Here is a 53,715-nt window from a genome sequence, read left to right as displayed (position 1 = left end):
GGGGAGTTTTTCCTTACCGCTGTCGCCAAGTGCTTGCTCATGGGGGAACTGTTGGGTCTCTGTAAATTAAAGAGTATGGTCTGACCTGCTCTATGTGAAAAGTGCCTTGAGATGACTTCTGTTGTGATATGGCGCTATATAAATAAAGATTGATTGATTGATTGATTGATTGAACAGCCCTCCAAATTGACAATTCAAGTGAAGTGTAAAATGTGGTTTTTAATATGTAATAAAACCTCAGTAGGGTTTTTTCATTTATCTTGTGATTTCATAATATAAATGTAGAGATTCACAACGTATTTCTTCCTCTCGATCTGCCTCCCAAGATGTCTTTATCAGCTACAGCACAGACAACTGGCAGACAACCAAGTGGCAAGCTGATTTGTGTTAAATAGATAACCAGTTTGTAGACTCCTCCAATAATTGGCAGGTTGGCACATTGCAAGTAGTTGCAAGTTTCAACTTGTCTCGTCATGAATCTTTGGTCTGAACTTAGCTTAAAGTGTCAGGTAGGAATAGAATGACCTTACTCTCCTTAAGCTTATTCTGTTCAAAAGATGTGGACTGTCAAATATGTCTTGTGCACTTGTGACAACCATCCCCATTGTAGGGTTGGTAGTCACACACTATGGGGCTGGTTGTCACTATGTTATTTTAATTAAGAAAATAATGGAGTCAACCTTTAAAATGAATTTAAAAAGTTTAATTTCATGTTGAATGTTCTTAAAATTGAACATTCAACATTTATTGAAATTTCAGTACCAACAGTACCATGTTTTAACAGCGCCCTCTAGGGAGCGACATCTAATGAATGTGACAACCAACCCCGTTCTCCCCTATTCTAGTAGGAGTTTCCAACACTGTCACCTGAAGATTTTTTTTAGAGTATTACTGATATTTTGCTTTCCAATCTTTCTTAGCGTATTCTTCAAAACTTGAAACATACTTCTTGCAGTACCATAAAACATGGTCCACTTTTTTTTCCTCTCCACAGTATTCACACTTTCCATTATTATGCTTTCCAGTCACATAGAGAGAACTCTTTAGGCCAGTATGACCATTCCTTAATCTCATTATAACTCTCCCCTCTTTCCTATTAGACCGTGCGCTCCTCACTAATGCTTTAGTTTTAAAAAGATATTTTAAACTTTACTTTCTTTCTTCCATTCATTCTGCCACCTCATTTAGTTTAGTCCCTTAATCACCACTTTAGCTTTTAACTTACTAATACTTACATTAATGTCATTACTCCCACTCTCCAAAGCCCTTTTTGCTGCTTTACCCGCCTTCTCGTAGTCACCACTTCCACTCTGGTTTCTTTGGAATAAAAGCGTCATTGCCACAGGCGAAGCCGCACAGTCAGCAATATGCAACCCCACATCTTTTACAGCACGGATCAGCAATTAGGTTCAACCATGGGCCAGTTTTTTTCAGCACTGCACTGTTGGGGGGCCTACATATAGGTGTGGTAAAAACAAAGCCTAATATGTTCTGTTCTAAATAGTTTGATGTATATAACAGTTTTAGGGTTGTATCTGATGGCAGATTTCATAATTCCCATCAGTAAGTGAGGGCTCAAGTAAGTGACAGCAGCATGTTAATACTCATTTGGCAAAAAAAAGACTTACTAACACTAAACATTACACTACAAGACTAGAAATGTAATTAATAATTTATCCACACACAATAAACAGTGGCCTTCTTCATTTATGGTTGAAGCAAAGTGCTGTTATTGACACAAATATATTCTGTTCAGATTGGCCAAGTTATGTTTTGTACCTTTATTATTCATCTGGTAGGTTTATAAGATGTTACAAGGTGAAATCCATCGAGATTTACATGCGCCTTGTGTGTATCATTTTCTACCGAAGATTTAGGAAGAGTCATGTAAGAGATTTGACGTAATCAATAGAAAGGAAAACTATCTTTGTCAGAGGGCCCACTTTGGCCCATGGGCCACTATTTGGCTACCACTGATTTACAGTATAATGGATGTAAATAAGTGTTTTATAAGTTTTTTGGATGACATGTCATTACTCTGCAGTGAACATGGTAATTTCTTGATATAATATTTCACCTAGCACCCCTTTAAATAACTTTTAAGGGTGCAAGATACGACATTCAGCCCCATTAGATGTTGCACTAGAGCACCAGCATCTCAGACCAAAACAAATGTGTGTGTTGTTTACTCAAAGTTGGGAAAAAAGGTGATGACATATGGATCAAGATTATGTTACTGCATTGCCTATTTCTCACCTCAAATGTTTTCAGAAACATATATTAGTGTACTGTTTAGGTATAATATGAGAAAGTTTGTGACCTGGCCACCATGATGAAGATGGACATGGGAGGACGGGGAGGGAATCACATGCACTAACACGCACATAACATATCACACACAGAGGGAGTGTGACTTCATTTTCTGCTCAGGACACCATTACTTCACTATATCTTTACATAGCAAATAGTTGTTTGCTGACATCTAGTGGGACTGAATGTCGTATATTGCACCTTTTAATTCTGTACAAACCAATGGGAGACTCTGCAGGGTAGAATGAGACTTCCGCTAGAATTTCCTTTTTTGCGCTGTCTAAAGTCTAAAGCCCTGACTTTCCATATTATTCTGATACATCTACATCTAAGGTACTGGAAAGCTAATTCAAAAGCTTAATTTACATAATAATACATAATAAACAATTCAGGTTTGACCAAACCCTAACATATTCACTCTCCCCCAACAACAACAACAACAACAAACTGGCTGGGATTTTGTTCAGTTTATTAAAAAGATTCAGTCCACAGTAGTTCAGAGTTTGGCACCAACCATAAAAAAACAAGTTAATCAAACAAAGTGTACACCCCAAAATAGCATTGAACAAAATGCCTGAATAAAAAGGGATAAATAAAAGAAATTCATTAAAAATTTAAAAAAAAAAAAAAAAAATTACAAACATTTTGTTAATTAAAATACATCTCACCTGAAAATAATGGTGAATTTTCCAATACATTTTTGTGAGAACAGGTTTAACTTTTTGGTCAGTCAACTTTGGCTTTAGATTTGTTAGGTGCTTATATAACACCCACAGATGACCGAATAACATTTACATGGTGACTTCAAGAGCCTGCGCTGTAATAATAACGAGGCAACGGGTTTTAATATTAACTCAAAAGTAGCAGTGCTTATCTTTAAGGAAAGTCTGTTGTGCTTGTCATTTGAAGAGAAATCCTAGTGACCAACTGCTTTGCTCATCACAAGAGCAGAATACTGACCACAAGGAGACAGACAGGACACTTACTGCACAGCTTTTATGACAGTAACCCCCTTCATTACAAAGAATTCTGATGCAGGTTGATAAAAAAAAAACTGTCCTGACACATTTTATTTAAAACTGACTGTGACTGTCGTGTCTGTCGAGGTTACTCAAGCTGAGACTGGAGCTGTGGATGTTGGAGTGTGTATTTAACAATAGAGACAACAACTTTGGTCGACAGTGTATGGCTTTGGACTTTGGAATTTCATTACAATAAATTTTAAGGGGAAATGCAACAAATATGGCTACAAATAGGTCAATTATATGAAGTCCTGTAAGTCCTGTTTTGAGCGGTGTGTATTGTCTTGGTCAAAAGAAGCGAATTGTCATGGAATGTTTTTAAAATTTGAACAAATAAAAAAAAAAAGACTCGATGCAACAGTATATAAGAATACACAACAATACTGCATCTGGTGTGTATGTGTGTGTGTGAGTGTGTGTGCATGTGTTGCCTACAGTGTGTTTGGAGTAGGCAGGTTTGAGGTGATAAAGCAGCAGGATTTGTGCTCTGGCAGATTTGTGTCAAAAGTTAATTTGATGAAGAAATCCTTGTTTCTGTCAAAAAAAGAGACACAGCCAACATAAAAAGTTGGATGGATCTTTGAAAAGGCACAGAGGTTTGGTGTAGAAAAGTCTTGTTAACGCACTAAAATTTGCAGAGAGGACAACCTTTAAAAAAAAAGGCACAGGTCTGATTGAAGTGCCTTCTTTTAATGAAAGCAAGAGGAGGTGTCCTTCTTGAAGTGGTGGCAACGCTGTAAGGGGTCTCACTTCTTCATCCTCCTTTACTCGTCCTCCTTTCTTCTCTACTCTGAGGGGCTGATAGCGTCTGCAAGCAACTCCGGCCTCAAACATTCAATTGGACACTGGATGTTCTGGAGAGCAGGCAAGGGCAGGGCGAGAAAAGAATAGAGGAAAAGAAAAGAGAGAAGAGGAGATGTTTAGTTTATTAGCTTGTACTGGATGGAAATCTATGAGAAATAACAGATCTACAAAACTAACTTGTTTTGTGTAATTTCAAATGGTTATTTAGGTTGTACAATTAAAGGAGTGCTTGACTACCAAAACAACCAGCCCTTGGGTGAAAACTGACTTTTAGAACAAATGTAATATAACATTTCATACTACTTTTAATCTGCAAAATGACAACCCAGAGACATTTCCATGGATTGGAGGAAGACAGAAATGGATTTGTGGAGGGGAAGTTGCTGTGGTTTTTGAGTTTTGATGAAATAAAGGTGAGTAGATAATGGTGAAAACAGTTTGTAGAGAACTAAAATACAGTCATGCTCTATGCTAGCCATAGAAATATACAGTGACATGGCTTCCAACTGTGACACATTTTGATAAAGCAGGTATTGTTGAATTTAAAGGTTAAGGAGAGATGAAAGGACGAAAATTCACATTGAATTCACGTCTAAGTTGTTGGACTACTGTATGTACATCATGTATTCATTTGTGACTAAAATATTAATAATAATTTAATGGTTTGTTATATTCATAATTTAAATTTTTTGTAGGTGATTATAAGAGTGATAAAAATGAAAATAGTGGAGCAGAAAAATAGTAGTAAAGCTTCTAAAGTGATACTGACCAGTTTGCGTAGAGCGTTTTCTCTGTAGCGGTCAAAGACATCTGGGCTAACAGGTTGAAGGAGGTCAGCGTCCACATCGGTCGATCCTCCCGGCCTTCTGCAGTTCTCACAACGCCAGCCCTGAAGAGGGAGCGGGAAAGGTTTGTGTAAACACAAAAAACACAGTTTGACAACAAGGTCTCCATCATGCAGCTCTGAGGGTAGCAAAACACTTGAATACAAGCACACATACAGTACCAGTCAAAGGTTTGGATACACTTTCTCATTCAAGTGAATGGGAAGGTGTGTCCAGACTTTTGATTGGTACTGAAAATATAAAAGAGAGACACATACGATCAGAGAATATGTAACTGTAGTATTAACATTATCCATGAAGCAGCAGAGGGTAGATTTGCATGCACACACACACACACACACACACACACACACACACACACACACACACACACACACACACACACACACACACACAGACAGTGTTATCCCACCTGTTGTCCTCCGTAACAGGTACAGGTACAAATGGCACCCAGGTATTCCTTCTGCCATTGGTTTCCAACCTGGTACATTTTCCCATCATCATAACATGTCGACTCATCTGGTGGATGATAGTTACATATTAAAGATCAACAGCGCTGGAGTTTACTAATTGAATTCACATAATTAAGGATCCTTGTCAAAGATTTAACACACTTAATTATTTTTAGTTTTTTTAGCGTAACTTTGATGTGTGTCAAGGATATGTGTGAACCAGGAAAAACGATATATGTGTAATTTTATGCATACTTAAATCAATTAATAACAAACTATTTAAAACTATTTACTACTACTTACAACTTACTAAAAGTGTGAATTTATGATTTTTTGATGTACTAAATTTAAACAGAATGATGTTTGTAAGTGTAGTTGTGTTTCTTTTGTGTGTGTGTGTACTGGTCCATACTTACGGGGTTCACATTTAAATTCTCCCTTGCCATTGCCCAGACAGGTGCAGCTCATCATGTGACCGTTCTCAGCTTGGCGATCCCACTTCTCGCCGATGCGGTAGTTATTACCGTTGTCATGACACCACTCTGAAGGAGAGAGGGGAAGTAAAAGGGAAAGAGAGGATAGAGAGGATGTAGATCGGAGTGAAATGGCAATGACGAAGAGAGTATGGAGGAAAGAGAGGACGTTCATTAGTTAACGTAGAGAGGGGCCAAACAAAAATTCAGAAGTTTAAACTTTCCTCCTTCACACTGCAGAGAAAGATTCACGGAATTCACAGATACTTATTCCCACAGTATAATATCACAGTCTCTATAAAACAAGTATAAAACACAGTATCTAAAGTTGTGCAAAGAACAGGGATTCATCTTCATTGTGCAAAATATATTTGTAGTTCAAACATGAACACCTCATTAAGACTGAGTGAGTTCGTGTCGTCACATTGTCCCAGCAGGGATGCAAACCTATGCTGATGATGGTCTCAGTCTCAGTTTCTGATATTGTCGTGTTAGCGGTATGGACAATACAAATAACTGAGAATGAGTTAGCTTAGCTTAGCTTAGTTTTCTGCCCTCTCAGTGTGATGTTTGCACAGTTTACAGGGACAGAGCAGAGACACCAACATGGGCAGACTATAGGCAGAACTGCTTCAGTTAATATGGAGTTGATTGTAACCTGTAATACATTGTACAGAATCTTTCTTTCTTATCTTTATGATGTATCTGTGTAGGAAATAGTATCAGAAAAGTTGAAAAAAGCAATTTGCTGTATATGATCTAGTTATCATTACAAAGGCTGCCCATGTTGTGATCTTATTACTGCGTACTACTGCACATAGAATATGAACTTTACAATTCTATGGCTTTTGAACTAAAGCTTAGGAATTTATAATGTGTATAATGTATAATATATTTATTAAAAATCTCCAAACCATACTGGCATTCTGATATGATGCCATTTTGGCTCCTCTTATAACACACAATCCCTCTAACATATAAACAATTTGTACACAATCAATCAATCAATCAAATTATACAGAAAAATACAGATTTTTGTGTTCCATATAACTGCACTAAGTCTCGTCTGTGATTTCTTCATTATATAAATTCCTCTTGAGTAAATCACATAGAATTATTTGACTTCTAATTCCATGGTGTGTCGTTGGGTGTTTGCAAAGCATGCTGGGAAAGGGTTATTAAGCCACTCACTGGATGAATCACACCTAAAATGGCCACTGCCCAGGCCAAGGCAGCGGCACCACAGCTTGAAGCCTGTCTCAGACATGCGCTCCCACTCTGAGCCCACCTCATGGTAGGTCTGTGTGAATGTGTCATAACACACATCCCGGTTGGTGGAAATGGGGATGTCACCTGGAACTATGGGATGGAAGAAAAAAAATATGTTAAGAATAGCACCTGGTGATGTGGTTTACCTTGTTCTGACTTATTTTGACACAAGAGGACACACATAATGTGCTCTATATTTTGATTTTAAAGAAATATTTATTAAATTAGTAATACTGATAACTTTTTAGTGATCTTTGTGTATACACATTCTTTATAGGAATGTATGTCACACTTAAGCTTCATGTGAAGAAAGTCAGTGTGGATTACTGTACCGGCATTGCCAACGTTTATGACTTCCTCCAGAACCTTCTCTTTAGCTCCGCCTCTCATGGCCTCCACTATGACATTATAGGAGGCTCCAGATGTCAGGCCAATCAGTGTGGCGCTGTTGGAGGTGCCAGGAAGACGCATCTATATGAAGGGAGAGATGGTTAATAAGAGGTGTTAACTTCCCAGAAGTGAATACAGTATGCATGTGTCTGACTGTGTATGTTTAAGTATGTATACCTGAAAGCTTCCTTCCTCTGTGTGTGTGATAGGATTACAGGAAACCTCATATTCTGAAGTCTGAGGGATGGGTTGCCAGGAGATGGTTGTGATTGTCTGTGCTTCTTGGGGGAAATCTGTCTCATTGTCAGGGAAACCAAATGCAAGACCTGGCAGATGTCCATCGCTCACCTATAAAATCAAAGATACAGAATACAGATAGTGTGAGGTCAAAATACCACTGAGCAAGAGTCAGTTGCATTGTAATATACTTAAAAGTTGTGTGACTTGTTTTATGGGTTTGCACTGAAGCTCACACTGGTCTATACCTCGCTTTTAAAACCACATTTCTTAACCTTCCAACGTCTTTTCCACTGTAAAAACAAAGACAGTTACAGCTATTCCTTACATACACTGATTTCAGTGTATGTAGTTCCTGTTCCTGATTCAACTGCAATCTTGAATTTAAGATACTAATACATCTTATAATCTATCAACATGTTCATTACCTAAGATTTTTTTTAATTAACAGTTATCACAAGTATGAATGACCTTTCACCAGATTTTCACCGGTCAAGTCACTTGAGAAGAAGATAAGCGGATGTCTAAAGTGTCGTGAATGATCTTCATTGAAACAATACCATGAAGTACATCAGATTTACAGCAGATAATTTAAAGTCTCACGCACTTTCACCAGGGGTACTCTGTTTCCATCAGGGCCTGCTACAGGAATGTAGACCAGGGGTTCTCTAAGCGTGGGTCTCTGGCCTTCTTTTGGTCCACCATTGGGGCCAAGACCGTTATTAGGGCCAAGGCTCTGGTACTCTGTGTAAATGTGCTGACCCTGCTGGCCTGGTTGGTTCTGGCCACCAGTACCAGCCAAATGGACATGGTTGGTGGAGCTAGACACACAGACAGATAAAGAAAGAAGATGAGAAATATGAACAGGGGACAGCATGATAAAAATGGTCTTCTTGAGGTCAAAAGTGCTATTTTACTCAATATAAATTTTTGTGTTTTTCATGCTGGACTCTAGCCTAAATAATAATTGCAGAAATCAGCACGATTATACAGGTTCTTACATCTTGTCATCATAGGGCTCTGGAACATCCAGGTGGTCAGTGCTGGGTCGGTGAGGAACAGGAAGTTGAGGCAGCTCTGGGACCAATAGTTGATGATCTGTCGATGGCTCTGATTGGACAAGAAACATACGTATGCTGGCTGTTAGAAGCAAGCGAGGCAAAGCAAAAGCACACATCCACTAGCTGCATTTTTCACAGAAAAAAGAACAAGATGGTTGGTTGGTTTCACTGTGCTCCTATTTAAAGAGACAATGAAAAATACTGAAATTCTACTTTCACAGCAATTAAAGAAGAAAGCCAGCAGGTGGCAGCACAGCACAGCACTCAAACTGCAGGAGAAGTACAAATTGATCCTCATTACTTTTACAATGTTTTTGCAAAAAGAAATAATTAGTGCTATTATGGCTGTATTTTTGATAATGAATGTGAACAAGAAAATCTGATGAAAAGTGCTAGGTCTGTGAGACAAATTATCCATTACATCAGTCGTAACAAATAAGCATAATCAGACCCAGTAAAAAGGCGAGATTACTTCACCTAATTAAACACAAAGTTGCAATTCTTGGAACAATTCCTCAAAGTGGGTAACATAAAAACAGCCTATAATGTTGGATTTAATGGTTTTATTGTCAACATTTTTGTGGCATGCCTTAATAGCAGCTTGCTTTGGAGATGGATGGCTGGCATACTTACGGGTTCTGGCTTTGCCCACTAGAGGTGTGCTTCTCAAAGCATTCTGCAGGGCAACAATCTTAATGACATATTCTGTTCCTGGTTTCAGACCTAAAAACAAACAACAAATTCATAATAAAACATTATGAACATTTGTCACATGTTTTCATCAATGTATTTGCATGCATGTTAAATCTCTTGCTTCACACTCACCATTGATAACGGCATAGCTCTGGCCTGCGTGGGGCCTGGGGGTGACTTCTCGGGGCAAACCGCCAGCCTCCTCATAGGTCACATAATACCCAGTAACCCCTGGGCTGCGGGATGGCTCCCAGGTGAAAGAAATGCTGTGAGCGTTCAGGGAAGTGAAGCGGATATTGGTGGGTGGGATGACCACTGGTTTGGCTGGAAAAGACAGACAAGCAGAAAAACATGTATCAAATACAGTCACATGTTCAGATAATCAGCAGTAACCACACTCATACTAACTACACCTAGTATCAAAGCACAGCATAACATCTGCAACTTACCAAAACACTGATTTGTATTAATTTAATTTTGGCCATTTAGCATCATGAAAAGGCAAATAAAAAATGATATTTACATCTTCTAGTTAACTGGAAAATTTAATAATGCCAGTTTGTTATAAAATTGGAAGCAGACTTTATTAAGTTGTAGTACAATCAATCACCAATCAACTGGATTTTTCTAATTAAATACTGGAATGCATTTGAGTATTCCACACTGATGAAGTCCATTGCTGTTGCCAGTTCAAAAGCTGAATATTTTTTTTACCATCTGTGCAAAGGGTTACACTCAAAGTAATTTAAAATTCTTGCCTGAAGCTTCAGGACAATGGTTAATGGTTACCTGTGGAGGCGGTGAGTGTGAGAGGTGCGCTGCGTCCATTTCCTTTCAGTGTATACATGTTGATCTTATAATTGGTGCCGGGCTCCAGACCTGAAATGTAGACAGGAAGACAGGAAAATGAAGGACCCCAGATGTGTGTGTAGCGTTTCTTTGCGATTTTAGATTATTCTTACAGCTGTGAATTTATATTTTGTGTGTTTACATTCTCATATGTGTGTACCTGTGATAGTGTATGAGCGCAAGTCAGGGCTGATGGTCCTCTGAATTGGTAAATAGCCTGTAGAGGAAATAGGTGTGACCTCAACCAGGAAGCCAGAGATGATTTCTGTCTTAGAGCGCCAGGTCAGAGTGATGGAGGAGTCGTTAACGTCAGAGATACGTACGCGGCGAGGGGGGCTGATATCTTGAGGTGGGAGAGGGAGAGAGAGAGAGTAACGAAAAAAAGGGGTGGGATGGTGGACGAGAGAAGAGGAGAGGAGAGAGGGTATATATTTTTAAATCACTGGATGAACACGAGTGGCTTTTTGCACAACACAATTCTTATTTGTTAGACTGTCTGTCATAACGTTGGAGCTAGAGACTTACTCTCCAGTGTGGTGACCTCTCCTTGGAGTGGCCTGCTGGTTAGCGAGTTTTTCAAGGCATAAACATGCACCTCATAGACAGTTGCCACCTAAGAGAAATGGGGAAAAAAGGAATAGAAGGACTTCAAATCAGTCGCAATGTTTTGCAGTCTACACTTGCACTAAGTGTAAGTATACTGACTGCAGCTACAGTCATAACTTTATCTATGATTACTTTATGTATGTGTATTATTTTATGTCTAAAAGTGGTAGTAATGGTAGTGGATTAGTAAGTGCACATGCCTCTAAATCTGTGCATGTTTGTTACAAATCCAAACGGTTTCCCTACCACTTAAAATAAAATAAAGACCTAGGCATGTCACATGCTTCCTCCTCACCATCTCCTTAAATGTGTTAAGTTCACACAATTAAACGGGATCATACCTATTTGTTTTTTGGTCATTTTTATTCAGCAAACACACATTATGTATACTTTACCTGTCTGTTGACCATTTTCCAAAGTATGCACTAATTTTTCATATTAATAATGCATCAGTGAAGCAGGGACTATGTTCACTTTGTTGTATTATCAGTCAAAAGCATGATTTAGGGTTGATTTTCATACTCATTTCCTCAGGATTGTCTACTAACACATGAAACTTTCATTGACTTATAACTTCTTTTCAACAACCAAAAAAAAGTACTCCACCACACTCACCATGAGTCCAGAGATATGTGCCTGTGTGGTGTCTGGGGCCAGGTTAATCTCTTTGGTCGGTCCACTCTTGTTCTTAGGGTTCACCACCACACGGTAACCCGTGAGGCCGGTCAGGCCAGATAGTCGGTTTTCTTGACCGGGCACGGCCCAGCGCATAGTGAAAGAGGTAGGGCCAACCTGGGAGAACTCGAGGTTGGTGGGGGGTGAGATCGCTGGGTGGAGGAAAGAAAAGATACAAGATGGTCAGAGAGAGACTGGAGAAGGGAAGCAGTGCTCCATTTTAGCAGGATTGAGGCAAAAGAAGATGATTAATTAGTTCCGCTCCAACCTGTGCCATGTGCACCCCCGAGAAACAAGAAAAATAATAGCTGCTGCAACTTTTGAGGATGTATTGAGGTATCAAACCTCAATACTGTTTTGTACTAATCAAAAACTGTCAAGTACCAAAAGAAAGAGTTTACATATTAATACATTACAGCCCAAAATAACATTTCTATTGGGTTTCTGAACTTTGTCACACTGTATGTGCCATATTATTTACCAGATATTAATTGAAAACTAATTTCCTTCCATACCTGTAGCTTGTGTTCCAACCAGTGGTGTGCTGGCCGTGTCATCATGCAGGGCAATGACCTTCACAGTGTATTCAGTGCCTGGTTGCAGACCATAGATAACAGTGGACTCTGCATCTCCTCGGGGAGCAGGGCGCAGCTCTCTCTCACCCTCCTCTGAACTTGAATACAAGACCCGGTAAGATGTAACAATTCCCTCAGGACTGTCCCAGGTGATCCGCAGTGAGGTGGAGTCAATGTCTGAGAAGGTCAGGTCCTTGGGACGGTCTACATCTAAAAAGGTGAGGAGAGCGGAGATAAATAGGGGGAGAGGTTTAAAGAGATTATATAATAAATATATGCTGAAAATTCTATCAAGTGAATATGTATATACGTTGACATAGTAATCTTGACTCAAGAACAGGAACGGGATTGTTTTTCCAAACGGACACAAAATGAAACACTATTTCGCAAATATCTCTCTAGAAATGGTAAACCCTTACTTGTTAAGGCATTCACCACCAGTGGAGAGCTCTCTCCATCTTGTCCCAGAGCATAAACACTCACAGTGTACTCTACTGTAGGCATCAGGCCTGAGAAAGTAATCTCTGTCTGATCTGGATAAGAGAAGCAATAAATTAGAAAAACAGGATCAAAAAAACTTTTATGTTTCTTTCTTATCAAGCTCTGAAGTAAAGACAAAACATAACATACTGAGGATTTTGGTCAAATACAATACCTGGAGCCACCACTTCAGAGAAAGACAGACCCTGGCCATTTTTGGGGACCCCAGTCACCCTGTATCCCTTGATCGGGCCCTGCGCTGGGCTCCACCTCACGGTGACACTGTTATCATTCACATTCATCACTTCCATGTCAGAGGGAGACTCAACACCTAGGAGAAGAGGATGGAGAGATGAGGAGGAGAACGCTAGGAGTGGAAACAGAGGGAGGAAATACTTGACTTGGTTTGATTTCTTACTTGTTCTCCCTTGGTTCTGTGAACTTGTCCTGTGTGTGACATAGATCGGAGTGCTGGATGCGGGGCTGTCTCCTCTTCCAGTTACAGCGTAGACGGTGATAGTATAGTCAGTACCTGGCTTCAGGTTATTGATTGTTGCAGTGGACTGTGAGCCAGGCACTGTGAACTCCTTAGGATTACTGTGACCTCCTGGATAAGGGTTGACAATGTGATAAATGTTAGAGAAGCCAATATTTGAATAATCAAAAGACTAGTGAACATATAAAGTGATGGGAATCTTGCCTTGAAAAAAAAAAAAATATGGATATAATTTTCTTTCAGAAAGAATAAAATACTTTCCATACCTGAATACAAAATTTACACAAAAATAAGACTGTATAAACAACAAAAAGAAAAAAAAGGAATAAGGAATGTGTTTCTTGGCAAATCAAATCAGTCTCTTGAGGCTTAATTATCATCATGGTGCTCAACTACCAAACCATAGCAGCCTATTCTTCTGTTGGCTGGACTGATAGAAAGTTATCCCATAGCTTATTTTATTCTGCTCTTAAAACTATAACTACCCACCTGTCTCTCCATGAGTGATCCTGTAGTAGCGCACAGTGACAGGAGGGGAGTCCCAGCGGACAGTGATGCTGGTGGGGGAGGAGTCTAGCACCTCCAGGTCTGTGGGAGCATTGGAGACTGGAGAAAAGACAAACAGAACACATTAACAACATTACAATGACTATAATCAAGACAGTACTGATGTTATATATAAACATGATGAGTGACTGAAGGATTTCATACTTGTTTTCTGTGTCCCAGTGAGCGGCAGGCTCTCTTGTGTCCCGCTCACTGCATAGATGTTGACAAGGTACTCAGTGTCTGCAGTGAGTCCTGTTAGAGTGAAGTGGTTCCTTGAGGGTGGCAGCCTCTCGTCCTTGGACCTCCCACCGCTGACCATCTGGTAACGCATACGATAACCTGTGATTTTGCTCTGGGGAGCCAGCCAGTGGATGGTGAAGGAGTTGGTGTAGATCTCAGAGAAACGCAGGCCCACTGGTGAATCCAGAGCTGAAGAAGGAGGGAGATATAGGGAAGAAAACGTTGAATGAAGTTTAGGGAAAAAATCTTTAACAAACAGTGCAAAATGAAAAAAAATTGACAAAGGATCTCATTTACTTTAAGATTCCAGTGCCTGTTTTTGGACTGATATACTACTGGTGTCAAATCAGATCAGGTAAAACTCACCTGTTTTCTGGGTGCCAACGAGTGGTGAGCTCTCCCTCTGCTCATAAACACACACCACGCTCACCAGATACTCGGTGTTAGGCAGCAAATCTGTGGAAAGTGAAGATATAAATATAAATGTAGTACTTTGTTGGTCAGTGTGTTGTTGTGAATTCACTGTTTTTGCTAGAACTTACTCCTCAGCACCACGCTGTTGGTTCCTGAGCTGGTTTCTGTAATGTCATCTTCATCGTCAATGGGATGATACCTGAATAATAAGGGGATGAAAAACAAAGTGTTGTGTCTGTTACATTATGTGTTTTATACAAGAGTGTATTAAAATCAATGTGTATTCAAGATAACATCTGAGTCAGAAATAAACAATATTGAGCTTTTGGAGCATTTTATGTTTATTCTCATACCTAATGAGGAAGGTGTTGATGTCAGCATTGTTGGGGACATGGGGGGAGACCCAGGTGACTTCCATACTGTCTGGTCCAACCTGGCCAAAGCCCAGATTTGTGGGGGCTGGTACAGCTATTGAAAAAAATGCAGTAGCTTGATTCAGGATGTATTCATAAAGGTCATGGTAGATTTACAGATTTGTTGTTGCTCAAGTAAAAGGTGATTAGAGAAATGTAATCATTCTATAAAAGAATGAGGTTGCAAGAGTAAAGCAAATAAAGAGAGAAAAAAGAAAATGATATAAATAAAAGAAAAAAAGTGTTCATACTGTCATCTTTTTAAGGGAAAAGTCTGTTTTTTTATGTGTTCGTGTCAGTCTAAATCGCTGTTTGAAGTTTTACGATACTGTAAAAGTGAAAGAACAAGCAGCGTTTGCATTGGGGGGCAAAATGAGCCTCAGTATGATAAAGCCCCTCAACTAAAACCAGATGGTGCACACGTGCACACACACACAGACAGAAGATTATTAAACTGACAACACAGCATGCAGTGCAATTAAATCAGCAACTTTTAAGATTTGCTTTGAAGAGCCGTGTCATAGGGTTAATAAGAACCTTATTACATTATTTAATCTCAACACACACAATATGATTTGTAATTGTGACTCCCTGACAGGCAACTCAGATCACATCTAAAGAACATGCCATTTTGGTACTTAAAAAGTGTGTTTTGTTAGTGATATTCATAACAGAGGAACTTACAAGTCTGTTGTGTGATGGTGGTAGGTTCGCTCTCGCCATTCTCCGTCACAGTGATCACGCTAATGTCATAGTCGATACCAGGTTCCAGCCCGTAGACCGTATAATGACCAGTCGTTGGCTGCACAAAGTCTTCAAAGATGGGCACGCTCTCGCCGGCTGCCACCACCGTGATCCTATAACCAGTGATGGCTGTGGTGTTGAGCGGTGACCAGTTGAGGCTGATAGTGGTGTCACTCACGTCATCGAAGCTGAGGTCGGTCAACCGTGGGACTCCTGTGTAGGTGGAGCAAGGATTGGGGGGAGTGGAAAGAAATAGAGAAGACAGCAGAAACACCAAACAAACAAGAGGCAAAGGCGGGAGGAAAGGGAAGTGGTTGAACACAAGGGCCAGAAAGGGGAAACCAACAGACAAAAAGACGGACAAAAAAGTAGAAGCAGTGGTCAAGACGAGCAGCGAAAACTGTCCACTTCCAGTATAGTGAGATATTCAACATATCACACTAATGGAAGAGATAATGCTATTGCTGTTTTTTCCTGATATATATTCCCATCTGGTGAGGTTTCAACTGTTATTCAATGAAGCATCTCCATTGAAAAATCTTAATATATACCCAGAAAATTAAGCATTAGTGTTGCAAACAGTCCTGGTACTGTTTCTCACAGGTTAGAGCAGCAATGCTGAGAAAACTGAGCTAGTATCAGTTAAATGTTGAAAGCTGATGTGCTATTTAAACATATTAACTTTCAACATATAGTGTTATATGTGTTTTATAGTGTTAAAAATGTTGCTTCTACTGTTAACAGAAATTCACAAAAAACATTTTGAACTCACAATGCAAATATCTAATGTATCTCCACATGGTCCTCTATGTCAGCATTTTGCAGAGTTGCATGAAAATCTCTGAAATTATGGTTCATTTGACTTTCACGTGTCTAATATACACACTTTATCTCTCAAACTCACCTGGTGTAATGATAGTTGATATGGGAGAGCTCTCCATATCATCCTTAACAGTCACAACACTGACATTGTACTCTACTCCTGGACTGAGGTTGTCCAGGGTGCAGGAGTTCTCCCCTGCCTCCACAAACTCCTCCAGACTGTTTCCTTGCTGCCCATTGGTGGGAGTGCATGTTACTCTGTAGCCAGTGATATCTTGGAGGGAGGGAGTTGGAAAATAGAGAGAGAGAGACAGAGGGGAAGGTAGATGTGGAGTAGGGGGCAAGAGAAAGAAACAGAAGTGGATGCATCATGAGAAAAGATGAGGTGCTAAACAGAATGACATTTTCACTTTAGTATTTCAATGAAATTTTTAAAAGAGCTGTTTGATAAAATCAGATTAGCAACATATTGAGAGACTGTGCCTCGCTGACAGATGGATAAATCAATGAACAAAAGAAAAGCAATCAATCAACCTCCAAACAAATTTACATATGGAGATGCACAGATTGATTATTCACATTGTGGTCAGCGTCACCTACTGATTTCTTTTTCATGCGCATCTAGGTATGCAGGTGTGTGTGTGTGTACCTGGTGTACTGGCTCCGCTCCATTGGACAGTGAGCTCTCCAGTGCCTGGGTTGGACTCCAGGTTGAGATCAGTAGGAGGAGACAGAGCTGGAGAGGAAGAAGAAAGAGAGGAGTCAGAGGAGAAGGAGACGAATAAAAACAAAAGGAGGAGGAACAGAGAAGCTAAAAGCAAAAAAAGAGAATAAAAGGTGACAGTGAATATTTATTGGTTTATACTTACGTGTAACAACACGGCGTGTGATTGGGGTTCCCTGCTCATGGCCGTTAACGATTGGCTGAACGCTGTAGGTGTACTCCACTCCCGGAGTCAGACCAGAAACGTATATACTTCCTGAGTCAGAGGTCACATCTCTAGGGGCTTCTCCGCCCTCACTGGGACGCACTGTCAACTGAGATTAATGTACAAAGTCAGAGAAGAAGGGATACAGGAGGTAAAGGTCAGAGGTCAATGTTTTCCCAAGAACATGGAAGCCAGCAGAACATTCTCATCTCTAGTGTGACATATTCTGACCAATCAGATCTATCCCTGAGGTTTGTAGTTCCAATGTCAGCTAACTCCAAAGGGGCTTATCCTGACGCAAGAGTAACTGGGATGTGCTTTAAATAGCAACCGTAAGGAAATCATTTGCGTGTAAGAGCAAACACACAATCCTGTTGCTGATTTTAAGAGAAAGAAACCATTCTTTCTCCACAGTCAGCTTTATGAATGTATGGGTTGCAGAATATTACAAAAAAATCATGAACAGTGAGCATATTATACATTTCCTCCTCACATCTTAACTTTGTATGTTGTGTACCTTATATCCAATGCGCGGTACTGGAGTCCAGGAGATTATAATGGAGGTGTCAGTCACATCAGTGCTGAAATGTGGAGCATTACCCATTGGTGGGTCTACAAACACACAGAACACAAAGTGTGTTAGGATCAGTTTTTGTGTCATGACATGCAAGAAGATCCTGTGTACACGTATATGTGGGTGTTTGCATTCACAAGATCACACCTCTATTTCCCCTGAACTGTATCTTTCCAACTTTCCAGAAAAATCTCACTTTGTCAAACAAATACATTATCCCTTAAGCCAATGCACAGTGACCACAGTGCTTTGTACTCATTTGTTAAGGACTCAGACACTCACTAGTTATAAACACCGCAGTCTCTCCTGCACTCAGTGTATTGTCTTGCTCTGCATGCAGTGTAGCAGTGTACTTCGTATCAGGCTTCAGGTTGAGGAGGGTGTATTGAGAAAGGCGGCCAGGCAGGCGCAGCTGCTTAGGGTTAGAGCCCTCAACAGTGAGGAAGAGACGGTAGCCACTGATTTTGGCACGGGGGGCAAACCACAGCATCACGGCACTGTCATCAGTCACGTTGATGAAATGGATATCTGTGGGAGCATCAGGCTCTGAAAAGAGAGACATCAATAAACACATTGTTAAAAAATGAGGGAAACATTAAGGTTTTGAGGACCATCGCAATGGTTTTGCATGTCTTAGCTCATTATTACAGACAACTATTTTCATAGCACACCATACATTTCCACATCACTGTCCTTTGTTCCACATAATTGTAGTTTCAGTTCATTGTAAATATATGTAGGTATGAAAATCAACTTAAGATTCATCAAGTTTTGTCAAAGTTATGTGATAAACCCAAATTCACATCATCATTTTCACAGTGTCCATGTTTGCTCATTGTTTGTGTTCCAGGTTTGATGCCCTGACAGTACAGCTCAGATATCAACAAGAAATTCCTTCATCAAAACTGCACCATCACAAAATTATAACAAAGGTAGCAAAATGATTGAGATGTTCACTGAGATGGATCCACCTATCAGTCAGGCAAGTTTGAAGTCTGTAAACATGACATTCTACATAAAAACTAATTTTGTACGTTTATACTGTAGTCATTTCCCTGTAGGCTTGAGGGTATTTGTCATACTCACTAGTGGTTTGCTCCCCAATAAGTGGTAGACTTTCCTCTCCATGGTGAATGGTGTAGACACTGAAGCGGTAAAGTGTTCCAGGCTGTAGGTGTGTCACTTCAATGTAGGAGTTTTGACTGACAGGCAGAGTCATCTCTCTCTGGGGGGTACCAGACTCATCCACAGGGACCACTGTGACTCGGTAACCTGAGACTTCGCTGGTTGGGCCGGTCCACGTCAGAACGATTTTCTTATCTGAAACCTCATAGAACTGCAGATCTGTAGGAGAAGTCACTTCCTCTGTGGACAGGAAAAAGAAAATTCATATGCAAATGTTAATTATTTAATGTCCATATAGATGAAAGAACATTACCAACATTTGCTCACATTGTTAAGTAGCTGTTCAGCACAAACATTCATGTACATGTTTCAAAAGGAAGCAGTGCACCCGACACATTTGCTAAAAATGCTTCTCATGGTTCATGCTAGGGTACACATAATGTATGTGTATTAAAAAGGTGTAGTGTGTAGGATTTACACTGCACTACTACACACACCCCCCCTACTTCCAAGCGTGTAGGAGAACCTATGGTGGCCGTGAAACCTTCAAAAAAACACTACGGGCCCTCTCTAGAGCTAGTGTTTGGTTTATCCATTCTGGGCTACTGTAGAAACATGGCGGTGCAATATGGCGGACTCCATGGACGAGTACCCGCTCTCTATGTAGATATAAAGGACTCATTCTAAGCAAACGAAAACACAATGATTCTTATTTTCAGGTGATTATACACCAATTAAAAACTTAAGAATATTATATTCCATTTCTGCCAAGTCTGTTCTGCTAGATGCCACTAAATTCTACACACTGGTCCTTTAATGTCTTTCACTTGTTCTGACTTAAGGAAACATGCATCTGTGTAGATTTAGCTTAGTGCTGAGTTAGTCTAAATCCCAACTGTGAATAGCTAGAATAGCTGGAATAAATCTTATGCAGCTGTTAGAAATAAAGTTGGAGAATGCATGAAGAAAATCAACCGCAGCTCGCCACAATACAAAATGTAAGCTTAGATTAGAGCATACTGTTTAGATACTGTGAGAACTATGTTTAGTATCAGTATCTCACTGATGTGTTTTTATATCACAGGAGATTTAAACATATTTAAACACAGCTCTTGAATGTCGGTCAATACTTTTCTTCCATTTTTGCTCTCTGATGTATTCCAATCAAAGCATACACTGGTTTATATACACATAATTATATCAGGTGCATGACCACATTAACAGAATTTCTGAAGGTGGCAAACCTTTACACTGCTTCATATTTTGGATAGACTGGATGGTAGGACATATAAAAATACCTTCATAAAGCAGAGTCCAGAGAAAAGAAAGAAGACTTATTTGGCTTATGGAGGCAAAAGGCAAAATGAGACAACAGTATGGAGAGGGAGAGGGGAATAAAAAATAAATCAAAAAGCAAAAGTTCGTCATTGAGATGACTGGATGAATGGAGATGTCTGGACTGTGCGTGAACCTTTTGTCATTACAAATGACTCAGACCAGATTTCAGACTTTGTCCTTTTGCCATTTGTGCATCTGCTACAGCGGAGGGAGATTCACTTGTCTGTCCAAAGATGGCAGCACACACACTCTCAACTAGGTCATGTATCTTTATTCCATCACGCACGCTGCACAAACAAGCACACACACTCACATATACACATTTCCAGCATCTGCGCAACTGGGCCAACAGCATGTTGGACCTGGCAGACTGAGAAGTTTTACATAACTCCAGTCGAGCAGAATAAGGGCGCAACAGCTGTGAACTCAATGACTTCACTTTCCAATGGAAAACTCTTCTACTATTGAGAATTTGAAACTTCAAAAATCGCTAAATGGGCCACAAGATGATTCGCAAGTTTATTCAGGAGGGTGGCCTTATGACAAGAGTAACAAGTCAAATTCACATGATTCAGTGAACAGAGCACATGATCCAGTGATGATTTTAAAGGGTCAAAATCACCAAATAGGCAGTTTCTTGGTCACTGCACACCACTCCTGGTGCTACCAGAATAAAAACGGACAGGATTTCCCATTACTGATTAATCTCTGCATCTTTGAAAGCACCCACAACCCCTCCAGATACTATGAAAATGATTAGACCAAAGTGCCAAGTGTTTTCTTTCAAGAAATGTATTGTGGTCTCTTGGAAGCCACTTTTTCTACTTAGGCCAAGACAACATTTTGGAAAATATAAGCCAATAACAGAACAGTGGTTTTCTAGAGGCTGCAAAAGTACACAGACCAAGACTTGAGCTGGTGGTGAAGATTAAAACAAGAAAAAGAGGTTTGGAACAAAACCCTAAACACACATGGAAACAAGTGTGGGCTTAAAAGAAAAATTAGACATACTGTATATATAATAGATTGTTCCTCCAGAAATCCATTCAACTAGTCCAAACACTTTTCCTTCTGGACAAGCTCTTTCTTTATCACTCTGTCTCTGTCTTGTTCTCTCTCACACAGACTCACAAACATACACTCTCAGTAAAAGCAACCTTTTTGTTGCACACATCTCAGTCATTTACCTGGCAGTGGATCTCCAGATGTGTTGACCTGTACAAAGATAGGCTCACTCTCCAGGCTGTCCTCCACAGCGTAGATACTGATGTTGTACAATTTCCCAGGACGAAGGTCACTCAGAGTCACGGACGTGGCTGTATCAGGGAGAGTCAGCTCTGTGCTTTCACCTTCCAATGATGGTGTGTAGACGACACGATAGCCTGCATGGAGGAAGAAACCATAACAGTAGTAAACAGATGCACAGGCAGGGGCTCAATTTAGCAACAGAGTGGTGATAGATTTTGGCTGGGACTCGTAATACTCTCAGCTCTGCTTGCTATCACATACCAGTGATGGGAGCCAGTGGTTTGTCCCAGCTAATCATTATTGAAGTTTCTCCCACCTCCTCCACTTCGTGGTCAGCAGGCGCATCAGGTGCTATGGAATAAATGGAGAGTAAGTAAGGGAAGGAAAATAAAATTAAAAAAAACCTCTTCATTTTTACTGGATCATTTGATTTTATAATCACTGGCCCACGTTCATTAGGCTGTTTTTAGGTCCAAAACAGTATTTCAGTCTAGCAGCAGTAATTTTTTTGCCTTATATGAGAGAGAATACCAGAGAGGAGAGAGGGGAATATGAAATTACAGAAAGCACGTGTTTTTGTGTACTCACCAGTGGTTTGTGAAGTAGAAAGAATGAGGTTGTCCTCTCCACCTTCTATAACCTCATAGACATTAACAGTGTACTTCCTCCCAGGTAGAAGCTCATTAATGTTCACTGAGGTAGCTGTACGTGGCAGGTCTGATAGGAGAAAACACATATATTTAACATTTATGCATTAGTTAAATAAAAGTGAAAATCTGATAAATGAGGGTGATTATCTTTCTTCAACTTAAGTGCACCTCAACTATTGGAAGCCAAATTATAACACAGAATATTTTTGCCACTACTCTAATACAAAGCTAAACTATATATGTGTGTGCATCTGCACTTGCCAAGTACAATGGGTTGTCCAGTGCTCTGTCCCAGCTCATTAAGCTCATATTCGACTCTAAAACCAGAGACTGTGTCAGAGGCGGAAACCCAGGAGATGACAAAGCTGCTGGAGGTAATTTCTGTCACGGACTCTGAGGTGTCAACCACAGGTGGAGGTGGGGTGGTCTCGCCTTGTGATGTAGCCACTACAGGAGGGACAGAGAAAGAAAGAGATGGAAAATTTGAAAGTTGGCTACTTGCTGCTTCTGACATCAGAATTGGCAACACTGGCCAAGACGCACAGGAGAGATAGATTTTAAATTTCAGTGAGGACCTCCTGGTCAAATAAAGATTCATTTTAACATAAATAAAAAGGCACTTTTCAATATCATCCTCATATTTTGTACATCGCACATGATGGAAAGTTGGATAGGATTAGACAAACATTAAACAGTGACATGCAGAATAAAAAAAATCACCCACATCTAAACTGTCTTCCATGGAAAGTGTAGTAAAATAAACAGGACACAGTTAAGACTGTCGGTTTAACAGTGTTGTGGCAACTAAGCAAACACTGTTGACTCTCTCAACTCACGTGATCCATAATTGGTGGTGAAGTCAAAGCGTGTGATCTCTCGACGTCCATATCGCAGCACACTGATCAGCTGACCCTCATAGGTAATGCCCGGCTTCAGACCAGAGATGGTGTAGGAGTTAAGATGACCAGGGATCAACACCTCCCTCCATGGGGTTTGAGTATTTTTCTGTAAAATGTGATGATGGGATGTTAGAAAATGACCTCAGGGAGGGTTATTCAGTTTAGCATCGCTATAGCTTTGATGCTCAATTAGTAAACTCACCACTTTCCATTTGAGGATGTACTGGGTGATGTGAGCAGAGGATGGGGCATTCCACTGAATAGGGTGGGAGTTGGGTTGGTTTCCAGATTCTGTTATGATTACTTGGACAGGACGATGACCACCTGGGTGAGACAACAGAGGTGGTAGATATAAGGAACAAGGCAGATCAGATCAGACCACAAGTTTCACTGTCTGTTAAAGAGTGAACACATCATCAAAACATGATTGTGGGCACAGATTATAATAAACAGGAAGATTAATTTCCAATGTTGTAAATATCAAATATCTTAATTAAATCTTACCATGATAAGAAGAAACAACATCTAACATGGCTACACACAGACTCTTCTACAATCTGAGAAATAAATCTCGAGTCTTACATAACACTCTTTCGCAGCGAGTGTGCAGCAGAACACAGACAGAGTGAGGAAAAACTAGCACACCCTTGTGAGATTCCAGCCCAGATTTCAGCAAATGGAGGGGAGAAGGCTTTTAGTCTACTCTCTCTGCTTTTTAAACCTTCTCCACGTCACCTTTCCTGCTCTTTTGCAACTATTACACAAACTATTACACAAATTGCACAAATAGCAAAATAACTATGCAATGAAAATCTATCAATAATCTTCAATAAAAGCTCCCTGTATTAATGCCCTTAATTCTCTCATAGTTTTCTTTGACAGACATAACATCCGTCCTTCAATTTCAATTCTCTAACCTCAGTTCAGATTTGTGTACTTTGGACACTACTCCAAAAATCAGTTTATTATCAGAACAACCAAAAATCTGATAAGGAAATAAGGAAGATAAGGAAATCTTTAAAAATGTGAATCAAACATGATAATAAAAATGCTATCTTGACAAAACATTTATTTACAATCTGATATGACCTTTTGTTAAATATAACCTGAAACATCATGGAAATATTTGTTTGGCCTAAATGAATCGACATGTGAAGACGTTTCGTACGCTGAAACAACAAACATTGTTGGAGGCAATGAACAAGACTGAGAAAAACGTGTGTAATCAAATGTGTATTTTGTGTCATTACGACATCTGACAGCCCACTGGATAGACTTGATATTTTTACCCTGCAAAAAGTGGTGTACCAATGAATATTGGTTTAGCAGGTTAGATACAAAGGAAGAACAAGCTCAACACTGCAGTATCTGTTCTTGTTTCGGAAATGAAAAAAAGGGTATCAAGTCATCTTTAATGTAAACATAAGTCATGTGGTGAGCAGACCCCTGACATAAGCTATGCTGATAGAAACTGGTAGCTTCTATAAAGAAGTGAGGTTTTCTAACCACTTTTCCAAATAGCAGACCTGTAATCAAAGTTTCTGAGCAAGTGGCTCGGTTAACCAGAAGTTGCTAGCAGATACACAAACCTCAAAAACAATCTGGGACCAATTACTGGCTATTACAGACCCACAGGCCACTAGCGGGGGTAAGGGTTACATAGAATCAGATGTGGGACGTGCATGAAAACGGATGCGCACTTGCAGTGAATATATACTACATGAACACACACACACATTCTCCCAGAACTACATATGACTGTGTGTAACTTACAAGCGCGCACATGCATGCATACATTCACCTTTACTTTGAACACATAGACACAACATTTATACTTGATTCAGACAGATACACCGCAAAGTGGTGATAAGGACGACAGTACAAGGAGGTGATGTGGAGGGAATCTTCCTAACAATAAGAAAAGCCCCAAAAGATTAAACTACATCGCAGACAAGGAGAGATAAACGCAGATTGCAGAAAAGAAAACAACACTTATAAAAAAGATCTTATCAATACGGGGCTGAATCTGAGACTCACGAAAACCTTTTAAAAAAGGCCTGCACTTGGGTTTTCCATTTTTACCTTTTATGGTGTTTTACTCAGTAAGCTAACTGACTTGGAGTCTGGATCTGCCTCTTGCTGTCCTTAAATGTTAGCATGCTGTATTTTGTATGCCTAGGCACACAAGCGCACACACACACACACACACACACACACACACACGTACACACACGTAGCAAGTTCGCAGCTGGTTGCTATTATAGCCACTTACAGCTGAATAGTGCCCTACATTTTGAATCTCTCGTCAACCTGCTTAACACACAGCAAATGAGTAAGAAATCAAATGTTCCTTTACGTAAGACTTGTCAAACCTTAAGGTCTGTTTCCACTAGCGCAGCTTCACAGCCTCTCCTGGAGATGTACTAATATATTTATGCATGTTGTGGGAGATTTTAAGGTTCCTCAAAATAGCAAAGGCATACCTCAAAAGCCCATTATACATGTGCACCGCTATCTTTATGAAGAATTATAGGGAAATAGCAACTTAATGGTTTATTCGGGGATGCCATAACAAGGAACCAAGAAAAGCTACAGAGAACTACAAAAAGCTACAACTTAACAGGATGAGTATTATATCTAATCCTAACTTCAAATTCCAGAGAGAAAAGTGCCTAAAAGTTTGAACAAATTGCTCACTGGGTAGCATTTTTGTTGACTGTAATGACAAAGGGGGCTGACAACAGACACGTAAACAAAAGGCCCAGAAGGGAGACAGACCAACATAGGAGGTAACTTAAAGTCAAAACAAAACTGTAAGACAGATTTTGCTGTAAAATGTTGGTGTGCAGTGAGTCTGTCTAGCAAAGCTTGGTTTCAAGTCAGTAAGAATGAGGTAACATGACCATCATGGCTACATAATGTTGTGTAATGAAGCTTGACTCAATGATCCTAGCTAAAGGCTAAACAGAGTATAAAACTCTAAGACATGACAAGGTTAAATCTGAAGTGATTGCTAAAATCCACAAAATGGAAAACTGATGTTTAACAGGCTTTAAAGTTGTGTGTGTGTGTGTGTGTGAGAGAGAGAGAGAGGGGTGGTGGGGGGGGATGTACACACACACTTGCACTGTAGTGTTTGGTACAGCTGTGGTAACGGCACAGGCGATGTACCACATGCTAGCAAGAACAAAGGCTCAGAGTTGGGGTGTATTTGTAAAAGAGGAAATCACACCCCCTCCCATCTCTGTCTGTTTCACATCAAAGTCAAGAGCCTCATTTTAAAAGGTGACTTAGACAAACATTTTTCATTGTTCATTCTTCACAATCATTTGTGAAGTTAGCGCATTTTACCATCAGTGGTAGCGTGGTACTAAACACATCCTCACTGAGGTTTAAACATCTATTCATGAATGGAAAATCAAATCAGAGGCTTTTTATAGGTAATAACCTGACACGAGTATCTGTTTTTGACTAATCCAGCGAATTAAATACAAATAAAGAATGAACACATACCTGATAAATTCAGCTCCATCATCACATTAATGCAAAAATCATATAAAAATCCAATACTGCCATAAAGCTGTCTTGATGATTGATTTGCAACGTTGCTCATCATAGCCTAACACGCCCTGACACCCTCACATCATCCGATCCCAATGTATATTTATCATCTTACCAGGGTAGGACTGCTGGGGCTCGCAGCTGAGTTCTCCAACGCCGTTGCCATAGCAATAGCACTTGTACATGATTCCATTGATGACTTTATCCCAAGACTCTCCGATCTGATAGAAAGCTCGCGTCTCTGGCTCCTGGCACTGGTCTGAGGGCAGAGTCACAGAAAAACCAGGTAATGCAACAGGTTCTGCTGGCAAGAGTTTTGGAGCTAACAAAAATGCTGTTACCCTTAAATATCATTTTTTACATGTCAGGGACTGCAGTGTGCATATATCTTTTACAGAGTGAAAGTGACGCAAACACATAAATATAGTGAACTATCAAACCAATTGTCAAATATATAGCTTGAGTGGGGATTAGTCAATATTGGACAGTTACTTTCTCTTGCTCTCTCTCTTTCTCTTAAAGTCCAAGTAGAAAGAAAAACATTCACAAGTTTGGACTATTCAATCAAATATACGTATGTTACGAATTAGTCAAGACTGAGGAAACACTGACAAAAATGGTAAGACATAAATCTGTAACACGGTAAACCCACCAATGGCATCACACTTCCAGCGGCCACGCCCCTGTCCGAAGCAGGTGCAGTTCATTGTGTAGCCTTCTTCATGTTGCTTGGTGAAGGTTTGGTTCACCTCGTAGGTCAGACCATCCACAATACACTGGTCTACAACAGACAGAGAAAAAAAAATACAGATATAGAAAGATATGCAAAGACATGGAGGGGCAAAGGCAAAATGAAACTTCTTTTTTAAGTATGTCACTGCTTTTGCACATCTGTTCTGCTGAACACTGTCTGTGTGCATACCTGCCAACATTAAGGTTTCAAAATACGGGAGGTTTTTTTGGCACGGCAGGGGGTGGGGGGGTGGGGGGGTGGGATGAAGAGTTAGATGAAGTGAAAGATAACATTTTACTCAAGTTCATGAAAACAGCGCTCATTACTGTAAGTGCAACAAAACTGTCACAACTAAAAAGCTAAGAAGTACCTTATCAAACCACCTGTTCAACAAGCATAAACATGTAGAAAAGCGATATTTTCAACTGCTTTGCCCACAGGTTAAGCTAATAACACAAAAGCTATCTGTATGTAGCTGTATGTAACTGTTTATCTGAGTTTGCCACGTATCTTAAAATTTGGCAAATTCTTGTGAACTTAGTTGCTGGCTGAGACAAACCAGCCCCTCCTCTCTGCCAGCTGTACCTGCAGGCAGTGAATGACATCAGCCGTAGAGGGAGGAGGACGGAGGACAGACTGCCTGCACAGAGAGCAGCTGTGCACACGCCCCTGGAATCAGGTTGTGGTGACAGATGAGTTAAAATTGTATGTCGTGTGTGGATTGTGTGTGTAGACTATGTTTAATAGAAAATCCAGTGATGTCAAACATACAAAACCTATGGATCCATGTGTCTGACGATTATTCATAATAAAGGTTGAGGGTCATGCAAATTACGAGAGTTTCCGAGGAGAAACAACAAAACGGGATCACAGCAGGAGAGGGAGTGAAAAAACGGGAGAAACCTGGGAAAAATGGGAGTGTTGGGTGTGTCTGTGTGGTGCAGGTGCAACTGAAGCCCCATAAAGGGCTCATCTTTAACCTTTTGGCAGTTGAGTGATTATATCACACATGACCTTTCACCTCTTCAGTCAGACAAGTCTCATATTACTCTCTAATTATTACACCATTCACAGACACAAAAACTACCACCACATCAACTCTCAATCAATTATTCTTCCTCTTTATAACCCATTCTCTCTCTCTCTCTCTCACTCACACACACACATACCTTTAAGCTGGGAGTAGGCAACGCAGCTCCATTCTCCTCGCCCATTGCCGACACAGGTACACCGCATCATGTGACCCAAAACATCGTGGCGTTTGTCCCACTGGTCTCCAATGCGGTACATCACCCCTTCGTTAGTTGTACATACTTCTTCATGGGCTAGAACACACAAGGCAAAGCCGATTACAAGAGTGTAAACCAGCAAGTCGGGATCCTGATTTACTCCTGTTTCAGTGTTTAATTATGCTGAAATGCTGGATTTTTCAGAAAAGTTTGGACTTTTGGGGGAAAACTTGAAAACTTAAGTTGAAAACACAAATTTTCACCACCCAAAATGATCAGATGCACACATCATAACACATTGTATACGCCTATGCATACCAGCATCAAGATAAAAGCAGACACACACACACGCTATAATGAATGATCCCCCATAGAGATCACTCATTCTACCCTACACTTACAAGGCTGTAGAGGATACAACCACCACTGAACATCTGTGTCGATAGGAGGGAAAATTTCCCTGGATTGAAAGACAGAAACAGCTGTCTTGTGCCTCTGTGTTGCGGAATGATTGTGTGTGTTCACCATGTGTTCTCCATTAATTAAAAGAGTGAGTAGTTGTTATCAGGAAAGGTAGAAAGTTTATGTAGTTGAGTGGGACAAGCAGAGACCTGCATCCATGTCCGAGAGTCTGCACGGAAAGAAAGTGCAGAAAGTTGCAGATTAAATAACTGATATTGCTCTAATGGAGGCGCTGTAGAGCAGGTAGAGGAGTAGACAAAACTGATATGCATGCATGCCCATGTATATAGGCTACATATAAAAAGGAGGAGGAGGAGGAGGAGATAGATGGCAAATCCTCTGTCTTGGAGCCCAGCCAGGGATTTTCTGACAGGCAGAGTTTGGACCAGAGCCAGGCCATCTGGTTCCTGGAAGTAAAGATCTTTTGGATTCTGTTTGGTAGCTGTGCAACATGACACTAAAGATGTTTAGGACACAGTGTGGGACAATCAAGTACCAGTTTAAGATATGAATTGGTCAAGTCAAGGGCTAAACCTAATTTAGACTTTTGAATTATCACAGCAAAGGCTGCTGAGATTCATGTCATCCCTAGAATAGTTTTTTCAGCATGAAACTCTTTCACTTAACATTCACATACACAGCTGAGGACATATATTTTCCATTGATAAAAAGGTATGAACATAATTTAATAGAACATTTAAAATATGGGTAAATCATTTCTTCCCTTAAATGTTTATTGTGTTCATTTCTTTCTAAAAATAAATGTGAAAAAGTATTACAGCCCAACATTAAGTGAAAAACACATGTGATTTCTGTTTCAAAGTGAGTTTTCCCTTTAATTACTATATAGTCCTTCTCTTGTGCCCAGTATGGCTTGTGTCCAATGTTCTTGACCACTTGTGATGAAATTATTGGAGGCTGTGTCTGGATGTGCTTTCACCCCGCCCTACAGCTTAAGGGCGATCTGGTGTTTTTTTTTACAATTTGAAATCAGTCTGTTTTCTAGAAACAGAAAGTTTTTAAACTTGCTTTAATCTGTTCCAGTTACAAAGGGTTATCTTGGGCCTGAGTGAATTTGGCCCGAACTCAACCTTGTTGTGAAAACCCCAAAAATCAATCTACATTTAAATCTCTGAAAGCAGCCATTTAAAACTTAACTGGCTTGTTTAGACATATCAGCCGACAACTGTGGGGGCCTCAACAATTCACTCCAAGAAAAACAGATTATCACTCAAACTGAGATACAGAGGAGATGAACTAAAAGATATGATGCTGATATATGTGGCTGAATTTGAGAAAGAGCTTTTTAGGTGCAAAATAGAAACTTCCCCCCTGATTTTGAAATACACATAATTATAGTCATGGTTTGAGGTTTTTTTAGTAGTGGATCTAATAATGTAAATGGTTCAGTTTGCATAAGGGAGGTGAACCTGGATTTGGGCTGATGGTAGTAGACTGCTTCTCTACCATCCCAAGAACACATGGCAGACACCAGATTAGCCTTTCCAACAACCATTGCAGAAGATTACCACAGGTGGAGGAGAAGTTTAAACATCACCATTAACATCTCAACCACCATGTTTGTATTGACAATCCTTGTGAAGTCATTAATGTCAATATCAAAGACCCCCTGGTGCACTGACTGCTGGACTGGTTTACCACAGACAACCTGCTCTGACAAAGGCATGAACGCTCTTTTCCCTCTTTAAACCTTTACAGGGTGTTTTTAACAACTGGGTGTTGGCCCAAAGGTGGGTCCCAGGACCTAAGAAGACACATAAAGAATCCTGAAGAAAATTACAGCCTTAAAAAACCTGTAAAATTCGCACAATGCATTATCCCAATGCTTGCTATGCATTCACCAAGTTTATCATAAAAAGCATGACAATTGCTGTTCTGTAGGCTTATTGTACTACATGTGATCATGTCAACTCAAAACATCTGCACATATTTAAACTCACTGACTTCAGACTTCAACAAGATTCAAACAGTTGAATTACTTAGAGCATACTCGATCTGTTTTGCCACTCTGCAAAGCAACTAAGAGATAAAATAAAGTACTCCACTTTTCAAAGACTCAGATAAGTCATGTAGATGTTTCCAGATTTTACAGTCTGCTGCCAAACAGATTTTTCCATCTTCCATCTGTTTACTTTGAAGTCTAACAGAGAGTTTGGCAGTACTCAGAAGATTTTTTTTTCCTTGTATAAATCGGTGCTTCCCTTCCTTCCTGTTTGTGGATATTGTGTTGTAGTGTCTGTCACTACATCTAACTACACTCAGATTATCTACACACTATTCGGCAACAACATTCATGCAATGCCTGGGATAAACTTTAGTGTTTCTCTAAAACTATGTTTAAAGGCATTTTCTAGCTTGGATTCCTCTTTGAAGACTTTCACAATAATGTCAAAGACTTGCATTTTTGTGACCACTCAGCCTTGTTTGCATTAAGAGGCTTTGCCGACATAAATTTGTGGTTTCTAAATTAGACTACTAAGACCTCAACATGCATTAGCTCTGATATCTACAGAAGTCCTCTAGATTTTCAGAGATTGCACCCCTCATTTTACAGCCTGTTGGCATCATCATTACCATTTCATTACTCCTTCACAGACGTTAGTGCAGTGTCAATGACCCCCTAGTGTTTCACTGGCTTCAGCCCCTTTTGTTACTCATAGAGACCTAATTGACACCAATTCAACACAACACACTTCTTGCAAGGCAAGTGACTTCAATTTGGCTACGCTGTAAATAAAAGGTGTAAGAACTGTAAATTAGATTTTGTCTGTGCCATCAGACCTGTCTCCCTTTTAACATCACTTTGATAATAGCTTTTATGCAAATTAAATTAAGTCACCCATCAAATCTTTTCATTGTCAAAGAACAGTCTTAATACAAAGGCCATGTCATCTCCTTGATTTAGACTGGGCAGAGATACATTTGAACTAAAACTGGGAGGGACTTTGCAATTAGCTGTGCTAATCACATTAGTTGTCCCCATGGCGAGTAAACTGCTGAGTGGATCCACATTTGGCCTGGTGACATTTGGTTGTTCTATGATCTCACTGTCCATTTCTGAGAAGCTTGCAAACAAACGATTTAAAAATGGATGCGCCAAAAAAAGACTTTTAAAAGTTCTTCTTTTGTTCCAAATAGACATTTGAATGGCATCTTGAATTTAATATAAAACAGTGTGGACTAAAAAACTTCAAACAGCACCTCAAGACCCAACATTTGGATTCTTTGTCCCCTTCCCTCCCCTTCTCTCCATCACACACACACACACACGCACTTACCAGCCATGGGACAGAACCCAAAACGTTGTTCCTCATCATAGTTTGTTGTGGTGCCACACCATTTCATGCCGTCTCTACGGCCATCTGCAGTGCAGTCGGTGTAGTTTCGGCCATTGTAGAGGAAGGGGAACTGGCACAGAGCACCATTGGAATTACCGCCTCGTGTTGCCACAATCGCTATTGAAAAAAAAAACCCAAACAAGATCAGTATTCAAATACGTATAAACCCCATGCCTATAGAAGAGATTTACTTTGTATTTAACAAGATAAGTTTGTACTAAGCATAATAACAAATGTAAAATGTCATGCAGTTGCTTGTTGTTGTGTTCCCACCATGATTCTCTTTATCAAACCATTCAGTTAAAGAAAAACCAACTGCTTGGTAAATTTAGCTTGTTTTCTATAGGAAAACTTTAGCACACACTGAGTAGGCTATTACATTAGTGGTATACTTGCTCAATAATTTTGATAAATAATCATATAAACTGCTGGTAAGTGAGGTCTGACACTAAAACTAAAAGGTTTTTATATCTGACTAATGACTGGTGTAATAATGATACAGACAGGCAGGAGAAACTTCCTCACATCCCAATGATATGATAGGACATAATTAAAAGTTGAAATGGGAGATTTGCTATCAACAGGCTGTTGGTCATTTACACTCATATAACATTAACAAGTTAGGTATTTCTTTTCAGAGGTAGCTGTTAGCTAGCATTACCAATCTGAAAATTGTGACATAAGGAGAACAGCTGGACTGTTTATTGATGAAAGACTCATTACTCTGTTTATCTCTCTAAACAGTAGCCCACTCTCTATCATTCCCAACATCAAAATAATACAAACAAAAAAAATCAGTATTCAGAGAGAATATTAACCCCACAATAGCCAAGAGTTTTAGTTTGTAGTTTGACCAGAAATACCAGAAATAATATTAATGAGCCACAACTGACTCAAATTCTCGGCTCACCATTCTTCTCTGTACAGAAGGAATATTTCTCTTCTGCATCAAAGTCAGAGGAGATGGAACACCAGAGCTGTCCGTCACTTCGTCCATCAGAGGTGCAAGAGTGGTAGGTCTTCCCCTTGTAGACGAAGGGGAACACACAGGGCTGACCGCCAGAGTTGCCACCGTATACTGGAGCTGGTCCATCTGGAAGAAGACAGGAACACACACAAATACAGCAAATACTACAAGACATATGACAACATACAGGTACATTTTTGTCAATTATGGCCATTGTTGAAGACAAGTTTGCATCAGTAATTACCGGTACTCTGGGACACTTAAGACAAAAGAAAATCTCTTACCCCATTGTTCACAGCTGATTCCATTGCCCAGACAGGTACAGATCATCTGCTTGGTTCCCTGGTTCTTAATCCAGCGATGGCCGACAAAGTATGACAGTCCTGTATCTGTCCGACAGGGTCCATCCTGAGGTTGCTCAGTCACAGTGGATGGTTGGTAGACCGCAGGCTGGATGTTAGTGACTACACGAGAGCCAGTGCCTGAAATGGAACATTGGAATCAGGTCAGGGATAGCAATAATATCCAAGAGACACATAAAAACTTCCAAGATGAAAAATTACTGATTAAAACAACACAGAGCATCTTTGAATATGCAAGTATAAATGGAAAATTTCTTTGCTTAAAATAATGCCTTGCTTTCATTCTGACTGCAAGAGGCCTGCACTGGGTTATCAATGATAATGTCCCATTCACAAAAAAAATATGCTTTCCATTTGAGTTTTTTTTTTTGACTGTCCCTGAGTCACTATGAGCATATGTTTCTGTCTTCTACCCAATAATCACTTCAAGCCACTTCAATCACATTTTTCCCCACTAACTTTCCACTCTTCATTCCCCTGTGCCCTGTCTCTCCTTCTCATGCGGTCATGATCATGAGTTACAAGACACATCTTTCTCACTTCAACACATGGCACTTCACATCCCCCCCGCCTCACAGCATCTGTCTCTGGTATACATTCTTCTCTCCACACAGACAGCAGGACAAGGACGTTATCAGTTCTCACCCAGGCCAGTGGTGTGAAGTGAAGCGTGTCGCTCACACTTCCACTCCCCTCGGCCGTTCCCTGTGCACAGACACTGGAGCAGGTTGCCTCGGGCATCGTTCTTGGTCCAGGTATCTCCAATACGATAGGAGGACAGAGTATCCTGGTCGTTGCAGCGATCTAGAAGCGAAGAGAATGAGATGAATTCATTAGAAAGCGATCAGAAAACAAAGTTCTTCTTTCTGGCCACTAGCTGTTATCAGTGTCTGTGCGACTATGTCGATAAGTTGTTGAAGACAAGCATGATAACAATGTATTTATGATGTCCACAAAAAAAGGCCACCCTGAAGCTTTGCATGTGACAACAAGCCAACAGGCAAATGTATTCATTTTCATCTGTTACATCAGCCTGTCCCATCAAGGATGTAAGTAATGGTTCTAATTAGAAACACAACTTGCAAACATTTCCCCCCACAGCCTGTTAAAGTCCTGCAACAAATCAGCAACACTTTGCCTTTAGACCAGTAAGGCTAGAGAGTATATATGTGTGGCATTCAATGAGGGGGATTATACTGATACTGATGTGTGTAGACGCATGTGACTTGTTGCCATGTTTCAGCAGTAATTAATTTAATTTTCTGCTTGTGTGGCTGTCTCTGACCCAGTTTTCACTGTCTGCTCTTGACAAGTAAAATTACATATGTGTGTTTACAAGATAAACAATAAAAGAAAAAGGATAATTAAGGGATTTGACAGCGTGATGATGGTTGAAACTGACAATGGTCATGTGATACAAAAAGAAAATCTTGAAGACGAACGAATGCAAAGAGACAAGAAAAAAAAAGCTGTAAAAAAAAAAAAAAAGAATTACAAGGACTTTTCAAAGCTGGCTTTTGAAAATGAAGTACCTGGATCTCTCATGCAGGTAGAGTGGCACAGACAAGATTATTCAACAAAAAGGGAATATAGAAAAATAAATTATAAGGAGGTGACAGATCGATACAAAAAAAATAAATATACAAAGGGTTTCATACTTCTAGAAGTACACGTGATGCGGCCACTTCCTTCTCCTAGACAGGTGCAGTCCACCACCATCCATCCTTGGTATGGCTTCTCCCACGTCTCCCCAACAACATAGGATGTTCCTGCCGCGTTGTCATAGCAACGCTCAGCTGCAGAAAACGAACACTTGCTGAATCACTTTTACTTATATGTTTACTAATCAACCATTGTATACCAAAGACACTTAACCCTACAAAATATGAATGATGAATAATTCATCATCCTGAATTTTCAGCCGGTGACTCAAGCAGGCAGATACAGTGGTTTGTGAGAGAGTGGCTGTTTGAATGACTCACAGACAGGCTTGCAGGTCCACTCTCCCTTGCCGTTACCCAGACAGACACACTCCAACATGTAGCCTCCTGTTTCATGGGGTCTCTGCCAGGTGTCACCTATCTTATATGAAGCCCCTCCCTCATGACAGCGATCTGGGTTGACAGAAGAAAAAAAAATGATGAGTTTAGGGAAAGAAAGCAAAAGAAGACAAAGAAACTCACTCAGACATTTCTCCCATTATTTAACCACTCACAGCTGCACACCACCAGTTGTTAATCAGCCATGGAGAATATGGAGATTAACCAGTTTACTGGCATCAGTCTGGTAGACTAGCGGATATCCAGAAACACATGAGCTAGGATGTGTGGTCTGGGGTTGGAACAGTTAATAGCAGCAGCCAGCAGGGCAGCTCCTCCTAGAGAAGGCACACGAACACACTAACTTACTGGCAATGGTGCAGCTGATCTTGCCCCTCCCAGATCCAATACAGGTACAGTCCCAGATCATGCCGTCCTTGGGTCTCTCGTAGGTTTCTCCCACAGTGTAGTACTGCTGGTTGATCTTATCATAGCATTTCTCCTCGGCTTCAGAGAGAAAACAAAAAAAGAAAATGCTATGTGTTGTTTTGTTTAAGGAAGAGGGACAGATGTTGGAAAAGATACAGAGGAGGTTCTTTATTACATTAAATCACTACACACAAACTAACCTTCAGGTTTGCTTTTACACTTGATACCAGCAACTCCATGGCAGGTACAGATCAGAGTGCTACCCAAGTATGGGCGTTCCCACTGGTCATTAAGGCCATAGAAATGACCGTTCTCTAAACAGCCATCTGACAGGAGAAAAGGAGAGCAGTTTTTTTAATGCAGAAAGTTTGGTACAAGCTAGAATAAAGCAGCAGGAGACCAAATGAAAAAGCACCCACTCCCCTTGTTCCTACACCAAAACACATAGGGAAAATGTGAGAGGGGAAAAAAAACACTCTCCACCCATACACACCCACAAGCACCGTACCTGGTTACCAAGTCCTTTTTCAAACTGGAAAAACAAACGCAGCTACTGGAAAATGGTCTAACTCTAACTACAAAACACACCAGCCAGTATCATGGTTTTAAAAGACAAAAGCAAAAATAATTCCAAGTGAACGCTAATTTGAAATCAACATTTTATTGTAGGACAGGACTTCACTCTAGTCTGTGAAATTGTTAACTTGACTTCAAAGGGTCCCCAGGCTGAGTAATAAATCATTTGCACAGAGTGGAGAATAATATCCACTTTCCCCCCCCACCAGGCATGTTCTTTGTTCACATCTCATTACTTCACATACCATGAACATCTCTTTTCCACCCAACTTTTATTCTATTCGTTATTTAAGTTTCAAATGGAAGCCAAATGTTTTTTTTCTCTCCTCCCTTTTTTTCCTGTGAGGCTTTGATCCTTAGTATTCACACAGATGAAACTGAGGAGAACAGAAAAATTGTTGGGATGGAAACTAAACCAGCAGTCACTCTAAAATCCGAGATTACTTGAACAAACTATGATTATCATTTTGTGATGTTTATAAGTCGGTTACACAATGAATCACCTCAACTATGATGTTTCCAAACGTTTTACAGTCTACTATAGATAGACTGCAGGCTATAATATTACATTGCATCCCATGGCAACAACAAAAAGTGGCAATTAACTTTTCAATAGACATTTTCTCATTTACTGTGAATCACCCTGAAGCCCCTCAGTGACCTTTATTGTGCCCCGGACCCCGGTTTGGAAACCGTTTCCTGCAGTATGAAAGCACTTTTATTTATAACTTTGGATAAAACAAACATACCCTGAGATACTGAGGAGACGTGATGCGGCTGCGACTGTCGCCGATTCCTGTTCTTCCCTTGGGGCATGCAGTTCACCGCGCTCCCGATACAGAGCGCAACCAGCACCCTGGCTATAGTGCTGCCGGACATAATGCGAGCCACTCGGCGCAGTTACTACAGGTTCTCCTTGTGCAAAGTTTATTTCACCAGAGACGGAGAGAAGTCGGCTCCAGTGCAACTCTTAATTAATGCCGCGTTCTTGATCTTCCCGTTCAGTCCGCTCCTCTCCAGTCTGCGGCCCCAGTGTGCAGGTTTACCAGTCTGTGGGAGTGATTTATCTGGGCATGGCTTACTTTCAGCCAGAGGAGGGAGGTCCAACAAAAGAGACCGACTACCCACGCAGCATGAAGTGAGGCAGACAAAGATGGTTTCAGAAATCCCAAGTTGTAAACTCTGTTCTTACTAGTATGAACAAAGGTTATGTCAAAAATGACAATGGTTGTCCCATTAATGGTCCCTTAAATTTAGGACCTTTTGGCCTCATGGATGCAACCCTGCTCTCAGCTGATCTACCTAGAAATGTCATTAAAGGAGACAATGAACTACTCAAACAACCTGCAATGTTACTGTTGTCTCAGTCATGGATTCAGTTTATCCAAGTTGTGTTTAAGAAGAACTTGGTGTCCTTTAATATTGATTGTGCATGCAGAAAAGGACCTGTAAAGTCACAATGGGCTAAGTGTAGAGCTGCTGTGATTAGCTGATTAATCGATTGGTCAATCGTTTTTTAAGAATACTACTAAAATGTTCTGATTCCAGCCTCTTAAACGTGAATATTTTCTGGTTTCTTTAGTCCTCTATGATAGTTAATTGAATATCTTTGGGTTGTTGGTTTGGACAAAACAAACACTTAAGGTTGCGTCTTGGTCTTTCGGAAATGGTGATCAAGAAAATAATTGATAGATTAATTGCTAATGAAAATAGTCATTAGTTGCAGCCCTTGCTTGTGTTATCCTTTTAACAGGGCAGATGTTTTTCTGTTTCCAGCTATCAGACCACACTACAATGACAATTCAGTAGATGTTAAAGAAGGTGTAAAATGATTATCATTATAAAAAAAAGCCTGTACCACTTCATTTTCATACTATCATATCTATGTCTTGGTTGCTAAATTACATCATCCAGTGTACCCTCATTACTTATCCATGCTCATTTAAGCAGTAGATCTCGCTGCAGTTGATGTTGATGCTATGCAGAATATTGGCCTATAGGTTTTACACAGTTGGAGTATGTGATCTGCAGGAATTAGGTCACATGGCGTAAGTGTCTGGAAAGTCTCCAGTAGCCTAAAGTTTCAATGTCTGGAAAGTGTTTATGTGTCCAAGGGTTTTATTGAAGTGATTCTTCTGTGATACAGACTATTTTGTGTAATATGCCGAGTCAAGAGACCACTCTTTTTCTCGCTCTTGCGCTCTTCCTCTCTCTTGCTTGCTCATCACTGTCCTTCCTGTTATTATCAGTTGATTCTTCACTCCTGTGCATGCCAGAGGCGCCCCTCACTGGCTCAGTTGCAATGTGGTTGTCCGGTTCAAGTCCTCAACACCATTTAAAGCAAGAGGACTTCTCGTCATCTGTCCATGAGTTATTTTCCTTAGCAACTGCTTTGTTCTGTACTTCCAGGTGTTACTTGGTTGGTGAAAGCCTGCGCTACATTCAAAGTTTGTGCATTTCCACATGTTGGAGTGCTGTCTGTTGTTGTCAACTAGGCATTTGTGTTTTGTTTGTCAGATGGAATATTCAGGCTGAGTTTTCTTTATGACGGTCTGTTTATCCTTTTTCCTCCATTCTGGTTGAACTTTCTGTTGTTCAACCATTAGGTTTCCATTTACAAAGCAGTAAACAGTGACTGCTTTGTAAATGGAAACCTAATGTCTCTATTTTGCCCAATCACTCATCTGTCTCTTATCTCCGGGGTTGTAACTTCCTATCATGTTTTCAGGAATCTCGCTCGGCAAGTCCCTGAATTTCTTTTGAATAACAGCATGACTTCTCCTATATATGTGTCATATTTTAAAATAAATATTACACATATGGAAGATGGAGACAAGTCAATATCATGCAGTTAAACAGAACTGAAAACAATCTTCAAACCTTCCAAGAGAGAGAAAAACATACTATATATATCAGTGTTTCCAAAAATCCATGATGACATTAAAAACAGGGTTTTGTATAACATATAATAAATCGTCTGATCTCATTTACTTCTTTATTTTCTTTACCAATTCCCCAATCTAATAAAACAATTCTTTGTTTTTCTGTAGCATTATATTTCATGAAATGTATGAAATGTAATTTACATCAGCTATTTCACATTTCATAGTTTTTCATTTGGTTGCAGCAAGGTCCTCTCACTGAGTGCTGACTTGAGTCACATTATTTTATATGCTGTTTATTTTAAAATAACATACATTTTGTGGATAATCACTATTAAAATTTCAATACAAACAGCAATACAAACTGTAGAGCACTTTGAAAAAAGTTCAACATCTGCCCACCTCCAGCTTATGATGACTTGTGTTTTAGTCAATGAAAAGAAAGAAAGAAAGAAAGAAACTTCAAACAGAAAGAAATGCTATGAGCAGCAGAAGGTAGGTCTGACAGTGGATTTGAGTTATTCAAAAATGATACGGTTCAGACAGAAAAGATGAGCAACAGAGATGCCTTTGAGGAACAAGGACTGGAGAAACTACTCGGTTTGTTGTTGACAGTTAATGTGTAGTTCACATTCTAAAGCAATTTGCTCACAAAGTCATCCAATTATGACAGTAATGAAAAACAGCACACTGGGTGTCATCATTTCCTCTGAAATGACATGAGCTCAACTGTTACAACAGTAAAACAGATAAATCAGTCAGCTGATAAATCAAGTCAATTGAGCTGTGGCCAAAGGGGAGTGCAGGCTCTCCTACCAAGGCCATGTGGATTTTCTCATCTCTCACGAAATCTGTGGAGCGTAGGCGCATTTTCAAGGTGTTAGAGGGAGTTTTTTTGTTGTCATCATTTGGCTTTAACACTGTTTTTTATTGAGCATTTGCTCCACACTAGTAGACGATCAGTTACGGGGCATGTCTTATTTGGATACGCATTAGTATAACGACCCATCTGTTGCATTTTGTCCTACTGTTTGACTGGGGAATTTGTTGGTGGTGTTGGCTGACACACAGATTCAAGACTCATCAGATATGTTCCTGTCATACAGTATGAATAGGTCATGTGATTTAAAAGGATGTGCATGCAGCTCATCCTGACTGAAGCACGGCATTCACCTTTAGTGAGGGTATCCCACATATGTTACCAATTAAAGGCCTGCTTTCTGCTTATCTCTCTTCCTGCATATACAACTAGTTATTCCTCCAATGAGGTGAATCTTTCTGTCTTTCCATTTATCTCCCCCTAAACCCATTACTTCCATATATGGACATGTTTGTTGGATAGCGATGTCAGGCAAAGGTGGAGAGGTGAAAAGGTCACCTGATACACTACTTGGCGGCAGCAATTTCACACTTTGAATGCATTTTTCATTTCCCGTGAAATCGTTGACAATATATTTATGTGTTGAACTTGAACCTAGAGCTTTTGGCAACAGAGTTTTTGCAAAGTTTGTACCACAAAGGAACAATCAACTTCAGGCCTCATAGCAGAGGAAAGGAAAACAACAAGCATCACGGCATTGTGCTGTAATAATGAAGTAATCATAGTCATATCAAACTTATGTAGTGAGATAGTTATGTTACATTAAAACTGCAGCTATCCACTGAACTGAAACAAAATGAAACTGTTAACTACCAGATTTAATACTTCCACTGGTTGGTGGCTTCTATTAGTGCTCTGTGATTCTTTCATCTAATACAAGAATTTCACACTTTGACATTCTAAGTCTGTCCAAAACATGGTAGTAGTAGTAATAGCTTTTCCCCCAAAAGCTTAATCCTTTATATACATACATTCTTCATCTTTTATCCCTCCTGGAGGGGAGTTTGGTCCCCCAAACTCAAAACACATCCCTGTGGTCACCATCTCCAAACCACATCTGCTACTGCAATGCTGTGATGTGAGATGATGAGGCTGGAAATCCCAGTTTAAAGCTATTATCTGGTTACTGTGCGACTTAACTGCTCACTGTGGCTTGACATAAAAATACACAAACATTCTTATGGTTAAATAGACAGGTTTTAAATAGTGATTTGCCATTAAAAGCGAATCACACAGGTTGGTCGCCATGGTAATTGCAACAATTATTTCCAGTATGCTGTTGACAGGGACAATAAAACCCTGAGCTTGGAAAAGAGCCTATCTACATTAAACCTTTCCCTGGTGGTGGCCTTATGCAGAAGGTGTAAAAGCTTCTTGTCGTACAGCATATGCAGCGTATGTTATGAATTCATGTAGGAATTTGTCTGTCTTGACTGCAGCAAACTTCTCCACTGGGATTTAGAAAAGAGGATGCAGACAATGACCCTTACTATTCATGAAAATACAACTTGCAGTTTTTGCATGTTTGGAGTGATCCTGAACTGGGAAGAGAAGAAAAGAGGAACAAAATTGAAAGGATAGAAAGAAACCATAGAAGAAATTAGGATTAGAGAGAAAGAAAGTTGTAAAGCTTAAAGTTGAAATTGAAAGAAAAAGACGGGACAGAGAAAGCAAAGTGTAGAAATCTCTGGGAAAGTTTCAGTTTGAGTGCAAGACTGGAGGTAGTATGAATAGTCCAAAGAGACAGTGGGAGAGTAGTGAGGGAAAAGCTGAGAGCGAACATCAAGTTGAGAAATGTGGGCAGAATAAGTGAGGTTTTATGCCGATGTGTGGAAATCATATTGTAACGCTATGATTGCATTACACAACACATTCAGAATGATCATCCAGAGATAGAGGACATGGGTGAGGAAAGAGGTCACAGCTGCAAAGTCTCTGTACAGCTGCTACACAATTTCATCCAACTTTGTCTCGACTCTTCTCTAAATCGTCTCAAAATGTTGAATGGACATCTTAAATTTCCCAAGTCTGGTGTCCCCTTCTGTCTTTCTTTCTCACTGTGGTTTAGCATCTTGAATTGTCTTGTCCTTGCGTTGAATAACTGGCCATTCCTCGCATATTATTGTAACATCCCAGAGGAGTCTCCGCTGGCTTGTTCTTCTCTTATTACACTATTCTTTTCCAGCCTTCCTTTCATACAGTATTCCCTTTTTATGTTTTGCATTACTCTATCTGGCCTCCTCTGTTATAATGTCTCTCTTTGCATAGTTAGTTGTACTTTAATGCTGCCTCTCTTTAATTTTTGTGCCTACTCCTCTCAGTTTCCGCTCAAATATATGGTGTTTGTTGGGGTGACAAACACAGTACAGAATATGAAAAAAAAATCAGTTTCTGCAAGAAACAAATATTTTCCATTGTTTTGTAGCACACAACGCCTGAGAATGCACACCTATACTGTGTGATTTATTGTACCACAGTTGATCGTTAAGCTGTATTACATTTCAGGGCTGCCACTTTCAAAGTCAAGATGGATTACATTGTATTGGTCAACTAGGGGGTCACATCCCAGTCTCCTTCAAATGGAGCTGAGAATTATGGACCCTTTTTTGCCAGAGTTTGGATAGAGAAAACTGGTCTTGGTGTTTTCAAACAACTGGACTCTGGTTCATTTGCCCACTTTAGTTTTATTGGTTTATCAATTGTACTTGTGTGTGGACCAAAACAATCATGAGGCTACTTCCTCTAAAGGGTCCCAAATTCTGGAGTAGTTTGTTTGTGGTTTGAACATTATCCGACCTCAATTTGACCCGACTGCATGGTGGAGTCTGCAAGTTTGAGCTGGATGGCTCCCATAGCCAGGTGCATTATTTCTGTGTGAAAAAGACAGAAAGCAAGGGGATTGTGCAACAGGTTTACCAACTTATCCACTGGACAGAGTAAACAAACTATGGAAACAACCAACAAACGCATTAGAACTGATAAATGGAAATTATATGAAAATCTGCATGTTTAGCACTTACTTTTAACATTGTTTGCCAGTTGTCCAGAAGTACTGAGTACATACATCTGCTGATGCAATGAACACATTTTCAGTGCTGTTCCTGGAATGATTGGGTGTTTCAGGTCTTTCAACATCACACGCCCTCCTCCACATGATTCAGCCAGGGCTGACAAAACGCCAGCTGGTGCCCAGATAGCTAGCTAATTATGACTCCATGGCTCCCCTCTTTGAGCCACGGCCATCTTGAATCTCTCTCTGCCGCATCAGTGGTACTGCGGATGGCTCCCCTCTTCCTCTTTCCCTTGATGCCCAAGTGACTGAAGCCTCTGGCCAAAGAACAGGCTGAAAATCCTCTGCATCATACCTCCACTTGGAGACACCTTGCTCTCCATCCAGCCTTCTGACAGTTGCTGACCAGTCTTGCATACTTGGAGAGCTTCCCTTCAAAGGCCTCTTCCAAGCAATCTTCCCATGGGACTGTCAGCTCCAGCAGCACAGCTTGCTTAATGGACTCAGACACAAGGACAATGTCTGGTCTCAGGGTGATGGCTACAATGTGATTTGGGAACTTCAGCAGCTGTTGTTGTGGTGGTGTCCGTAGAGTGTGATGCTGCTCAGGATCTTTGGCAGCCCCAGTCATCCCCTGAGGTGGTTGCTGACTCTCCTCTATAAGGTCTTGACTATCAAGATCAGAACTGCATAGACAAGGAGGGGCCACAGGATTCTAGCAAGAATGCCATGCTGATAGACCCAGGCTTTGAACTTACCAGGTAGGCCAGACTTGTCTGGGGATTTCGGCCAGCCATCCAACTCAGTGCGGGTCCACTGGATGGATGACGTTTCCCTCAGAGAGCTGTCAAAAATCTTGCCTAAGCTCTTGACTGGCTTCTCTGTGATGGTTGGAATGGCTGCGCCTGCGATGTCAAACCAGAATTTGTCCTCCACCTTTCCTTACTCAGCACCATGGATCTTGATTTGGCTGGTTTGAAACGCCTCTGGGCCCATTCTATCAACTTATCAAGCCCCTGCAGAATCCACCAGCAGCCTGGGACTGATTCTGTGATCCATGAATGGGTGGTTGCTGTTGAGCAGAATTTGTTCCTGGGCCCTCTGCACTCCAGTTCAGCAGACTTTGTGAGCATGTTCATGGGAGGACAGCGTCACAGAGATAGTTCACCCTGTGATGATGCTAATTTCCACCCTGTGACAGCTTGATGTAATTGCTCCCAAATAGACCCTCATCCTGAAGTTGCTGTAGTGATCAGCGATGATGTTTCTGATTCTGTTTGGGACGTGATGTTTGGTCAGTGTGAGCTGCACCAGCTTGTGTGGGATGAAGCCATATGCATTTGCTAGCTAGCTACAACACTGCCAGATTACCGTTGTTCTCTCTGGCCTCCCTGATAAGCTGTGTCACAACACTTGTGTGCTCCAGACAGCCTGGCATCCCTGAAATGCCGCCCTCCTTGACTGATGTGTCAATGTAGCTGTTCTTGGCCAGGTAGGTGTACAACTGATTGGAAACGGCACTCAAGAAGATCTTTGCCTCGACACACAGCGGGGAGATGATATGGAACTGGTCTATCTGGGTGGAGTTCCCCTCCTTCATGATCCACACTGCTTCAGTCACTCTCCACTGTTCTGGGATCTTCCCCCTTCTCCAGAAGACTTGCAAGATTTTCCACACATGCAGCAGGAGTTTAGGACAGTTCTTGTACAATTTGTACAAAGTAAAACATCACCCCTCTTAAACATGTCCATTTTACCACACTCTCTGTAGTTCAAGGGCAACTCACTGGTAGTAAAATTACAAATAGAAAACTTTATAAGTTGATGAGGAATCTCTGGGTACATCATCATTTTTGGCTAGGGGTGGAAACTCATACTGATGCTACGGTGTATCCTCTGTAGACCATTTGGAGGAAGGGGAAGTGGGGAAAAGGAGGAGGAACTGCAGGTTAAACTTTCAGTCCTGCAACATCTACACCTTTGCAGGGAGGAAACCCTTGACACAGAGTACCATTTACCTTAATTTTTAAAATATTTAGTCATGCATTTACTGTTCTTTCTTCATAATAGTTGTGTCTCCATTTATCTGTTGATATCATTCTACACTATGTGCACTTTATGTATAATACACATTTGTTATGCGTCTAATTCCAGAAACCCTTGAATTAAACAAAATAAAACAAATAATTGTCTAATCTCTGTCGAAATCTCCTCTTGTTTCTCCACCCACCTACTTTTGCCTCCTCTTCCTCCTCCTCCTCCAGCCTCCCATCACCTCTAGGGAGATGAAGTCACAGTCTGAGGAAAGATGGAGTGATTAGGAGTTCAGACTCCACACTTTTCTTGGCTGGGTTAGTTCTGTATATCTTCAGAAACATCTCAGAGTTGACACTTAGTATTTATACCCATTCAGACCTGGTTTGAAATGTAGCATAAATCAGTGTGCAACTGAGTAGGCTAAATTATTATCCTGCATCCCTTTAGTAACCACTGGAGCAGCTTCTGTTGCCATTAGTCTCTTGGTGTCACAGATGTTAGTTTTACATCATAAAGGCTCTTTGAACATTTAAAGAATAAGTTGTTCAAGTGGTAAATTATCCCGTATGTGAACATATTACTACAACACACAGAGATGTAATGTATGTGTTGATACCTGTGTTTGAATATGCATATTTGAGTTCATATGTAGTGTATACATTTGTGTGGGTGTCACCCCCCAAGGAGATTAGGAAATCTGCCCCCTCTGTGCAACTGAAGTCATAGCCATTTGGTTTGGGGACGTGCAGAAAAATTGCAATTGAGCCCAAGAGAGCGTGAGAGCGACATGGCCACTAACCACCACCACAACCATTAGTGCTACAGATATGAGTGATTCAGATCTGTCACCAGTGAATTATTACAGATAGACCGGAAACCTCCAAATGTGTCATGTACACCTCATGGACCAGTCCCACTGTTATTGTCATGGGAATGAGGACTGTTTTCTTGTTTTTAAACATTTGGAAAGTGTGACAGGCAACACTTGAATGAGCTCTCTGAGTCTGTGCTGTGGCAACAAAGTTTTACGAACATTACAACATGAACGCTGTTTCAAAAGTGTTTATTTGGGGAATTTGGTCATTAAGGCTCACATGTGCATTTTGTGAGTCTGATTCTTAATCTCTTTTGCACCCACTCTCTCATCTCTCTGACCCCACCCTACTTTGAAGACCATTATTATAGTGACCATTTTAAGCTTAAATCAAACTCAAAGTGGGAAATTTTTTCTTTCCTTTTTTGTTTCTATGTAACAATTTCTGATTATAAAAAAGAAATTGGATATAAGTTGATAATTTTCAGATCGAAAAAAAAGTTCTTACTATTAGTCTGATTTCCTGTAGAATAGCCAGTATGTATTTTTATGTACTGTATCTGTGTCATTTTAAAGATATTTCTTATGAGTTACCTGTAATCTTTTTGTAGACAAACAACACATGCACTGCCCATTACTGAAATAAGTTTTTTACTACAACTTCATGCTTCCAAAGATACAACTGTTGATACAAACCAAATTACAATTGATGGTAAGCTGTACAAACCCAAACCGTACAAGAAATGGAGATACAAGAAAGAAACTAAACCTGAGCTGCACTGACATATCTGTAACATCAAAGAACAAATACACAGAAGTAAGCTGCACTTAATTGAAAAGCCAATCCATAGACTAAGCAGCTGTGTTCTGAAAGCAAACAGCCAGTAAGTGCAAACTGTGAGTGTTTGATTATTCAGTGAGCGTACTGTGGACTAAACACACTACGGAGATGAAGTGGGTTAAATTTGCTTTTTCAGGGTTTATGAATGTATCATATTTCCCTCTTTCTCTCCTAATACTGTTTAAGCCTATTTTTCTCCATCTTTCGCAACACCCCACTTTCCTCATTTCTTCCCAATCCTTTGTCCCATCTCTCTATCTCCCCCCCACTTCTCCTGCTAAACAAACAGACAGATGATGTCATTACTGCAGCATTTGGTTTATCTCCTGGTGACAGACCATAATGCACTGAGCTGTTGACCCCCGCAGGGAATCCAAGCGGGAGGAAGTTAGAAAAGTCACAAGGGGGTATGTTGTGTTTGTGGTTGGGATGTGTGGGTGTGTGTATGTGTGTTACAGCCAACAGATCTCACAGACAGATGCAAATTGTTCTGTGGGATTGAGTATCTCATAAAAGTAACATAAAAGTGCATTGAAACTCCACCTAAACTTTCTCCTGCAGTTTCCCAGCAGCCATCTGCAGAGGCCATTGAACACACCTCTATTGCATATAATAAAGATCAGATTGATTTAAAGCATTGCTTCTTAAAACAGCAGTATTTGTGTAAAATTATTTTTCAATCAAGTGAACTCAATACCTTAATTAATTAATTTAAGTTGACCAGACCACTTATATTTAACAGCCAATGGACTGTGATTTTCAGGACATGCATGAGTGTCTTCTGTTCAAATATGTCAGTATGGTTCATAGTTTCTAATTGCAACAGTGGTGAGTTTTCCAGTTTGACTGATGGTTAAAAATATTCAAAATGTTCAAAATATTGAATTGATTTGGATAGGTGGTCAGTCTCACTCTGTTAATACCCCTGCATGTCAATTACCACTCTGATAAAGCCAGCATCCATATTAATTAATATCTATTTGTGAGATAATTGTGCAAGACAGCCCAGGTTTTGCTGTGGTCACCATCCACAAGCAGTTTCTGCAGTGTATTTGGCATCAACAGCATGAGCCATTCTCTCTATATCTGCTTTCAGCAATTACATATTGTTACTGTATTTTTTTATATTTATCATAGAAAGTGGATCATTTAATTAAGATGATGAGTGTTGTTTGCTTGGCCAACGCTGTCTCCTAGAAATTAAGTTAATTTACAACTAATTTCAACAGTAAATACATTTTGGGTTAAATGTAATGCTGTCCTGATTAAGTTTTTTATCAATGTACTGAGGAACATTGTTAAGTAACGTATGAGGCAAGTCGCAAAATGTTGATACTGAACATAGTAAAATGTTCACTGACAATGTATTTCATTTGTTGTCTTATAGTATCCGCTCATAGCAGTTGTGGTCTTGGCTTGGTAGAGAAAAAATCTGCAATAACTTGAAGTGTGAGACATGATATTTTTGTTCTATTTACATTTAACCAAAACAACAATCTTTCCCTAACCTTGACCAAAGTGCTATTGTTGCCTAAACCAAACCACACACAGCACTGATGAGAAACATGGTGCACTTTGTACATCCCCCAACCACTCTAACCACCTCTGTTTGACTTCTTTGCAGTGAAAAAGAAAATGTTGCACCTCCTTCACTCAAAAAAATGTTTGCCTTTGAACATAATCCAATGTAACTGGGAAAACTAAATAGCAGTACGTAATTTGGGACACAGGGTTGGCTTGGCAGCATAGTGTGCAATTATAGGAGGAACGCAGCTAATAGCAACTCAACAAGCTGCATGAAATAGCATCATTACAAGTTAGATGAGAAGTGATCCATTTCACCCTGCACCCTACTATCTATCTCACCGATATAATCAATGACTGCATGGGTGAAATGTTAGTTTTAACATGTTGCAATTTCTGTTCTGCTGCTTTAGGGTGGTGCTAATGTTTCTAGAGAAAAGCTATTTTGTGAATCAAGATTACAGCATTTTGGTGACGTTCTCACTCACACATTCACATTAGAGCTGTGTCTTAAGTTTGCCAAAATCATACGCAGCTATTTCTGTCATTCATTTATTGTGGTCTAGAAAAGGAGATATAACATTGTTTACATTTTCTGGAAAAAAATTAACTTGGCGTCCAATTTTAATCTTACTGTTACCCTGTTTTTAGTTCAGACCCAGACACAAACACTGTCTTAATTTATGTGCAGAGGCTAAAATCACTATATATGGCAGAAGTTTTTGTTTTCATAAGTCTGAGCCTGCGTCTGAAATTTCGGTTGCACAAATCAACCTCATGTTTCTTTTTTTGTGTTGGTTCCCAGATTAGGTTTCATACACAGAATTTCTTCTGGATGACAATACTTTGTTTTTACTGCCTTTGGTAATTGCAGTAAATAGACGCAAGAAGGGGGTTTTGGAATGTAAACTTCCTGACAGATTGAAAAATTGTACCATGTATTGGCGGTTGAATGGACTAAAATCTCTTTGGACTGCAAACAAAAAAAGATGCATTAGCCCAGACAATGACCTATCTGACCCTGCTGTCCCCTGTCTGGCCTGTAAATAGTTAACATCCTTATTTGCATATGTGTATGTGCAGGTTTTTGAACAAGGCTTATGCAGGAGATAAAGATATCAGAAAAATGCCTGTAAAATGTGTAATTTATTTAAATATGTTTCCGAGTAGCAAAATGTAATGTCACATAAGAATCACGGGGAAGTTATGTCCACATTTTTCATGCTTACAAGCGATCAAAATAACAACTATTTTAAGATGTAGAAGTACAATTTTAATGGAATGGATTTCTAACTATTGATTGTTTTCCCAGGACTAAATAAAGTTACAAAGCTCATGTTACCACGGGAAATTCAGATGAAGGTTTCCATGGTTACCCTCTAACACTTGTGAGGAATTCCAGAGTCATAACTTGACTGGAGAGTAGAAAGCACCAAAAGGAAAAGGGGGGGGAAGTGAACCAGACTGAATGGAAGAACGAGGTAAAGAGAAAAAGTGAAAGAATTAGAATGAAAGAACGCAACGTCCATTGCCAACGTGCATGAATTTGGTTGGTGTTTGGTTGAGCCATTTCAACATCCTAGAAAAACAGTTACTAAGCGCAGAGGGCATGGAAAGTAGGGACAGCTGGGAAATGATGAATTCCCTCAAACGTCTGAGTCATAGACAGTCACGTTTTACTGTAATTAGAGGTATATAACTACAGATGGAGATGTTTGGGAAGACTTGTGTGTATATGTGTGTGTGTGTGTATTCATGTGAGTGTGTGCTGGATGTAGCAGCAAGAGAAACTATTGGCATGGGTGTTTTTTGAGGGATATCTTTCGTTGTCACGCCACATTTTTTCCATTCCTCAGCCACAAGGGAAACCAAAGCTAAAAAAGTTTGTAGATGATACGTGACAACACAATGGACAGTAGACTTACACATCATTTGATTTCACTTCCTTTAGCTACATCTTATTTTTTCACTCTTCATTTTTTGCGTGAGTGTGTTTTCGGTTGTCATGGAAGAAACTTGTAATTTGTTGCATTATGACAACAGCTGGAGGAAGATGAAGTAGCTTTACATGAGCTGTGACATCAACACAGATTATTCCACCTGGCTCAGCAACCCACTCCATTAATGCCATATGATCCATACGACCCACTTGGACATAATACAGATCTGACACAGCACAGTTTTCATATAAGAGAGTGAACACAGATTACTTGACGCAGGTTTTTCGATTAGACACATGCTGCCGTAGTTTGACAGCTCAATGTAGTAGCTGTTCAAAACAACACAATTTTTCCTTCATTTTAACTCAGATGTTCTTATGTTGATTGCAAATCCCACATGGTATTAAACTACTTTCTATGAGATATACATACATATATATATATATATATATATATATATATATATATATATATATATATATATATATATATGACAAAGTGGGTGAGAATACACCATTTGTCCCTACTTTCACCATCAATGCCACATAGCTTATAAAATTTAACCATGCTTGTTAATTGTTTGTTTAGCCATATGTTCATGATCAATCTGTAACTTGCAGACACATACTATCCCGGGTTTGTTTGTGGTTTGCATTATGTTTGGTTACAGTTCACATACCAGCAAGATTTTTGGTTAAAATAAAACACCGACAAGTATTGTTAAGTTTAGTTATTGTTTATTGGGTTAGTTCGGCATTTCATAATTCTTACCATACCCACCATGTGCTCCACAGACAAAAGGAAGAGGCACCCAACAATGGCCTGTATTTATACACTGGGTGGCATCATTGGTGATGTCACTGGGTTGGATAATGTGGGGGATGGTAGTAAATTATGTTAAGTAAGTTATTTACTGCGACTTTGATCTGTTTATGTATGGTTGCAAGTGTGTTATATGGTGAGCTATGGAAAAGTGTTTCACCATGGAGGTTGGTAAGATTGAATAACTTCTCTCTTATCTCTTACCTGTTTTTAGGAGAGACATGGGATGTACCTGCAGCAATGGTACAGCCCAGATTGACTCTGAAGGACTGCTGATGGAAGGGTCTATTTAAGCAGTTGCTTTTTGGCTGTCGGGGGGGTTAGTACATCAGTGTGTAGCTGTGTGCACATGATGATAAGTTAATATAAGTTCAGTTGTTATGAGTTGAGTTTTGATCAGTTAAGCCAAGTTAACTATTTAGTTGTTTTTTTGTTTTTGTACATAATTTTTTGTTTTGTTTTTGTTACATGTGTAGCATGGTGCCACTTTTTCTTGTAAATAAACCACCTTGTGATACCTGGACAAGGTTTCCTGTGTCAGGCTACACCATATATATACATATATATATATATATATATATATATATATATATATATATATATGCTTGCTGTCTGCTAATATGTTGCTAATACAACAGTCTAAGTAACTGTTGAATTAAGCTACTGTTAGGATAACTGTTATGTATTTTACTCTTGTGGACCTTACATGCACTGTAGGTTTGTTAGAGTATTAAGTGCTGTCCTTTATGGGGACTTAATGTTGATCTTTACTGGTGATACTTTGTGTCTTCCTAGCATAAACAATATAACTAAGCTAATCTGACAGCTAGAATATACTTTTGTCTATCCAGTTTTTTTTCCAGTATATTTTTCTGATGCGTAATCAGCATCAAAGAATTTGTCATGTTTTCACAGTGTCACACTTGCTTCCAGTGTAAACCTCTAAAGCAATCTGCTGTTTTTAACCTTCACTGAAAGTGTGTTCAGCTTGCTGCATAGCTGTGCTCCTACACATACAGTGAGGGCAGAAGAACCTCCGTCTTCTCCGTCTGAGTGTTACATCATAACCTGCATGAGTCAGTTTGGTCTAAGTGGAAACCAATGAATGGAAACAGACTGGGATATACATACACACAGAAGAACACACGCACTCTTCCAGATGGTTCTATAGCATGGTACTAATCTCCCCAGTAGCACTGGAAAGACATCAACTATAGGCTGTTATGACAAGGGCACCAGTGTTCATGCTGATGTAATGTGTATTAATGTGTGTGTACATCTCACTGTGTCATTAATGTGATCAAATGTGGTACTGCATGGTTACACTATGTTGGTGTTCATATGCACATGTATTATCTTTGTACTATATCAAGAAACATTTTTAGTTACTTCAGTAGACATCTGGATAAGCCATCAACAGTTATGAAATCTTTGTTTGGTGAGGAAGACAAAGGGAAGAAATGAAGACTACGTAATGACTATAATATGATAGGAGGAGGGATGGAAACGTTTAAAACCTTTAATAAATGAAGTTAAAATGGAACAAAGAATTTCGCAAATAAATATCATAATACCCTCCTTCCTCATTGTGTTTGAACACGATGTAACAGTTTGAATTCCTATATGCTTAAGTCTTTGTTGAGGGAGGGGATTTACATCTACTGCACCATGAAAGTAAAGAAGCGTGTGTGTGTGTGTGCAGTAAAAAGAAGAGATTAAGAGAGAGTTTTGGTTCCTTTCATGTCTTTGGAGGGGCTACATTATTAGAAGAGCCTCTGTTCCTTTGCTACCTGTCCAATGAACCAGGGCAGATAAATCAGGTCACTTCTTTTGATGTTGTGCAGTGACCTGCCCCAAAGTATCTGCTCTGCTATCAGAACAGAGGAGCAACTGTTTTGCTTAAAGCCCGGTTCACTTAAAGCTCTTTATTAATCCTTCTGATAACTTATGGCGTAGAGAGACAGGAAAATGAGAAGGGACAAATACCACATTGTTGATGAATCAGAAAAGAAAATACAACCATGAACTGTAGTTTCAGGATACACTGGGCTCCAGGCCAGTGTGAT

At 40.0% G+C, this 53,715-nt stretch overlaps 1 protein-coding gene and 1 pseudogene across 1 annotated transcript; both read right to left on the bottom strand.

Moving 5' to 3' along the window:
* Positions 1-2,762: 2,762 nt before the first annotated feature.
* On the bottom strand, positions 2,763-37,953 carry fn1a (fibronectin 1a). The gene is made up of 49 exons (XM_067603160.1): positions 37,649-37,953; positions 36,524-36,649; positions 36,264-36,401; positions 35,838-35,969; positions 35,514-35,651; positions 34,501-34,659; positions 33,778-33,975; positions 33,437-33,619; positions 32,467-32,643; positions 28,646-28,801; positions 27,396-27,524; positions 26,859-27,002; positions 23,385-23,506; positions 23,120-23,288; positions 22,545-22,730; positions 22,222-22,350; positions 21,895-21,984; positions 21,573-21,767; positions 19,009-19,287; positions 18,205-18,468; positions 17,866-17,960; positions 17,289-17,457; positions 17,069-17,155; positions 16,502-16,693; positions 15,538-15,810; positions 14,794-14,908; positions 14,569-14,639; positions 14,393-14,482; positions 13,949-14,215; positions 13,727-13,843; positions 13,160-13,348; positions 12,917-13,072; positions 12,681-12,794; positions 12,202-12,471; positions 11,627-11,838; positions 10,931-11,018; positions 10,566-10,748; positions 10,346-10,435; positions 9,689-9,880; positions 9,497-9,586; positions 8,804-8,912; positions 8,410-8,623; positions 7,743-7,913; positions 7,508-7,646; positions 7,098-7,265; positions 5,850-5,975; positions 5,394-5,500; positions 4,906-5,025; positions 2,763-4,186 (listed from the first exon to the last, which is right to left on the bottom strand). Exons 1-49 carry the CDS (start codon positions 37,776-37,778, stop codon positions 4,118-4,120), a joined length of 7,527 nt encoding a protein of 2,508 aa, XP_067459261.1. The 5' UTR covers positions 37,779-37,953; the 3' UTR covers positions 2,763-4,117.
* Positions 37,954-43,700: 5,747 nt separating this feature from the next.
* Positions 43,701-45,397, bottom strand: LOC137192094 (uncharacterized; annotated as a pseudogene).
* Positions 45,398-53,715: the final 8,318 nt, after the last annotated feature.

The sequence above is a fragment of the Thunnus thynnus genome, chromosome 11, assembly GCF_963924715.1.
Source record: "Thunnus thynnus chromosome 11, fThuThy2.1, whole genome shotgun sequence".
In the NCBI taxonomy this organism is placed as follows: Eukaryota; Metazoa; Chordata; class Actinopteri; order Scombriformes; family Scombridae; genus Thunnus; species Thunnus thynnus.
The sequence above is the reverse complement of the archived record's forward strand: the minus strand, read 5'-3'. Positions and strand labels throughout refer to the sequence as shown.

Bases quoted from the DNA above. Each gene is read 5' to 3' on its own strand.
- fn1a (XM_067603160.1), bottom strand. From the start codon at position 37,778: ATGTCCGGCAGCACTATAGCCAGGGTGCTGGTTGCGCTCTGTATCGGG. The intron at 22,731-23,119 runs GTGAGTTGAGAG...TCCCTCCTGTAG, and splicing joins CACCACCAATTATGGATCAC to TGGCTACATCACAAGGCGAG. The intron at 10,436-10,565 runs GTACACACATAT...TCTACATTTCAG, and splicing joins GCGCTCATACACTATCACAG to GTCTGGAGCCCGGCACCAAT.